The sequence below is a fragment of the Chanos chanos genome, chromosome 15 (assembly GCF_902362185.1).
Source record: "Chanos chanos chromosome 15, fChaCha1.1, whole genome shotgun sequence".
In the NCBI taxonomy this organism is placed as follows: Eukaryota; Metazoa; Chordata; class Actinopteri; order Gonorynchiformes; family Chanidae; genus Chanos; species Chanos chanos.
Window position 1 is genome coordinate 4548143 of NC_044509.1, and position 69304 is coordinate 4617446.

A 69304-nucleotide genomic window follows, 5' to 3' on the forward strand; every position below is an offset into this window, starting at 1 on the left:
TTCTCTCTCAGACACCCGCATGGATAAACTGAGGGCCTTTGCTGTGTTGTAGAACAGCTGATGTAACTGTGTTTATTGGAGGGTCATTGTTTTTTAGACGGGCATTTGAAGAGTTTGTCGGTCTATAAGGACGTGTGAGCGACCGTATGAATAGTGCTTTGAGATGCAGTGTGAAAAGTGGTGATGTAATGATTTGAGGATGAGCTGTACAGTGTTAGCTTATGTAAACTGTTAGCGCGGTGCTCTCAGCCTCGACCAGTTACTTTCTGCTGCCACCTTGTGTTCAGAGATCACAGCCTGCTGAAAAGAGGACTGCCAATTTGTGTTTGGATTATGTGTTAGATCATACTCTCACTGACTCCAACTGAGAGCAGAAATTAGCGCGTGATGTCTCTTCACCTGGGTTCACATACCTTGTTGTCGACCATGGTGTATTTGAATTTCATGTTTTTATAGAAATCTCTCTTTGGTAGAAGATGAAGCAGCACCAGATCACACACAACAGTTGCCTTTTAAAAGACCAAAAAAACAAACAAACACAAAAAAACCCCTTTAGTTCACTTATGTTAACATCTGTTCACTGTCTTAAAGTAAATGTAGAGTAGGCTTATCACATTAAATGCATATCTATAAACTATTTGTCATGGATTTTGTGAAGTTTCAGGGGCTCAGTTATTAATAATTATTTATAACTATAAAAACTGCGTAAGTACTTAAAGTAAATTCTCTATCAATTCATATCAAGGTTTTTGTCACGACGTAGTACAACATAGTACAAAAAGTTGTACAAGAGGTTAGGACGGGGTGCCCCCCCCCACCCCCTACCCCCTGAATAAAACAGCTTTTCTGTCAAGACTTACCACTCCAAATATTCCAACTCCGGAGCCTATCGCTGTCAACGTTGGGATAATGTCAAATTTTCTTGCCTGAGAATAAAAACATATTCTGTAAGCATAAAAGTAATATCAGTCAAAACTACTGACGGGGGAAAAATGGTTTAAAAGAAGAAAAACGCTTTTTCACCAGTCCATGGACAATGATTTCTATCCGAATTCCAAACACCTTCATTAATGTTCGCTTCTCTGTGCCGTTCTCCATGTAAAATTTTGCATATCTGTGAGGGGGGGGGGGAGAAAAGAGCGTTTCCAAAATGACTGTTGTACTGTTGCGTGAATTCTCACAAATGCTTTTCACAACTTTTGTTTGTTTGTTTGTTTGTTTGTTATTAAACTGAGCAAAGCATAAAGAAACATTAATATATCAAATTTTCATTGGTCTCTGTCAGGACTGCGGAAAGAAAGGAAGCGTCAGTTTATTGGTGACTGGAAACCGCGATTTAGAGAAAACGCTTCCTAACTTATTATTATATGTACCACTGCGTTCCAACACATGTTCAAAATCATATCGCGATAATCTTAAACAAACAGGAAGAAGGTGCTTCTAAGAAAACCACTTCACGGTTTCAACCGGCTTGTCACGCTGTCATCTGATCAGTAAACTTTGCTTTCTTTTGTGTCTGGGTTATTTTTAATCCTTTCTCTCTCACCTGAAATTGTAACCCACTGATGGCTGTTCACTTTTGCTCTTTGTCTTGTCTGCGCTTCCGTAGAGACCGTAGAATTCGTACTTGGGCTTGCAGTGCCTCACGTCCAGGTCCAGATTACACTCCCAGTCCATGAGAATACCTATAGCCCCACCCTTTCAAATGACAGATTACAGAGCAGGGATTAGAGATATACAGCAGGTGAGATTATTGTTTCACCTGTGCGTCTCAATGCAGCATTTGAAGTGGTGGACGTAGAGAACAACCCCAAACCTGATCCGCTAATTTTTAATAAATAAAATGGTTTTTTTCTGAACAGAGATATTATGTAAAGCAGTGATAAAGCAACAGTAGTATAGACAATTCAACTGTTTTCCCATAACTAAAATCACCTGGTTCTTCAGATTTACTCAGAAGAAGACCAAAAGCAAATAAGAGAAACTGAAGCAGACCCACGCAGGGAGAAGGGTTTGGGCATGAGGAACTGTTAGGAAACACAGGGATGTGTGTAAAGGTGTGGGTACCTACCTCCCTAGCTACCTCTGCAAAATCAAAACCAGAGAATCGGACTATGTCTCCCAGTTTGAAAATCGGACACAACGGAGCCTTCACGGGGTCATGCAAACAAGTCCTGAGATAATTTTTATCCACACCCTCTACCAGGTTACTCCTAGAGAGAGAGAGAGAGAGAAAGAGAGAGAGAAAGAGGGAGAGAGCGAGAGAGAGGGAATGGGAGGGAGAGAGCTGTCAGGTCCAGCTAGTATGGAGATGGAAAGAATTATTTCTTCTGCCAGTCATTTCTGTTCTCATACTGCAACTCAAGCTCTAACGGATTCTTCAGTTGAGTCAGAGAAACTGGCTGTCTGAACCCTGTCTGGTCACCTACATCTCAAAATATCTTGTCCTGTATGTTCTCCTTCACCTCTTCATCTCTACCTTTAGACATATGTGACACGTGCTGAGGCAAACATGTTTACCACAACGTGACCTCGAGTTCTTACCGCAGGCGAGAACAACACGCATCCATCAACAGCCAAAACGAGCATATTTATTTATTAACCAGATGTTCTTAAGAGTTCCGTTTGTTCTGTTGGATCTTCAACGCCAACATATGTAATAAGCTTTCGGGGGCGAGAGGCGATTCGGGAGCTCCGAGTTTGCACACTAAACTGAACAGGGAGACAGTATCGCTTTGAAGAATATGAATTTGCAGTTGAGTCGACTGGGAATCTGTCGCCGCTTTTTAAAACGGTAATAAAGATGAAACAGAAAAGAGGTCGACTGCACTCGATGACCCCGTGGACAACTCTTTGATCTTTACAGTTCTGCCTGGTGTTTGATTAAAAAGCGAGTCACTTCAGGCGGGTCAGTTATTTATCTGAGGACACAATTTTTCCTTACCTGACTACTTTAAACTGTGGGAAGGTGATAGCGTTTTTGACGAAAAGTGTGTAGTTTTCTGCTGATAATAGAAGAGCAGGACTAGATAGAGAGAGAGAGAGAGGGAGAGAGAGAGAGAGAGAGAGAGAGAGAGAGAGTTAACAATGTCGCTCCTATATAATATACAGAAGACCAAAAAACAGAATAACAAATAGAAATGTGCATATGATGACATTTACTGTTCATTCCTGATTTAATCAGATATAATAACAGTTAATTTTTTAGCATTTGAACTGAGGGAAAAATATCTAGTCACTGCTGTTTACACTTTCTGTCCGCTATGTATCTCAGCTACAGCCGTGCAACTTTGTGCTTTGCTAATTAAAAAAAAAACAAAAAAAAAAGTCTTTTATGGAATTTCATACTCTGGGACATTGCGGTCATCTTCAATCGGACACCAGGAGAACACCTCACATGCTCCTGTCTCATTAAAACACTTTCCGGTCATGTGACCTAAAGAAAACCGCAGAGTGATTACCATGCACGTGGACTTAAATACGTACATATAGTCTGATTCATAAATTGCCACATAAAACTGTCGTGGATAGACAGATAGCCGGAGAGAGAGAGCGAGAGAGAGAGAGAATGTATGTTGTTGTTTTAAATGAACAGTTCTGTGTAGAGGACCCAGTAATGGAGGGCATGGAAGAAAATGACGATTATCGCACAACTCTAGCCATGTGCTCTGTCTCTTTCACAACTTATATCTTTGAATTTCAGACAGATTCACTGAGGACACAGACATATGGCTAGTGTGTGTGTGTGTGTGAATGATCAGTTTCCATATTTCTGCTATTCAGTCAGTACACGCGTTCATTTTAACATTTTAACTAAATTCATTTGGACATTTTTTTTGGGCGGGGGACTGTATTCCTATCTTAAGGACTTATGATAACGCTCATGAACTGTGTAATTCATACAACGACTTATAGTTGAGATCAAAGGGCCTGATTATACCCGATAACAAAATGCTTTACATGGAAATGTAGTTTTGCGTCATTTTCACTGTGTGTTAAGTCATTGTTCATTTGTCATTGTTCAGGTTCAGTTTCAGCTGTTACTGTACTGAATGAATTGTGTGTGTGACAGTGACTGAGGAAAAAAAAAAAAGAGACTGGCATATCGGTTGTTTTCCCAACTGTGGGTGGTTTCGGCAATATCAAACCGAATTCAGTCTCCGTTTTGTTTCATATTGCCGAAACCACCCATTGCGGGTTTTTTTTTTTTTTTCCTACAATGTACAATATGAAGTTCACGTAACAGTGAGGACAAAAAGAAGACAATTCAATCAGCAGACAATGACTAGACAGATGCCAGAAGAGGCTTTGATATTTGAAAGATCTCGTATGTCTTTTGATCTTTGTATTGCTGTGGTTTCTGAATTGTTTGATGCCTAAATGATTTGCGTTGCGTTGCGCTGGCCTAACCCTGCTCTTTCTCTGTGCTGTGATTCGTTCTAAGCGCGTAGACACGGCAGGTTTGATCAGAATGCGTCCTCTGTGCATTTAACAAGTTTATGTTTTCTCAGAGAATTAGAAATGTCAGAAAGTAGAGTCAAAATGTCTTCTCTCACTCTTTGTTTGTGTAGGTAATGCTGTAGACACGGCATGTTTTAGCTTAAGTACGGGGGGGGGGGGGGTTATATGCTATGGTTTTGTATAAAGACATTCTATAAATTCCCCCAAATAATCAGAGTAATGTAGGTCTGTGTCTGTCCACTTCTGCCTGAGGGTAAAATATACAACACTAAGCTTTACACTGTAGAAAATCCGTTTCAAAGTGCAAACTGTCGTTTTTTTGCCGGAACAGGGAGGTCAGACCAAAGCAACACAGAGTTCTGCGTCACCAGAGAAGGCGAAGACAAAATTTGGGATTGCAGAGATAGACACACACACACACACACACACACACACACACCCCAGCCTTTTTTCTTTTCTTTTCTTTTTTTTTTTTAACCTCAGGTTAGTTCAAGTGACATCAGAAAAGCATGCAGTGTGCGTGAAATTGAGTAGATCCAGTGTTTCTGCCCTTTGATGTACTTTTACTTTGTCCAAAGTCATTATTGGAGCGCCTGCGTTGTCTGTCTGCATTTGTATAAGCCTTTCAATCAGGCACTAATCAAAGGCTCCTAATCAAATAACTGTAAGGCCAATCTGTTCCTTCAGTGAGTCTTGCTCCGTCAGAGAGACGTGACAAAAAGCTACCCTGTACAAAGGCTCTCCTGGAATGACTTTGGACACCCTCTCTGTTACACAGTTCTGATCAGGAGTTGAAATTTTTTTTTTTTTTTTTTCTGATCAAAATTCGGGGAAAAAAAAAAAAAAAAAACCACGACTGCAGAGCGAATCAGAAGCATTCAGAGCAGAATACGCTGTAAAATCTAACGGTTCAATTTAGCAGAAAACATTACGCGCTCCTTACTTTGACTGAATGATGGTTAAAAAGAAACAAACAAACAAACAACTTAGATTTTACAGTGTATAGAACCATACCAAACCAAGCCTCATCCTGAACCACAGCCAAGGCTCTGAAGATTAAAAGCAAAGATTAAAAAGCAACAACACACTCAACGATTTCACGACACGCATCTCAAAAGTCAGAGGCAGAAATGTTAGGTGTGACTGTTAGCAAATGCAGTGAATGGTGGGTGGGGGGGGGGGGTAGAAAGGAGGATGTCGTGAATGTGTGTGAGTTACAGAGGACAGGAATGCAGGTGAGTGTCTCTGAGATGAAGACGCTTGCGGTCAGTCTTCAGCTGGTCTGTGGTTCTCCTCTGAGGGCACTGATTTGGAGGTTTAGAAAATTTACCGTTTCCCGTACGTTTGAATTTTCCTTCATCACAGTCCGCGTCAGATTCGCAACGTTCCTGTTTGTCTAGAAGCTGAAAGGAGACAAAGAAAAAAAAAAAAAAAAGAAAACAGGGCACTCTCAGTCTCGTTTAGGACATATAATTAGAATGCGTCTTTGTTGACGTATGCACTGCAACCCGGGTCCACCTCCACTTTCTTTCTCTTTCACTTATTTCTCACCTCAGCTCTGCTTACAAAATGAAATGGGCAGATGGGTTTGCGCCGCGGTGATGAGCGAAAGCAAATTTTTAGGAGTCGTTCAAACACAAGCCAAAAAGTCCCTAATTGATTATGGATGAGGTTATTATGGAAGAGAACATCCGTGTTAAACATTCCCACATGTGAGGAACATTTCCATAACATTAAAATAGTTCTAGGTTAAACATTTGATGAACACAACGATAGCCGGAATGGGTTGTTTATTCTCTTCATATGTTATGCTAGTTTTCTCTGTCTCTTGTTTTACTGATGCACAGAAACATACCGTGTGTGATGGAGGTCTAATACGGTGACTTTAGACGGAATGGACCATGACCATGAACTGAGATCAGACCGTGAAACATTTGTTCCATGGAGAAGTCAGTCTTTGAGAATGACCTCAGGAGTACATGTCTGATTATGAAATCATTATCACTCTTCTAACTGTGTCAGTTACTCTTTTGAGCAATCCAACACAACGTTAAAAAAAAGAGACCTGAAGAGAATGAAAGTGTGCATGTGTGTTTGTAAATGTGTGCATGCCTGCCTGAGAGAGAGAGAGGGAGGGGGGGGGAGAGAGAGAGAGAGTGAGAGAGAGAGAGAGAGAGAGAGAGAGAAGGAGAAAAAAAACAAAACATTAGCAGATATGTTTACATACCTCAGGACACTTGCCCTTTGTCTGTCCCTTAGTCATGATGAAATTAGTCATGACAACAAATGATGAATCTCCCTGAAAAACACACAGGAGAAAAGTTTGAGCTCCGGCTGTTGCAAACAAACTAACCGTCCATGTCATCATTCATGCCTGGAGCGCAGCGTTTTAATGGGAGCGCACTGTACACACATGTCCTGTGTTTAAAATGGACTTACAGAAGACTTCTACATACAAGGCCCTTAGGCCGGGGTTCCCACCTCACATTGTGAGCCCACGTTTTCTACGTCTGGATATTACGAAAGAGACAAAAAATGAATCGCGGCGGTTCTGACGGGTTCGGGTGGAGGTTCTGTTTCTCTCTCTTATGGTTTTTTCCTTGTAAATGTTGTTATTTTTACGTTACTTAACGGGTTTCCTTTTAAGTCCATCGCTATCAGGCCTCGTTCTCTGTAACGACTTAAAGTTTGTCAGTTTAGTAAGGATTGGTTGGTTGCCATTGACTGATGTTGCTGTTGTCATAGTGATGTTGCATAATATTCTTAGCATCCTGTTCATTGCCTCTTACCCCGCCCCCAAACGACCATATATGGTGAAATAGGGAGAGTTTATTTGCAAAGATGAAAACAGGAATCTTGTTCACATCTAACATCTAACACCAAAGCAGAAAAGTTATGCAACCCAGCTATTCAGTTTAACAAGCAAACACGAGCATCACAGATTTGAGATTATAGGAACGGTGTCGTTTTACAGACTCCTGTAACGATGAAACATGATTCAGGTATTTCACATTTCACTGTAAACGGCATGTGGTCTCAGAGGCCAGAGTTTCACAGTTTTGCGGTGTTGTCTGTGACAATGCACATCATGTCTGAGGAAAGTATTCTCACGCACAGCCTACGAACTATGAAGTGTTTTGCTAACATCGATAGTTGTCTTTCTATCTGTCTGTCTGTCAAAGGGCTCCGTCATGTTTATACGCACAGCGGTTTTAATTAACTGTCATCTTGCTGGTGTGTGTTTATCAGCACAAGTCCTTTTAAGGTCTTTCCCCCCATCTCTGTCTGTCTTTCTCAGGATTACATACGCGCATACAGTAGAGCCTTGGATAAGCTTAAATATTTAAATCCAACAAGACCCCAGACACACTCAGGCCTGTGTGTCCACCAAAGCCTGTGTGTTATTGCCAATTTTTTTTTTTTTTTGGTCCCAATCTGGCCATAAGCCTCTTCATTCCCGCCAAATTTTCCCATCCAGTCTGGAGATTAGCCTGACCCAAAGTCCAAATACGCCCGTCATGTTCAAATATGTCCAAATACACGCCCTTCTATGGTGGTAGCTGGCAGTACATTCCAATCAAACAAAAATAAAATACACTTTTGTCAAGTAGCCTTGGGTATTTTGAATAAACACAAGAAGGTTAATAACTAAAAACTGATTATTTGGCCCGAGTCATCTCAAACCCGGTCCTAAATCGGCCCGAGGCCAGGGCCCATCTTATTCATGTTAAAACGCGTTAGCTGAACCATCGGTGTTAAAGTGTCAAAAAGTGTTTGCTTAGTCCATATGATTCATAAACTGTGTGCCTATATTCACATCTCTTATTCACTTCCCCCAGGTTCACACCCATTATAACTTCTGACCCTGTGTTGTGTAACCACAGGGACCAGATAGACATGACTTTCATTTTTACTTGTGCAGACACAGGGGAAAAAATGTTATTCACCATTAAAATGATGATCATTTTCAACTACATGGGAAATTTGAGTAATTGCAATTTACACCTCCCTGTAATTTGCGTCTACTTACGAGTGATCGTCGGTTGTAAAAGATGAAATAATTTGTAATCAAATGCTATATAGCGTTATAAATATACCATTATAATACACTGCTGAGCGTGCGACTGAAGCGTGAGTACCTGTGCTATGTAAATACAAAACCATATGTAAATACAAAAACCAGTTTCTGTCTACATAAGGGGAAACTGGACAGAAAGAAACTTTGTTATGAGTCACATCTTTAAACATTAACTGTCTGTACCACCTGTTCAGGGAACACATAGTCAGCCACATCCCAGACTTGTTCCTCCCCGTTCTGGTTAGTGATGCCAATTCCTTTCATCTTGGTGAAGACCGAACCAATGGCAGTGTCCACAGACTGGTAACCTTTCTCGTAGATAAACACCCACCTAATGAAAAACAAGAACAAAAAAACCACAAACATACAAAATCATTACTGCCTGATTGCTAACTTATAAACTTGTGGCCAATAAATCGTAAACTGGCAACGGTCTAATCTAGAGCTGAGTTCTGAGCTCAAGTGGGAAAAAGTTTACTAGTTAAGTGACTGGTTTTGGTCTCAGAAACAACAGATGCCACTAAGCTAAAGGTACTTTCCATCCCAATGCTTCCCTTCTACATTCAGCAGTTTCTCACAGATCCAGGCAGCCCCAAATTACACTCAAGCCACCTGACGCTCTACAAAAATCAGCCTTACACACACACACACACACACACACACCCATTGGCACATCTGAATCCAGCCAGTGGGTCTTTTCATGGTACAAATAGCTCAGTATTACCAAGTCACCGTACTCCCAGCTGTACAGACATCTGCCTGTTGGTGACCTTCAGGGAGCAGTGATGGGGAGAGATGCCCTGGATCAAAGTGGGGTACACAGCCAGTGGCATGGTCATGGTTGGCAAACATGGTTGGCACAGCTGGCATCCGAACCGTAAACCCCAGACGCGGAACACTTCTGCTGGGTAACAGAAGCGATGTGATCTAATTCAGATCTCGGGGGGGGCTCTCCCTCATGCCTTTAAAGGGACAGCTGAGCATGAAAGTATACGCAGCTTTTATCCGTGTTACGTAATAACATACACACGGAAAGGCATGATTTACACACATGCCAGTCTGAAAGTGTACAAAGGAGAAAGGAGAGACATCTATTTCTCTCTATCCTCAACACTTCCCAGTTATCTAACTCAAGATGAGGAGACTTGAGATGGCTATCGTTCTCTGGTAGCAGATTCTGTTGCTCAACAACTTCACGGCCTCTGGTAAAAACCCGGCGCAGTAATTTGCGGTGTTTGATTAGTCAAACATTTTTTGTGCAATTATGAACCTATCTTCCACAGCGAAATATCACTTCCTTAGCGACGGTAAATGATATATGACAAAAGCAGAAGTGTAAATTTATGCTTGAAACTTTTTCGTAAGGCTTTTTTTTTTTTTCCAGAGGTGCATACACAGACAGGACAGGATATTGGAAGATATCATTCTGGAGGTGATTTTGAATGGAAAAATGGAAAATTAAAGTAAGTACGCATCTTTGTGAAACTGGCTGAGGGACTTCTGTGCAGAATGACTTTTATTTTGTAAAGAGAAAAAAAAAAATAGGCGAGTTACCAAAAACTGTGACCTAAACGCATCTGGCATGCGAAGGTCTGAAACATGCTGAGCCATGTCAAGATTTCAATCAACGGACTGTAATACGTCTGTGGTCTATTATAAAGAATACTCTTTGCCTTAGGTTATAGTTGTGAAAGAGGATGACAACACAGATAAGAGGTGAGTGGATGCCCCGTGGACCAAATTTTATGAATACGGAATCAAATGAAATGCCGCATAGTAATATCATTATTGTTTTTCGCTCGAGTCTGCTCTGTATTAAACGTAATGGTCAAATTTGAATGAAGTATCTGCATAAATAAACACCAGAAACCACATACTAACACAAAATGAAGTGATATTTTTGAATTATTCTAAAGGGGAAAAAAAACAGTTTTACACGTTGTGTAAAATATCTTTGGAGCGAAAACAGATGTGAGCAAGGCAGGCAATAAGTAACAAGACTGTGCAGGCCCGGTCATAGACTGGTTTGACTGGGGGGCGGGCGGAGATTTTGGTTGGAAATCAACACTTTTCTTTTAATCCGATTAATTTTCATTTCATGTACAAAGCACTGCTACACCTCACAGCTAAGTAATGTTTCATATGTTGAGTGCAGGTATTCCGAAGGATTAGACAATTATTTTGTCATCCTGTTAGGTTTAAGTGGGGATGGGGCGGGTGCAGGCAGGTAATTCCTGTTTGAATTGATTTACGGGAAGGAAAAGACGGCTATTCGGGCGCATTCGCATATTTGAGATCAGTTGCACTAGTGTTCCACATGTGGCAGAATAACTCCAAATTGGATGGCGTTAGCGTTTGATAACCTCTGGTGTGTTATCTGGGAGATAAAACTGACCTGTAGGTTAACTTGCTCAGTCATATTTCGGATTAGATGCGCTCTGGATTAGCTATCTCAAACACTATTTAGAAACGGCTTCCGGGTGCTGCGGACCTCCTTGTGACCTCATTTTATACCACGATGTATTTAGTTTTAATGAGAAGGATGACATTTGGCCACGCCCTAAACAAAGGAGCCTTGCATGAACAGTTGGATAAAGAACATATTCTCTAACACAGTAAATAACAACTTATATCGAGAGCAACTTTCATCGTTTTTTTTTTCTAAATTACTTTTGTCGTGGTGCTTTCAAGACTTCTTCCACAGACGTGCAAACTCTCCTTAGCCTGCTACAGTTCGGGAACCTGCTTGTCAACAGGTAGCTATATGAGGGAATGTAAAGTCATAAAACAGCTGCGTGTGTACCTAAGTTGTTCAAATTGCCTAGTTAAAGATACAGCAGAACAGCCAGTATAAATCAATAACCGTCTTGCTTCAGAAAGAGGACAAGACTAAACAAACCTGAGCAGTCCTACGTCAGCATGGTTCATACCGTCATGGTACTGTCACGACCCACAGCCCGTGGCAAAGAACGCCTAACCCGGTGTATTTAATAAAAATAAAAGGACCGGAAGTACTCGGTATAAGCCACAATTTCATAAATTCTGATAATTCTCACGTAGAGACTACCCCCCCCCCCCCCCCCCCCCCCCCCCCCCCCCCCCCCCCCAATATCATCATAGATTCGGAGATGGAATTGCCTGTGGTTGATAGCGTTCCGTGTGAGAGATGGAAGTACAGTCACTCTTTGAAGTCTATCACCGCGTGTTCATATATGGATGCTAGAGTTCTGTGATCTTTAATGAGATTTGTGAGTTGAATTCACATTGTTTGAATTTTTCTGAGATAGAGTTACTCCTCATTTCAATGACAGCGCGCGTTTCGTATCAACGCAGTCGTTTCAGATACGACAACACTGAAGAAAGGCGAGAGACAGATTACGGGTCTAATGCAATCTGACTTATGACACAGAGTGACAGGGGGAGAGAGAGAGAGAGTGTCCCCAGAGAGATACTCATCAGCAAAAGTATCGTCTGTGTTGTTATCAGTGACTTCTAGGCAATGCACTGATAGAGATAACTCAGTCCGCCAGAGGGAAAATGTTTTTTTTTTTTTCCCTCATAAGAAAATTTCTCATCTCTTTCTTAGGCAAGAGTTTATGTTGAGGCCGTCTGGTAAGGTTTCAAACCATCCCGTAAAGAGGACAGCACTGCTGTGGTCTGGAGCTATCTGACACAACCTGTTATTCGTTCTCAGTATTACCATAGCAAGCATTTACATCACACAAAGTGTCTTCCTCTTACCAGCGGATTTTTTTGAAAACAATTCTTTTTTTTTTAGCACTGAACAATGCAGATCACGCAGCCTTATATGTTTCCTTTTGACTCAAACCCTCTTCAAGAAGCCACAGAGGACAACACCACTGTAATGTCAGTGCATGACTTACGCTTGCTGTTGCGTTTGCTCACGCTTGATTCCTAGCAATCTTGACATATGCCCCAACTTGTTTTCATTTTCCCTATCACATACTTCAGGCTGGCATGCATACTGCATATGTTTAAAGCCAAAGGCCAACTTCCTCTGAATAAGACAGTATTGGTACAATATATGTAATCTGCCACGAAAGCAAACATGCACCAACCTGTGTCCTAAGTTCTTAAAAAGAAAAGAAAAAAAAAGAGGAAAAGCCTTGTCAATTTGTTCCTAATTAGAGTAAGTAAGGAAAGCATCATGTCGTCACAGGTAGTTAATATTCACTGAAAGAAACATCTGAGAATCAAGGGTTGTCTCTTGACGGAGATGTCAAAATGTGGCGCTCCCCTTAAACGAGGCGTTCGGGGCAAAACGTGAGGTCACACCTCTGTCTTTGTTCGTGTAATATGAATAACTTGATAAAATTATTTAGACCGTAAAATATGCATACAAAAAACACTGTATTAGAATGACTTGTTTCTTAGTCCTGTTTAAAATGACTTTTTATAATGTTGTTGTTGGCAACAAGACAGTCATATTTTTCACAGTCATTCAGTTCTTTTCCATTTTATTTTTTAATGCTTGTTTACAAACAGAAACCCCAACTCTCTCATAACACAATTATATAACTGTGATCTTTTTGTTTATATCCACCACATTCTTTAAAGTCAATGTAGTAACCACATCCTGTACGTCATGGTTCTTTAAATCATTCTGTAGCTTTTGTGAATGCTGTCTGGCTGACAGAGCGCATCCATCACAGAGCAGACCTCTTTGACCTCTGCATCCCCAAGGTCGTGTCCTATTAACGCGTCTGACCTAATGAATAAGTCCGCTAGCTCTGCATACATATTGAAAACAACCCAGTTGTTTTGGGGTTTTTTTTTGTAGCACCAAACCATGCATATAGCTCAGATATATGTCTCCCTTTGACTCAAACCTTCTGTTGCTGTCTTATTAATCTGACCAAATGAATAAATCCACTAGTTCTGTACACATATTCTGTAGCACCAAGATCATGTCTCACACACACACACAAAACTTTTTCTGTTTCCGTTTTACCCCCATCCTGCCTAGTTGCTACTCTGACCCAGTCCCAGCATCCCTGGGCATAGAGGAAACTCTCAGAGAACACCGAGAGGAAACTCCGCGTGTTTCTGTGCAAGTACACGGTTTTTTTTTTTTTTCAGAAGAGACGTTAGAATGTTTTCAGACCTGCTCAGACATGCTAGCAAGAGCGCGCCCGCGTTCTCCGTGCCGGCTCCTCCTTCTCTCCTGTTCTCCTGTAATACTGTGGAAAAACCAGGTAACAGGATCTTACCCTATAATGTAAGCCAGCACCCCGAGCTGGATGATCCGACACGTAATCCCAATTCTCCTGTTCCGGACCAGCACCTGCCGCGGGGTCTCGTACTCACAGAAGAAGTCCGCGATGCCCTCTGTGATGATGTTCTTCATGTTCTTCATCAGGGTGAAGGAGAGTAGAGGGTAGAATGTGTCCTGAGCGAATCTTTTTTCCAGAACAGACAAACACTGTCTTGTCGACACACTTTCTCCTGCTTTCTGTCTCGCTGCCCGTCTCACTGGGCTGTTAGTCCGTTATTCCTTTTTGTCAAAGAGAGAGAGAGAGAGAGAGAGAGAGATTGAGAGAGAGGGAGAGAGAGAAAGCGAGAGAGCCTTCAGTGACTTGCAGCTGAGATGTTTCTACAGCGTCTTAGTCACTCAGTGTCTGTCCCACTCTTCCTCTCTCTCTCTCTCTCTCTCTCTCTTACTCTCACTTGTACTCCACCCCACCCCCCTCCCCCCCGTCCTTCTTGTACAAACAACGCTCAGCAGTGATGATGTGCACATATCACTCTTAAAGTAAATATATCCTCATTTCTGTGGACATCTCCCAATGGTAGACTAAAATCGAAACTTCCATGAAAATAAAAAAGCAGATTTCTCAGTGAAACAAAAAGACCCCCCTCTCTTTTCTCTTTTCCCCTCCCTCTCTCTCTCTCTCTCTCTCTCTTTTGCGATGCAATCAACAGCAGCTCTTCCCCCTGTCACTTTCTTCCTGTATGTTTCTGCCAGGAGCAGATACTGCCCAAACACACACACCATACACACACAGCAATGTACAAATATGTACATATGACTGAACATATATTGACTCTGTGTCTACCATGCTTATGGGCATATCATACTGGCTTTGTGCTCTTGCTTGCTCTTAACATGTTCACACACAAAAAGGCTAGATTCTTCTAGAAACTTCTCTGCTCTTTGTGACATCTTCTGACCTCTCTCCATGATAATGACAGTGGCAGAATTCAGAACACTGAGACGGTTTGTTTTAATGTCTCTTTGATTCTTCGAACACTTTTCAAATCTTTTTTTTTTCTGAATATGTTGTTTGTCCCTTTTCTTTTCTTATTCTTTGAACCAAATCACTTTGTCAAGTGATATCACGTTATAATGTGTAATAATAATAATTTAAGAAAAAAAAAACTTTCAGAACATAAAATCAATATTTATTTCGCAGCCAGTGTTATTCATTATTGATTCTTTTACTCAGTTTAGACAAAATTGACTCTGCCCATCTGGCACCGTGGTGTCAGATGAAAAAAATCATATGGCTAAAATGACCAACTCGTCTCAACAGGGACATATGTAAGATTACAGCCTGGATCAGACTCAGTCTAATTGAACTGCTGGCAGCTTCTTATTCACAAAAATGATCCTTTGGTCAATTAGTGAAACGTGTTCCAGCATTCCCAACTGACCTAAGGGTCTCTACACAATAGAAAAGGATGAGTGTTGTAGAGACAAAGGAACTGATACAATTTATGAAATAGTGACATAACTTATAAATAGAGTGTATTAGGAATGATATGATTATGTGTTAGACAGTATGCATTACTGTCATGTAATTAATTTAGAGATTAAACTTGTCTCAGTCTCTGTCTTCACCATCACCTGCACTAAATTCCATTACACAAGAGACATTTGTTCAATTTCCTATTGATACAAATGATTGAGAAATTGGATTTGCATGTGCGGTGCAGATCAAACCTTTAGCCAGTAATTGGCCGATGAAAGGTGCTTATTGTTTGGTTATTTGGAAGTGAGGAAGTTCCTTTCCAACTAATGTGTCATTAACTCTTTTCAACATGGTGGTGCAGAAATCCGTCTCAGGCTTTCGTATCATGTCCTAAGGAGTGTGCAGTACAGTGAAATCAGCTTTCACTGACAGAGAAAATCCCCGTGATTTTTGCTATACGCACGAATACCTCTGAGATCTTCGCGTCCGAAAAACAAAATAGCAGCTTCACTCTGACAATGCTGTGCAAAGACGTTACCTTATCATACATTCTTTTTGAGTGGCAGGATTAGAAATAGCACACCGAGAAATGAATGGTAGTTTTAGCACAAATGACTCACACAAAGGAAACCATCAGCTCAGTAGCTGGACTGCTGATACTGTGGCTACGCTGGTTATAGTACCTGTCTCATAAACAGGAAACTCTTGAGTCTGAAACCACGCAGCGTCTCGTTCATCTTGACTACAAAGTAATCCAAAGTTCATGCACAGACATATATATGGTGGCCACAAAGCACCAATGCGTGTCTTTTTGTGTCCTTTGTTCCGCTCTCCCGCTGAGAGAATTTCGCAGTGACAGATTTAGTGGACAGTGATGTGGACGCGGGTCTGTTTGATGTAGCCTCCTTGAAGTCCGCACCGAACATCATGTGACAGTTTGCTTTGGGTTGTTGTGAAAGAGAACATTTCTCAACTCCTAAACTATCAACAGTTGAGGACCTAAAAACAGCTATCTGAGAGACTGCGTTGATGACATCCAACCATTAGCATGAAAGAGGATGTTCAGTAGAGTGTGGGGAAACGATCTCTTTTTTTTAATTTTTTTTATTTTTTTTAGCAGAGAATGGAGTACACGGACAATTTCTAATAATAATGAGCATAAACTGGGGCTTCGTGGCCATACTCGGTGAATAAACCTGACATTCTGGTGTATTCTATTCTGGTGTGATAGTGACGCAAAACCGTCAGGGATTGTTGCTCGCTGCTATCTGAGATGAAGAGTCTGTGGAGTGTGAAGATTTATCATGACCGCTGAGACTCTTGTTTAAGGACTGTTTAGCACGTTGTCTTGGATCCTTAGATACTGTAAATATTAACAGTAACTTGTTTTAGAGCCTTTATGTTAATTGGAAGTCCTGTCACCTGTGTATTTCATTATTTCTTTGGCATCTGTTTCTCCATTTGTATTTGACAGCTCACGCTAAACAGATGAGCAAAACTTCTCGGTGTGATGATTTCCATTGATTTCTATGATCGCATTCTAACCCCTCATTGAGAATTGCCGTGCCCCCAATATGACGTTAAATTACTGCGACGTCCGTAGCCACGTGGGGAGCAGTTCCTTCCTGAGCGGCGAGGTAAACAACTGCGCGTTGGGCGACGTCTCTACCTCAGTTTTTTTTTCTGAATGTATGCTCGTTTTCGTCTTTGTCAGACTTTCGGTATAAGTGGGACAGGTTTATTTTGCTCAGTATTTTCTCCAGATCATGCCCCACGACCCCGATCCTCCTCCGGCGAAGAAATTTAAGCCGGGGTCTCCTTTTTACCGTCTCGATAAGAAACCTGGGATGCTGCTGCCCAAAAAGGGAAATGCACCTACAGCGATAGACATTCAAAGAAAACATCTTCCCATATACCAGGCCAAATCTCAGCTCGTCAACCAACTCAGACAACTACAAAATGCCGTTTTAATAGGTAAGCTATTTGGAATTTGCGAGAAACGGCCACGTCCAACAACAACTTGTGTTGGCAGTTAGCACGATCTGCTAACTCTCGTAGCTGATTTGCTTCCTAGCTTGCCAGCTGTGTGTTAAACTCGAGAAAGCCTTGTGCGGCGTTACATTTCTCGTCACCAAATCGTAGAACCCCAGTGCTTTAAACACACTGCAGATAAATGCTGCCATCTGTCGTTACTGAAGCGACAGCGGTTGTTCGGGTCTGTCAGTGTTTGGAGCCCTGCAACTGCATGCAAAGTGCATACACTGCACGTGCCGTCCACCTGTGTAACTCACCAACAACAGCTGTTGTGGCGATTTAAGTTGTTCTTAGTCTTGTTATTTGGGCATTAGAGGGCACAGGTCGTAGAATCCTGTTGGTTTTATTTTAGTGTTACTGATAACGTTATTCGCTCTAAGTCACACAGCCAGCTACGATTCCTCTGGGACGTTTTTTTGTTTGTTTTGAACGTGTCAAAACAAGAAGCCTCCGCTACAGTCCCTTGGCTGCTTCATAAACAATCGTATTATTGAACACCCACCAGGTGAAACCGGCTCCGGTAAAACCACGCAGATCCCGCAGTACCTGTATGAAGCTGGTATCGGTCGACAGGGTATCGTGGCGGTCACGCAACCCCGCCGCGTGGCCGCTATATCACTTGCAGGAAGGGTCGCAGAGGAAAAGAAGACTCAACTCGGAAAACTGGTGAGCTCTCTTCCCGTTAGCTTCACATCATGTAACGCACTACTGATTAATGCCAATTATCTGATGCTTTTGTCCATCTACAAATTTACAACTTGTTTTGATGTAAGGCTTTGGATATGTTGAATTCAGTGTAGAATAAAGTTTTTTTTAGCAGTACTGTCTGATCCTAGCTGCTCAGCATTGACGTTCGTTTCCGAGAGAAATTCCTTGTCATGTTGTAAATCAACCTATTGTGAATTTTGAAGGCATTTAAAGGCCAAAATATTGGTCACCTCTTCCTCGAAGTGTCTTTTTGCAGAGGTTTGCTTCATTTCCAGTTCCTTCTGTGACAGGTGGGCTACACGGTGAGATTTGAGGATGTGACTTCCTCGGAGACCAAGCTGAAGTTTATGACGGACGGTATGCTGTTGAGAGAGGCGATAGGAGATCCGTTACTGCTGCGCTACACTGTGGTGGTTCTAGACGAAGCGCACGAGAGGACGGTGCACACCGACGTGCTGTTCGGAGTGGTGAAAAGCGCTCAGCGCAAACGACGCGAACAGAACAAACTTCCTCTTAAGGTGAGACAATCCAGAGTCTACCGCTCTGTGTGAAATTTGTTAATATTTACACTGGGCGTCCCGTTGTTTAAAATGACTTAAATTATCTTTTTTCACTCCCTGTGTTTGCATTTAAACATTTAAATATTGCTGACGTGATTTATTTATGAAATCAAATAAAGAAAACTGTGCCAAGTCTAAAACAGATTGTTTACTTCTGCTCTCCCAGCGTTTGCAGGTGAATATTTAAACCTTAGGACACCGGCAAATGTTTGGTTTGACAACAGATCTATGTAAATTTGTCTGTAGTGACATCATTTCAGTGACATAAGACACCCGTATATACCATAAGAGCTCCACAGCATTACAGCAAAGAGCGTGAAAATGCCATAGTATAAATACCATGTCTTTAAAGGGTTATAAAAACATATATTTAACATAGGTGTGGTATTGATGAAAATGTGTGTAACGTATGTCTTCTAAATCTGACAATGACAGTAATCAAACAGGAGACAGCGTTGTTTTGTTGTTGTTGTTGTTGTTGTTGTTGTTGTTTTTAAGCAGCAGAAGCTGGAGAATGAGGAGTGTGCCGTACATATCGTAAAATACGTGTGTTGATCTCTCTTCTGTAGGTTATAGTGATGTCTGCCACCATGGACGTGGATCTGTTCTCTCAATATTTTAATAAGTCCCCTGTGTTGTACCTGGAAGGACGGCAGCACCCCATCCAGATTTACTACACCAAACAGCCGCAGTCCGACTACCTCCAGGCCGCCCTGGTCTCCATCTTCCAAATCCACCAGGTGGGGGCGCCAGTTCAGGGGCAGGCAGCGGGGAGAGAAGACAAAGGCTAGGTTCACACTGTCAGTCCAAGTCTGATTTTTTTTGCATATCCGATCAGAATCCGATCTTCCCGACTGACTGTTTGCATTGTATGTCGCAAGTGAGCAGATCCGATCTCTGTGTCCAGGCGGATCTCCTCATTTTCAGTCTTATCCACATTGGTTGCTGCAGTAATGACAACGCACCCGAAAGTAGAAGTAGTTGATATAAACAAACTAAAGTGGAGCGGAGTGAAATGGGCTTTGCTTATTTACAACGTGGCAACGTGGAGCCGCGACACAAGTTTAATGAAAATAATGAGACGGCGTCAGAGACAGGGGAGGCTTGCCGCTTTATCTCGCGCAGCCGTCACTGCTGGTATCACTGTCCAACGACTTACGTCAACTCATCAATGGCTCCCTCCCCCCACCAAAGTAGCATGTTTCCTGTACGTGTGACGTACACGTGAACTTTATGTGGTGTCCAAAGTCACAAATGTAAAAAAAAAAAAAAAAAAGTCCAGAGCAGTCAGATCTAAACAGATTTGCAAAAAATTGCAATTTGAATCGGTGTTCAAACCGCATACGAATGTGGTTTGAAATCGATTTGTAAAAATCAGATCTCATGTGATTTTTGGCTGTTCAGACTTGTTACATTTGATCAGATTCCAATTGGATGTGCACATAAATCAGATTTGGACTGACAGTGTGAACATAGCCAAAGTCCATACCACTTTGTGAGCATGTAGTGTGAAAAGGGGAAAACTTTTAACCAGTATTGTGTAACCTAGCTTTTTTTGTAATTATATGTAAAAGTCGGAGTCCCTTTTCTGTATAAAGTGAGCTGTTGAAGGTCATGCCCTTTGGCAGGGGTCATGGCTGGTTAAGGCGTGGGGTGGCGCGGGGGTTGATGTAGTTGCCATTATTGAGTAATGATGCTTAATGATGTCACACTGCAGGGAGTGTGAGAAAATGCGGTGAACAGCTTCACGTTGGTGCCAACCTTACTCACCTCGACATGGATAACTGACTTGTGGACAGTAGACTTAAAAGAGATCATAGTTAATTGGACATTCAAGTCGTAGAGAAAACATAACACGGAAGACATTGTCATGTCCTTGGATGGCTGTAGGTTCAGTACGTAGGTAAAACGGAGAAAGTATCTCAGACGAGGAAAGTGACATTTACATCACAGTAACATTGCATTCATAAAGCAGACGCTTTTATTCAAAGCAACTTCCAAGACAGACAAAATACAAACCAAGCATGTAGCCAGTAAGGAGCTGTCTGTGGCACAAAGTTCAGTATTACACACAAGTGCACGAGTTTAAGGAACGTAAGGGAGTGAACGACAGACAATAGTTGTTTGACTCGATTCTGCAGTATTGGAGCTGTCCTTCAGTATCACTTTGAGAAGACCCGAAGTAATGCTGACACATGCCTTTGCTCTGTTTCTTTTTGTCTGTGTGTGTGTGTGTGTGTTCCCGTGGGCGTCCTCTGCTTAGGAGGCCCCTCCCTCCCATGACATCCTGGTCTTTCTGACTGGTCAAGAGGAGATCGAGGCATTGGCGCGGACCTGTCGAGACATCGCTAAACACCTCCCCGAGACCTGTGGACCAATGACAGTCGTCCCTCTCTACGCGGCCCTGCCCCCAGCCCAGCAGCTCAGGGTCTTCCAGCCCGCCCCCAAGGTAACCAAAGCAACGGAATCTTCAAAAAGCCTCTACACTGTATCATATGGTAACTCCTTATCTGAGCTATATATTGTCTGCAGCGATTCAAATTATAGTTAATTCATCTAAAGTTTACTCATCACTAATATCTTAATAACTGTATCTTTCATAAGTTGAAACAGGTAACGCTTGTTTGTGTGTTTTCAGTGACTCAGTTAAAACGGTTAATTACAGCTGACCTCAACTGAAATGTGGATTTGTACAAAATAACTTTTTCACTTTCGAGTGAAAATATACACAGACTATATTTGTGTATGTTTCTGTGTGTATATACATACACACACACACACACACACAATTTATTTATTTATTTATTTTAGGGATGCAGAAAGGTCACCCTTTCGACCAACATCGCAGAGACATCCATTACTATCTCTGGTGTCAAATACGTCATAGACACAGGAATGGTGAAGGCCAAGCGCTACAACCCAGGTAAGAGTTTTAGTTAAGAACTGGGCTCAAGTGCCTACATTTCCCAGAGTTCCAGAGTATGCGAGCTCACTTATATGCAGTTGCAACTGGTAACAATTTGCCTGTTGATATCTGTGTTTGATGGGTTGAAATTTACTTGTTGGTATTAATTTTTGATGGGTTGGAATTTACCTGTTCTATTGATTTTTTTGATGAGTTGAAATTTACCTGTTGATATTGATTTCAGACAGTTTCAATGAAGTAATGTGTTAGTGTGTGACGTGTGCTCTGTGTGTGTGACGTGTGCTCTGTGTGTGTGTGTGTGTGTGTGTGTGTGTGTGTTTTTCAGACAGTGGTTTGGAGGTGTTAGCGGTGCAGAGAGTGTCCAAGGCCCAGGCATGGCAGCGTGCAGGCAGGGCAGGGAGAGAAGATTCCGGATCCTGTTATCGCCTTTACACGGAGGAAGAGTTCGATAACTTCGCCAACATGACCGTGCCCGAGATACAGCGGTGAGGCCGTCCACCCTGTAACACGCAGCAACAGGAAGGACCTGTGTCTGTTAGGACTTCATTAATAAAATAATTCAGCTTTTTCAGAGTGCTACTTAAACAGAGGCACATTGACAACATGTCAATCATTGTGCTATGTTTTATACTGAATAACTAAGTGTTCAGAGGAACACAATCAGATTCATAGTTACATGTACTATTATGTTGAGTTTTGTGTTAAATCATCTCAGTTTTGTTAGATATTTGGAAAAGATGTTCTCTTTAAAGCTTCTCTCTAAGAGGAGTTTTTTTGTGTGTGTTAAGTTTGTCATTTATTGAGTTTCATTGAGTTTCAGTGCTAAGTCTGTGTGTAAAGTAGTGAATGAGTGCATTTGTCGCTGTGCAGGTGTAACCTGGCCGGCGTTATCCTGCAGCTCCTGGCTCTGGGCGTCCCTGACGTACTCAACTTTGACTTCATGTCTAAACCGTCGCCTGGTACGACCAGTTCCACCCTTTCACATATCTAAAAACAATGCCTCAGCGTTGGCTTCCGTGTTAAGAGTTTGAGTTATGAGGACAAGTATCATGTGAGGTGGATCTGTGCCCTCTGCCCTTGCTCTCTGTTCAGTTTGACACCAATGTACTCGTCCTCAAAGAGCAGTAAAAGGATCATGAGGAATAACGGAGTAATTTTACAGTAGATTTTCATGGGATATTTGGCCATTGTATCCATTCAAATAGTGATTGGCAGAAAGGGCTTATCAGGTATTGGATGAAATCCTGACCTCGTCTGACTGTGATTGGACAGAATCGATGCGGATGGCTGTAGAGCAGCTGGAGCTGCTAGGGGCAGTGGAGAAGAAGGATGACCAGGTGACGCTCACTGCTCTGGGCAAGAAAATGGCCAGCTTCCCCCTGGAGCCCCGGTTTGCCAAGGTAAAACTAACACAGGATTGTCTGACAGCGACTTAACTAAGTTACTGTTAATTAGAAACATGAAACTACCTTGTTTGCTTGGTACTTCTGTTTTTTTTTTTTGTTTGTTATATTGATCTCGGACATTTTAGAAATTCTGTATACCTCTGAAAATTGGCTTTTTACTTAAGATGTAAGCCTAGAAAACCAAACCAACCAAATCTGAATTTAAAACTCTGTTTTGCTGCATTAATTCAAAAATTTGTCACAAATACATACATTTACTTTATTACTGGTTTGCTACTGACCAATGCGTAGACATGTTTGTTGGCTTCTTGAATACAGCTGAAGGATAAGTTTATAAAATATTAGTCTGTGTGATGGTGAGTACCAAGCCATAGAGTGTCCTCATCTGTGTTTGTGTGTGAGAGACTCTGTGAGTGTGTGTATGTGTGTGTGTGTGTATAACTCTCTGTCTGTCCCCATATCTGCCCTCCAGACCATCCTGCTGTCTCCAGAGTTCTCCTGCACAGAGGAGGTGCTGACCATCGTCTCCCTGCTCTCTGTCGACTCCGTGCTCTATAACCCCCCCGCCAAGAGAGAGGAGGTGCAGGCAGTGCGGAAGAAATTCATCTGCAGCGAAGGAGATCACATGACCCTTCTGAACGTCTACAGGGCTTTTAAGAAAGTCAGCGGGAACAAGGTCAGTGAAGGGAGACCCCTTCAGAGAAACTTCTAGAAACTCCCCCAGAGCCTCATTCTGAGTTTGTACAGCAGTGGCGTTCGTTTTTTTTGTTTGTTTGTTTGTTTTTTTTCCTTTTTTAATTTCAGTAGACAGATAGACTCACGTACCGAGCTGTTTCGCTGTTACAGGAATGGTGTCGGGAGAACTTTGTCAACAGCAGGAACATGGGACTAGTGTCTGAAGTTCGAGCTCAGCTCAGAGACATCTGTGTTAAGGTATGCACACACACACATCGTGGTCTCTTGACATCTGTGTTAAGGTATGTACACACACATCGCGGTCTCTTGACATCTGTGTTAAGGTATGCACACACACACATCGTGGTCTCTTGACATCTGTGTTAAGGTATGTACACACACATCGCGGTCTCTTGATATCTGTGTTAAGGTATGTACACACACATCGTGGTCTCTTGACATCTGTGTTAAGGTACATACACACACATCGCGGTCTCTTGCACTCAAACTCATCTCGTCTTATCGGTTTGTATCTACATTAGGAGATGATTCAGAGCTGACAGACACTCTGCTCATGTTTGCTGGTTTCGTTAGCGATGAAATATCAAATAAACACATTTCAACACAGAGGGTGAAAAAGATTCATTTTAATGTTTTTTTTTGTTTTGTTTTGTCTTGTTTTTTTGTTTTTATTTTTTGTAATTTCCTGTTGATGCGTTTAAACATTTGTCCAGCACAATGTTAATACTCAGTTGCTTTAACCACAGTTCTGAATAGACACAAGGGTTGATAGCTGCAGTGTATTTTTACATCGTTTCAAACCTCTGTGTTATTAAGCTGTCGGCTTTGGTTTTTTTTCTCTCCAGATGGGTGTGAAGCTGGAGTCGTCCCAGTCGGATCTGGTGAACGTGCGGAGGTGTCTGGCCCACGGCCTGTTTGTCAACGCGGCGGAGCTGCAGCCCGACGGCAGCTACGCCGCCCTGGACACCCACCAGACTGTCTCCATCCACCCGTCTTCCGTCCTCTTCCAGGCCAAACCCGCTTACGTCGTCTTTAACGAGCTGCTCCACACCTCTCGGTGCTACATGAGAGACCTCTGTGTGGTGGATTCCGATTGGCTGCAGGAGGCCGCGCCGGAATACTTCCGCCGCAAACTCCGCGCGGTCAAAAGCTAGTCCCTCCTCCAAACCGCTAGGGAGCGCCAGCGTCGCTTAACCAAACCTCAGAATAAGGCCTTTTTTTTTCTTTTTTTTTTTAGAAGTCTTGATTGACACACAAAGACAACCTCAAGCAAAGCCTAAACAAGCATGGACTTCAAGCGTACTTTAAACCCAGTCCATCATTGCTTTCTTTCTTTCACTTTGTGACTTTCATTCACTTCTGAATTGAAATGCTGCTAGTATATCAGTGGAAGAAGAAAGTATGAAATTGTACCTGTGTGGACAGCTGAGGGGGAAAAAAAACGTTTCCTCACATATATGCAATTGGAGGACTTGTCTGAAGAACAACAAAAAAAAAGTCTTCTTTTAAAAGGGTTTGCTTCAGATGGGGACTGAATTATGTTGACATGTTAAAGGGTGTTTTATGAAAAAAAAAATAGAGCTATCTATTTGATGGAGTCTGAACAGCTGACGTGTTTTTAAAGCCGGATGTGTTACTGAGGCTCATGTTTATCACCGTTTGCACGTTCATTCATAGCACCTGCTACACTTCAATTAGGACCATTCTCTTAGATAGACAAAGGCCTTACTGCACCCACACGGTCCACTGTCTCACAGCAAAATGACTGTGACATGAACACACACACACACACACAGACACACACACACACATACACACACACACACATACACACGCACACACACGCACACGCACACGCACACACACACACACAAAATGTATACTTACGTTTCTCTGTGATGATACCGAATGTATCACATGCATTCACAGTAATTTCAGTCATTTTAATAATGCATAATTAATCCAACCAATTACAGTTCTCGTAACGAGTGATCCTTTGAAGACAAATGGCTGAACAATAAGCTTTTCTTACCCCCTTCTAGATTTATTACATATTGATTGACCTGCACTAATTGTATCTAATTTAGAAAAATTGAAAATTCATTGTTTTGTCTGTAAAAACTGTGGAAATAGCCATGAAAATTGAATTCTGTCACAGCGTGAAATAATGCCCTTCCCAAGTGCTATGGAGGTTCACAAAGTCAATTTAGTCCACGTTACAGTTAGGGGAAGATGTTCTCTCTCTATTACTGTCCCACGACAAACACTGTGTGTGTGTGAGTGTGTGTGTGTGTGTGTGTAAAAAAAGTGCCACCCACAGTCACCAGATGCATGCTTTAAAGCACTGTGTAAGAACACAGAGAGATGTATTCCTGTCGAAACCACCTGCTTTCCATTAATACAAAGACTTTGACCTGACATGTCAATGTTTTTCTCTGAATTATTTGTGGACCTCCATAAGATATAAGATTTAAAAAAAAACAAAAAAAAACAACTTGTACATAATTATTCTATGCATGAAAGTTTATGAACTCAAAATGATCACTCAGGTTTTTATGGTACAATGCTTATGTGCCATGTGTTATGCTCAGAACGATAGTGAACAGTTTGGAATGAACTCAATGTTGTGCCAATGACTCAATCAGTCCCTTTCTGTCTCTCTCAAAAGTAACTCAACCTAATTCACTTAGTTTACAAAGAAGGAAACAAAGTGGGATTGAGTTGAGTTGAGTTTAGTTCCATGTCCATGGGAAAGAATGTTTCAACTGGTGTGTATCTGAATGAAGGAAGGGATAGCTCAAACCATGTAAAGGTTGTGAAAAGAGACATTTAAGATATTTATGTCATAGTAAGATTGTATAACATAAACAAGCTTCTGGTAGAGGGAATGTCACTTATCATTAAAACATTGATATAGGTTTTTGTTTTCTTAATGGACCAGAAATGTAGTTTTGATACTTGTTTGATTGACGTCTCCTCCAGTCTGTTCCTGATGGGAAGATGACGCTTGGTTTTCTGACCGTTTTTATTTTTTTTTAGAGAGAGAGCTGGCGCATGCATGTATGATTAATGAGTTTAGAATGTTCAGAGAAAATTATTTGACTGCTTTGACATGTTAAAGGGCACTTGAAATATTTATAATAAAATACATTTGATGTATTTCTGGCGGGTTGGTTTCAACGATCATTGACGTACAACATCAGGTTGAGTCTTTGTAGCATAACTGATTTTTGTTTTGTCACCATTCCTCATTATTTTTTTTATTTTTTTAGAAAATGTCACTATTGCCGTTCTTTCCTTCATCATGCTTTTTTTTTTTACCGACAGTCGCCGAACTGTCTCCGGTTCAAGGTTCATAGTTCGCCTGATGAGGTCAGTGTGTCCTTCCACACGTGTTTTCCAGCGTCTTCTGATCAGTCTGCGAGAGCGTCACTAAGCCGTAACATAGGAGTGAAGGGACCTGAGCCATAGCACCACATTTTCCTGCATAACTACAACCATGTTCAAATCTCTAACTCGTGCGATTAACATCGCAGCTCGATTAACAAACAAGACAGCTACAGCTTCCAGCACCCGGGCTTTGGAGCCGCTTGTCACCTCGGCGTTATGCCCCCCAAACTCAGCCTCAAGCCGGCCCTTCACCCGCTCCATCTGGATGATGTGCAACAACGGGGCTTCTTCTGGTTATAGGCCTAGTTTACTTACTCCTAAAGGTGTACTACCATCTGTTTCATGTGGTTGTGGAGGTCTTCATACAGAAGGTAAGTAGTTTTCCAGCCTTGTAAAATTAATAGGTGATGTAACATTGCGAGAGCTTGGAGGTTTCGCATTTGGGTAGCGTTAGCTAATGGCTAGCACCTGAGAGCCGGAGAAACTTTATAACACGCCGTGAGTGACCGTAACTTCACTTACGCAACTTTGCGTGGTGTGCGACGTGTATTCAGACACTTGTAAAGTGATATTTTGTTATTTTGTGCCTATAGATTGACAGCGGTAGCTAACCTATAGGCTAATCCTGTCCAAGCTAGTTATCCAGCATGAGAATCAAGCATCATGACGCTAAAGATGTGTTGAAGTTATCTTTGATAAGTAAAGATGATGAGAAGAAATTTAAATTCCATTTGTTATTGATCTCTATTCATTCTGAAGTATATTGCGATCAGTAACATCAGCCCCCTCGGACGATCTGTGTAGTTTAGTTATAATTTCATCATTATCTACTTTAGCGGTTGACCTTGGAAATGGACCAGTAGAAGGGCTGCAGGTTATATACAGCACGGGAGCTAAACGTCTTTTTCGCCCCCCTCTGATTGGATTCTTTGAAATGGTACTGTTTTCAAGCGTACATTTACTGTTTCTTGCAACTGCTATAATTGTAATTCATTCGAGTGCTTTCTTTAGGTGACAAAGCATTTGCAGAATTCCTATCAGATGAAATCAAAGAAGAAAAGAAAATTCAGAAAAGTAAAACTCTGCCCAAGATGTCCGGAGGATGGGAGTTGGAACTGAACGGCACAGAAGCCAAACTTATTCGTTCCATTTCAGGTGACAGGTAAGAGAAACAAACTGCTAGATCAGATAATGTTTGCATAGAATAGACTATTTTTCACCGAACCGTGTCTCGTGTGAATGTGACAACGTTTGACTGGTCTTACGGTCCAAATGAGCTCTTTAACACGCCTGTCCTTATTCAGAGTGACCGTCACATTCAACATTAACAACAGCATCCCGCCTAACATGGAGGAGGAGCCAGAGCAGGGGCAGAAGTCAGCTGAAAACGAGGTATTCACATTTTCATTCAAAGCGCATAAAGTGTGTTGTAGCATGAATGATGTAATCGATCACATCCTTTATCCTCAAAGTTGCTATTATTTTGCCTGTTTGTGTAATATGTGTACGTGTATATACACATGGATTCATTCATTTGCGCTCAAATGCAAAAGACACAGTTAGCTCCTTTTATTCAGGTACTGTTTTGTGAGTGTATATTTTTGTCTCTCTTTGCAGCCAGAAATTGTGTCAACGCCGAACTTTGTCGTAGAAGTGATTAAACAGTCAGCAAAGCACGCTCTGGTGTTTGACTGTCATTTCCCTGAGGACGAGGTACACCAGTCTTATCTGTTTGTCCCTGATTTTACAGTTACAATAGTAATTACAGATTTAACTACCAATCATGCCTGGGATCGTTTTAACGGTCAAAAACGATCTTGTCAATTAAGCGAAATACTACATGTTTTTTTTTTTTTTAAATTAATATCACTCATTTTTTTATGTCCTGGAGGAGTAACAGACTGCGTTGTTCTGGATAGCTCATGGTTTTTCTATTTAGCATATATAAATGCATATATTGCCCCATTCTATATAAGCAATAAAGCTATACTTTATGAACTTGGAGCTGATTTTTCAAGCATATTTTTGCTCTCTGTGTGCTCAGATTGCTCATGGTGAGGGAGAGGAGGAGAGCGATATCTTTGCCATCCGGGAGGTGAGCTTCCAGCCAGAGGGAGACGCTGAGTGGAAGGAGACTAGCTACACACTCAACACAGACTCCCTGGATTGGGTAAGATCTCTTTTGTCCTCTGTGCCTGTGCTGTATGGCTGTGGGAGTGTCTAGTGAGAGTTTACTTTAAAAAAAAAAAGTGGGCGGGATCAGAATGCATAAACGGAAATGCATAGAGATGTAAACTGTAAGCTGATTGGGTATGGATGGGGGGGGGGGGGGTCAGGGAAGTCATGCAAAATGAATGAACGAATGAATGAATGAATGTACCTGCATAATACATGTCTATATTTTAGTCCAAAGTATCATCACGTATTTGCGTTTTGCATCAGTTTATGAAAAGGACCTTAAGGCTTTGACCTTTGACCCTCCCCCTCAGGCCCTGTACGATCATCTCATGGATTTCCTGGCCGACCGCGGCGTGGACAACACCTTCGCCGACGAGCTGATCGAACTGAGCACGGCTCTGGAGCATCAGGAGTACATCAAATTCCTGGAGGAGCTAAGCGGCTTCATCAAATGCAACTGATGACCCCCCCCTTTCCCTTTCGACTCTCTCCCCTCGGATAGATCGGAATAATTACCGTAAAGACAAAAAAAAAAAAACCCCACAAAAATGTCAAAACAAACTTTTTTTTTTATTTAATGTAATTTACATTTATAGTACAGTCTGTTAAGTACAAACAAACAGAGTTCTGGTACTCGACCTGTATTCAGATCCTGTATTCTTTTTCGGAACATTCTTCTGGCCAAAAGAAAAAAAAAAAAAAAAGAGAGATCAGTGTTCTAAATGGAAGGAGAAAAAAAAAGCAAACTGGCTGCAGTTTTTTTTTTCTCAAAAGCAAGACTGTCAGGAATGAGACAATAACTTAACAGAAGGATGGATGGCACTTTGTCTATGAATCTCTGTATGAAACCCTCTGTACAAAATGTGTAATAAATGTTTGATAAATCAATAACTGACTGTTCATTTTGCCAGCACGCACTGAAGTTTTTCTTGTCATAAAAAAAAAAAATGATTGTAGGGTTTTGCAATTAAATTCTTTTTCCGTTTAATGAAATTATAAAATAATTCGTTAACTTCTCACAAAAACAGTTGCAGTATAGGGTCTAACAACCAGCAAAACACTTAAACCACCAACAGTGCTTTCAGTTCTACCAAATAACAGCATATATAACCAGAGGAAAATCAGATTGATTTCTACTGTAAAACACTATTCATCTTCCACTGGAGTTGGAGTCGACACTATACTGGGAGCCACACTGCTAATCACTACACAGTCTCATCTTCAATCCCAATGAGCCAGTAGATCCCAAAATAACTCACATATGTTGTTTGTTCATGCAGCCCCCACCCCCCCCCCCCCCCCTCTATCAACCCACCCCCTCCCACCACCAAAAAAATCAAAGTGTGAGAAAGCTCACTACATGTCACGTGACCACGATTCAGCGTTATTACAAAGTTCTTCACAAACGCGCTCATCAACACTAACGAAGGACCTGATTGGTTGAAAATACCCAACGTTCCAAGAGAGGTTTGGGGAGTTAACGCTAAGGTGACGTTCCTCTGTGTCACAGACCGTCCAAATGTACCTGTGTTTCTGGCTTGAGTCACCATAAAGGTGTTTTAAAACGATAGGATATGTCTTTATTATTTCACAGAAATAAAACATACAAACGAGTTTAAAAATAAACAGCTTATGTTAATACGGGAGGCTGTTCCGTCATGATCAGCCCAGGACACACAGGACTCATCTGACAGATCACAGAACGACTGACAGGTAATCACAGACCTGTGAGAGTGAAGAGAGAGAACAAATTAGTCATTTTTTCACAGATAGCACTGATTAACGCGCATATGTGTGACTTTACTGGGTATAAGTGAACTCCCTGTGCGTGTATATATGACGGATTAATGTATGGTCAGTTAAAAATTAACAGCTGTCTTTCACCACAAAACAAGGAGAGACAAACTAGTTACTCCGTGGTTAGCCTTATGTGACCTCACATGCCAAAGAGGCCCAGTCACGTCCTTAAAACACGACTGACACTCAGTTACGACAAATCGCTGACAAACAAGACTCAGAAGGACCAGTCGGTCAAACTATTTTAGTGAGCACAAATTAAAACTGCCTGATATCACGTCCTGAGGTGAAAAAAAAAAAAAAATTGGGGGGCAGAAGAGGACAGACAGAGAACTCTCTGTAAAAAAAAAAAAAAAAAAAAAAAAAAAAAAAGAGTGAACTGTTCCTGGCAAAGGAAGGGTTAAAGGCTAAAGCTAAAGGGGGGGCGGGGTTACCTGGCAGCTGATCATGAGATTGGCTGAGCCGTCCGTGTTGGGCGTGACACTGAACACAGGGTTGCGCAGACACTCCTCCATGTGTTCGGTCAGTCTGGTCTCCAGCAGGCGCTGCAGCACCTCCGCGGTCACGTTCCTGCCCTGTGGGAACGGAGAGACACAACGTTACTGAGATGAAACGACATTCTACAAGAAAACAAACAAACAAACAAACAGACAAACAAACAAAAATAACCTGTCGGGTGTTAAAATTAAGCTTCAAAAGAAGCTGGGGAGACTGACCGATGTTCAAACAGGCAGGATAAGTGAACAGAGTGTAAAATCAAGCACTGACTATGAAAATATTATAAATGATGTGCGATTAGGCCTAGATGCAGTTAGAATATATGATGAAAAAAAAGGCAGACAATCACTGATCTAATAGTTGAGGTCTTGCTCAGAGATGAACTGGCTGAGCTTTTAAAATGTCAGGCGATGTTTGTTTTTTTTTATTGAGTACAGAGTGTACAGGATGTCATTCTGTTGAGAGAGAGAGTGTGAGAGAGAGAGAGAGAGAGAGAGAGAGTGTTGGAAATGTCAGGTTTCTGATGGGACTGAGTTCATACCACTGTGTTGATGTACAGGCCACAAGGACAAGACGTAAAATGGCTGTTCACTGTCAGCTTGTTTCTGTAAAAAAACAAAACAAAACAAAAACAAAAACAAACAAAAAAAAAAAAGAACACACACATCAGAACTGGGTGAAGGGAAAAAATGTAAAACACTCAAAATTTCAACATCCAGTTTGATGTACGATGTGGACCAATGACGCAGATGGTACAATTATGCAGTGCTTTTTAATGTTTAGACCAAGAGTGGAATCGCTAACAATGATTCTAGACAAGGATGTCACAAGAACCGACACATCGGCACCAAGTCGATGCCAAAAATTCAGAAAACGTACCGGTATTTATTTTTTAACTATTCGGCAGAACTGATTCAAAATGTATACGCAACTCCTGACTGACTGACTGAAGGCAAAGGAAGAACTTGAGAAGACACGCCAACATTTAAGAAAAACAACCCCCCCCCAAAACACAAAGTCACATACAGTCGTGTTGAAGCAGCAGAGATAACGCCATGCCATCAAACTGAACCCTAATCGACAAAGAAACTCGTTTACGACATTAAATACGGCCAAGCACTGAGGTGGACCATACCAGATTAAGTTAAGTAAGGACTACAGCTCACTGTACCACTTTTACTGTTCAGTCAAATGTCAGCAAAACATAATCGCAGCATTTTAAGCCAATGCACATTTTGACTCCTGCCGGTAAAAATATTTAAGTTTCAGATGGGCATTTGATACAGCTTCTCAACTTTAAAAACAAAACTGCATCAGGATGCCACTGTTGGACTTGGATATCAGTTTTCTCATTTTGATTGATATGTTTACAGAATGTATGGTACATAGCACTGGCAGGGTGCTAGGACAACTGTGCAATAGACAGTTGGCTGCATTCTGGTAATACTGAATAGCTATCAGAACTCTGGTATTGTGACATCACTAATTCTAGAAAAGCTCTAAAGGGAGGAGTGCGTCATGATATGGGTTTCCCCCCAATTTTGTCGCTTCAGAAATGCAAGGTTCTTTCCGTAAAGGGTTTTCCCTTTATAAGCCCTATTTTTCCAGTGGGGGGGGGGGGGGGGGGGTTCAGAAAAGCCACTGACTTTGATGACCATATGTCGTCTAAAGCCACAGTAACAGGCTTGTGTCCGTGTTGTGTCTTTTGGGGGTTGGCAGGGGGTGGGTGGAAGTGATACTCACACATGACACACAGGACAGATAACATATCCATTCTCCTCCATTCCCTCCACCACAGAGTTCAAATACTGCTCCTCTTCCTGCTGGCTCTTCTCATATTCCTCTATAATGGAAAGTTCTAGCGGATGACAGAAAAAGCTATTTATTTGCAGGGTATGAAGTTCTGTATGTATTATATTTCCCCATACTGATTTTGGTTTCCAGTGAAAAACTGGGATCAGTGAGGGGCCCAGTAACTGGTGCAGACCAAACAGGTTCCATAGCTTAATGGCCTCTTCCAAGAGCTAAACTCCAAATTCCTGAAGATATTACCACCTCTAAAAGTTTGACATGGAAAATGACTTGAAGCGACAGGTTAACAGATGAAGTTTAATAACATAACGCACCTTGTGATATCAGTTCCTGCTGTATCTCCTCCAGTACCGCGAGTTCGTCATATTCTTGCATCACACTGTTCATCTGCGAGTTAAAAAAAAAAAAAGTGGAAAGATAATACAATTAAACTATTAGCCTCGACCCAGTTTTAATAACTTTAAAGATACACGGCATATGCACAAACCCTTACATCGCCGATGCCATCTTTGGGCCACAGTGACGGCAGCCGACTGTCTGCAGACTTCAGGACGTTCCACTCCATCTCCATAACCTCCTGGACGAGCAGCGAGCGCTTCGCGGCGACGATACTGTCACCCATTTGTCGGTACTTCTCCAGTAACCGTGAACGACTGTTCTTCAACCTCTCCACACAGCGCTGAGGACAGACCATGATTTGAAATGTACCATCACCAGAAAACCATTTCGAAGGCTTACATTAAAAGGGTAAATTCAATTAATTTGACCCAACTGATTCAAAGTTGGCCTCCATTATACTAAGTGTAGGGCGTTTCGTTTGTTTAGTATTGTGGCCGATCAGTTACTTGATTGGCATGTCCTGCTGTACAACATAAAGCCGAGTGCACAGGGATCAGGGAGGGATCAAATTTGACTTTCCAATAACTGCGATTCATTTTCAAGACCGTTCTGGTTGAGGTATATAAATATACATCGACGTTGCGCACTAAGATAGAGCATGTAAGGACGGCGAGTCGATTTAGGTAAAGTACACTCATGAAATATTTAAGCTGAATTCAACTGGACACATTCTAAAATGGAAGCATTACACGAAGAAGTCCAAGTAGTCCCCATTTAGATTACAGCTGCTTGTTTCGGATTCGTTTTCAGCTGGTGTATTTCAGAGGTTATCAACTTTGATATTCGCATATATAACCTCGACATGCTTTGATATAAGTGTGATATAAGTAACTAACACATGAAGCGTCTGACGAACTGTTATGATCATTCAGAACGGTTTAACGGTTTTAAAAGATTTTTACGGTTTTCATGCATGCAGTGGCACATTTATGACAAAGCTGAGTTAGCTAATAAGCCTGTGCCTACGCTAAACTGTTGGCTGTAGCGACAGACATAGGGTTGAACTAACGACCATAACGATTTTACCTTTCGGTAAGTCTCTTTCCATGGTGGAGTGGTTCCTTTGTAAAGTGACCGGTGCCTGTGTAATGGATCCATAGCTTATAATTAGAATTATTGTACCGATTTCTATGAACAATGTATAAACGCGTCTCTCACTGCTAAAAAACCAGCCGACAGACGCGCCAATCAGCGAGCTTTAACCTTTACACGAGCATCGCGATAATCTCTGAGGTTTTCAACTTCATTCTGGGAAGTGTAGTCTAATCAATGATCAATGCTCATTAGGTACAAACACTTCATTCCAATATTAAATCCCTCCAGGTATAAAACCTATAAACTACACATTCAAACCGACTGTTTTTAGTATTCTGTGTGTGCAAAACATTTCAACTAAACTGTCTTCTAGAACGCATAGCCTAAACTGTAAACGAATAAATGCTTTGTCTGCATTACAGTTTTACCACTTCACAGCGAAAACGATCGTTTTTATTGCATGACTCATAATGCACAAACATATTACTGTATTTTAATATATTGCATTGTTCAGACAAATATGTAGCGAGAAAGAAAAATAAATATCTCTTGAATGAATATATATATATTACGACATTGACTTAAATAGTTAAAAAAAATCATTTTAATGGTAACAGTCGCAGTGTTGTAACTGTATTTACATTACCTCAACATGTAACTCATTTATCTTTTTTTGTTAATCAGTTGTAGTAAGCGCCGTTACTGGCCCGGAGCCAATGCTTTATGGTATGTTGTGCTGTTGTCTTTTTAAAGACATGCATGATTGATTGACCTGGGCCAGAGGTCCCTCTTTACGTAATTCTATGCAACGGAGGTTTTCCGTCTGTCACGGTTTATGCCTCAGCCGTGGAGCTCACGAAGGGAGCACGTCCGATTTTTTTAATATTATGGTCCAACGCATGCACAGAGACATTGGATCTCAGGTGATCTTTGATCCTCAGTATGTGTGATTTGCATGCTGTCATGTAAATAGTCGCTCGTGGTTTACGCAACATAATCAAGGCGGACTACTCACAACGTGAGAAGCTACTCTTTTTGTGAGCGAGACACCCAGTGTGGCACAATGGCAAAGATTGAGAAAATATCTCCGGAGTTTTGTGAACCTACTCAGCCCAACCAGATCCCTGATTCGGAATCCGATTCCGATCCAGATGACCACTTAACGAATGTGGACAGTGGACCGAGCTCTGGGTCTGTTCGCCACACGCAGGTCATTCATAGCGGACACTTTATGGTGTCCTCACCGCACAGCGATTCAACCCCACGCAGACGGAAAAGCGGGGCCATGGCGAGTTATGACTTTGACAGTGTAAACAAGCCGGATTGTCAGACTTACAAATTTGGTCCTCTGAGTTCTGGAAGTTTAAGTATTGATCCAACGCTGACACGATTGTTTGAATGCATGACACTAGCGTACAGGTAAGCAATACGTCAATCAAACCACATTCTCCACAGACAATTTAACATAATTTCAAATACATCTCTCATTTAATAATACAAACATTTTAACGCATTCCTCGTTGTTCTGCAGATGTTTTCAACTTCATTTTTAATTCATGCTTATTATGCATATAAAGAACCCAGTTCTGTTTGTGTCAGTTTGAGTCAGTTTTCTTATGGGTGTTCCCCCAATTACTGTAACTTGAGCAATAAAAATTAGAGGATGGGTGAATATGCTTAATTTTAAAATTTTCTAATGCATCTCTTCCTCTTCTTCTTCTTCTTCTTCTTCTTCTTCTTCTTCTTCTTCTTCTTCTTCTTTTTCTTCTTTTTCTTTACGCATGAAATTTTTGAACTTTCCTCTTGGGTTTTATGTGCTTATCTGAGTCAAAGAACATAGTGTTACCTAACCTGTAATTCTGATGGATTACATTTTTAAAAATGGATTACATTTTTACATCTTTGCATTTTTAAAAAGGCTTACAATGTTGTAATATGTTTCAGCAAAGATAGAAACTTTGCAGTTTTTGCTGTTCTTATTTGAAGTAAGCATCACGGAATGCGAGGGAAGATTAATGTTTCTTTTAAAAAATTGTGTACAGAAATTAAAAACAAACAAACTGCATTGCATCAGCATGTTGATCGTACTGGGCCCTTGTCAGAAATTATTTTTGGATAGAGAGAGACAGACAGAGAGAGAGGGAGAGAGCAAGAGAGAGAGGGGAACAGGAGAGAGATAGTGAGAGAGAGAGAGAGAGGGAACAGGAGAGAGAGAGAGACAGAGAGAGAGAGAGAGAGAGAGAGAGAGAGAAAGAGAGAGAGAGAGAGAGAGAGAGTGAGACACAGGGAGAGCCTGTCTGAAATCTGTTCTCAGTTTCGAAACAGCTGTGAAAGCCTTAGCAGAAAAAAGAAACACAGTGAAGGAAGATGGACTTTGGTTGGAGTTGGCACTGTACCGTCGAATGAGGGTTACAGTGTAACCGGGGTTAGGATAAGAGTCCCCTTTTCCCAAGGGCCAATCGCCCATGTCTTAACAAAGCGTATTGCAATAGTCCATTCTTTTAGCTGCTCTTCAACCCAGATCCTATATTTCATGATCTCATCCATAATCACCTGGTTCTCATGCTGCTTTTTAGCGAAAGAAAATACATTTCAGTCTTATATTGCCATACTTGTTCTCTCACAAGATAAGCTTGCAATAAAGCTGACCTTCTAGAACAGTCCTGATCAGATCCAATTGCAGTTGTGTAATCAGAAGAAAAGCTTGTTCACTGAGATGAATTTTGGCACTGGTGTGGTTTGGTGAATTATGATTATGAGCAGATTAACATAAAATTTTTTATTGGTGTTGTAAAATCATAGTTTGTATGCTATAATCTGGTAATCAAGAGATCATTTAATTTCACCGGCTTTGGAGATATATATATATATATATATATCTGAATACATATTTTTATGAGCATTTGACCTATTTTCTAAGCCAAAAAAAAAAAAAAGGTAAGGTAACATATCTGTCCTTGGGTCCCACACATGTAGATAGTACCCCACAGATGCCTATTACCAGACCTTGAAAAGCACACTGGTGATATCCTACAGGATTGTGGAATGGGTGAGAGTGCTCTCTCCAAAAAAAAAAAAAAAAACGCTTTGGAGTAAGGGGAGCTGTTCGTACAGGCTGATGCAACCACCATCTACCTCTTGCACTGAACAGAAAATTTAGTGCATTTGGAAAAAGTACATTTCTGGTACATGTGAAATCTCAAGATGAATGTTTTAAATGAAACTTGTAAACCCCCCCCCCCCCCCCCACGCCTCCTCACCCACCAAAAAAACAGCTTCTGCCATTTGAATTCTCATCTCAACAAACCACCAACATTACATATGCACCCGTAGGAAAAGTGATGCAGTGACGATCATTTTGTTGTCATACTGTAGGGGGTGGACTGACTCGAATGATTGTAACGATAATTCATTTATACTTTAGACTGTATATTTTTACACCTCTCATCTGCTCTTTTTCCGTTTGTGCTCTTGTTTTCAGCCGAAAGTAATGAGAGAGAGAGATACATGTATTTGCAAACCGTGAATTCTTTGTAATATTTAGTCACAGCTGGCTGCGTTCCACTCTTACGGTAACACCGTGGTCCTGGGTAAAGGGAGAGGAGGAGGGGGGGAGGGGAAAGGCTAGGTGAGGCGAGGGGTGAGGGGTGGGGGGGGGGCATTGTACAAATATGATATCTGTGCAGTTGTCAGGTCAATGTGTACAACATTTAAGCAATCATTCTCAGTGGGTTCCTAGCAACTGACTGAACTCAGGAGCATCGGTTAGCGTTTCCCCCCCTCGGCCTGACGCGCTAAGTGCCTCAGGGCAGTGGAAAAAAGGTGCAAAGTGCCGTTTGTCCGTTTCGACGTTTTGATGAATTGGTCCGAGCGTCTGGGTTTGGAACGCCGGAATGATGTGGTGGTCAAAAACAAAGAAAAAAACCCAAAATCTATCCGTGTGCCCCAAGTAAGCAGCAAGACACAACATATTGGTCTGTAGCTTCTTTTCTTGACTTTAGTGACAAGCTTCAAGTAATGGTAGAAAATGGATGGATTCACTGTGGTACTGCTGAGCTGTCTGTCAGCAGGACTGTCTTCATATGCAAATATTGGTAATGACAAATTACTCTTATTTTCAGTGAAGACACATTTTAGCTCAAACGTGTAATTTTCTGACCACTTTATGGACTACAGATTGACACAGCAGGAGCCTGTGCAATTTCCGGCAACATATTTTTTAAAAAAAAAAAAAAGATTTGTTTTTGGTAGTTCACTGTCCTGTCTCAGTTGGCTGAATTCATGTCTTTATTTCTTCAACCCAGTGAATTCCATCCTATTGGTCAGCGGATGACAGAACCTGCATGAGAACTTGAATACAATCTCCAACCTCTGAATAAAACCTTTTTTTTGTCCCTTTTCACCACGTGTCTGTTCTCAGTGGGAAGATTGTGTCTCCGAAGTGGAAGTCCTTCAAAGGCCTCCGACTGCTGTGGAGGGATAAGATTCGTCTGAATAATGGAATCTGGAGGGCGTGGTTCATTCAGTGTGAGTTTTATTTGATCTGTTTCCACAGTTGGGTCATTCACTCTCTGACCATTTCAACTCCACCTTGTCTCATAACTGAACAGGACAGTGTTGTTTAGCATTCCAGGCTAAATGAATAGAGGAGATATTATAATCTGAGAAAAATAATAGCTGTAATTGTTTGTCTGATTTGTTCATATACTGATCCAAATTGAGTGGTCCTGATCCAGATCCAAACTGATTGGTCCAGATCCAGATCCAGATCCAAATTGAATGGTCCAGATACAGATCCAAATTGAGTGGTCCAGATCCAGATCCAAACTGATTGGTCCAGATCCAGATCCAGATCCAGATCCAAATTGAATGGTCCAGATACAAATCCAAACTGAGTGGTCCAGATACAGATCCAAACTGAGTGATCCAGATCCAGATTCAGATCCAAACTGATTGATCAATATACAGATAAATATTGATAGGTCCAGATCCAAACTGATTGGTCCAAATCCAGATCCAAACTGATTGGTCCAGATACAGATCCAAACTGAGTGGTCCAGATACAGATCCAAACCGATTGGTCCAGATACAGATAAATACTGATTGGTCCAGATACAGATCCAAACTGATTGATCCATATACAGATAAACATTGATTGGTCCAGATACAGATCCAAACTGATTGGTCCAGATGGGGATCCAATTTGAATGACCCACTTACAGACCGAAATATATTTTAAAATATCTATACTTGAAACCACTGGGCAAGAAATGGCTTATGTTTGGGAATTTTATGTCTGAGACATCATAAATAGGTTTAGACAAACACTATATGTAGGAAGAAAAGAAGTGAACAGGAGCTCTGGTTGGTCAAAAGAAAGAAAGAAAGAAAGAAAAAAAGATGTTACGTGTTGGTGTTTTTTATAGATGTGGAGAAAAGGAAAAGTCCGTTTTGTGGGTTTATCACTCCTCTGGAGGGCTCAGAGGCGGATGCACATCACAAACCCGAGGTGACTCACACTTGACCTTTGACCTGCCTGTTATGGCCTGATGTTCTTTTGAAATGACCCACCTGTAGGTTGCCATTTGCTGATCAGATTTTGAAACATTTGCAAGCGAAATCCCCGTTTTAGAGAAAATAGTTTTGAATCAGAGCATATTATTAAAAAAAATCATAGGCATTTATTTAACATTCAGGTCTTGACCATAACTCACATAACCAGAAACATCCACTTTAACTGTCTGTTTCTCAAATGGTTTATATGACTTGAACGTGTTTTTTTTTTGTGTGTAATTTTCTATAGTTTCTTGTCAGATCCCTGTAAAGCCCTGGTCATCTTTTTTTGTTTGTTTGTTTTCTTTTTCTTCTTTTGCAGGCGATTGTTCTTGAGGGGAGCTACTGGAAACGCAGGATTGAAGTAGTGATAAAAGAGTACCACAAGTGGAGGATCTACTATAAGAAGAGAGTGGGTGAAGGAATGAGAGGCCTGGGAATGAGTTTTAAGGTTTCAGGTCACACTGACCTCTCCAAGGGATAAAACTCGTCTAGCTTCACAAGTGTTCAAAAGGTTCTGGTTTGGTCACAGAGAGGTAGTAACCAAACAGTCGTGACATGATTATTCGGTCGCTCTTTTGAGGATTTGATTGTGAGTCAGTCAGACTCAAGATTAACCGTGCTGTGCAAAATCACATCTTTGGTTTGTTAGGGGTTGGGGGGGGGGGGGTCTTGCACCAATGATAAGACTATGCAACTATGATGCAAAGCATAAAATTAGTGATGTGAAGATAACACTTGGTGAAATATGGATGATACAGACGATATTCTACCAACATTTTACAGTAGCCCAAGATAAAAAGTTCAGTGGGGTTTTTTTTTTGTTGTTTTGTTTTTTTTTTGTTTTTTTGTTTTTACATAAAATCTGCGTTTTCAGTTTTACGCGGTTTAGCGTGGACGTAGCCTAAGTGTCCTTATTGTGTTTAAATATAGCGGCTGGTATTTTGGTCAATTCGGTGAAACCTGGTCGTCATTAGTAAGCCTAACCGACATAAAAATAAAATTAGTCATATTTGCTTGCATCTATTTTTAACAACATTAATTTGTTTAGCCGCGTTAGTGTAGTAGCCTACCTTATGAGCCTATATGACAGACTGGGTGTTAGAGCCATCCCTGAGAAATACATCTATAACTCACAGTTGTTGCACGTTTATTTCATCACAAGGACAGTTGGGAAAGAAATCTGTCGCATTATTGCACATTATTGTTGCATTTTATGGTTGTAAAATACAACAATAACCCAAACAAACAATCGATTCACCCCTTTCTGCTGTTTCTATCCTTCCTCTTGTTTACCAAGAGCTCTAACTGGACACTGAGCGCGCTCGAGATCTCGCACTCGATGTTAATGTAGAAACTCGAGAATTGATGTAACCCCGAAAGATCTGTCAGTTTTTGATTTCAACTGGACAATTACAGCTGCATAATCATTTGTGTTAAACGTGAATAAAGAATTGGCTGACGTATGAAGTAACATAGTTTTTCTTTTTTTCTTTGTCCCTATTTTCAGCTTCAGAAGAATAAGGATCTTCTGTCGATGCTGCAGAAGGTAAGATACAGAGAGGATTTTTTTTTTTCACTTGACCGTCCTGTCCAAACTTTCTTGGTGTTACATATCATTTCTGAGCTTTACATCTTTTTTTTCAGCTGAAATGTGTGTTTTTGATGTTGTTGTTGATGTAAAACAGTAAGAGAGTATAACCAGTGTGGCAAAGGAAAGGGGAGTGGGGGTAAAACAGTTGTAGAGTCAACTGGCGTTTGATAAAATGTTTAGCTGTGTGCTGGTCCTGGAGAAGGTGGCAGCTCTAATGGGCATTTCTGAGGGCACAGGACAGCTGGTAGTCAGTTTGAGATCAGAGAAGCACGTGGTGCGTTGGCACAGAGATTTGATCCAGAGGTCAATGAGGATATCAGATTCCTCTTTGACGACTGTGTGTCATTTCTCTCAGACCTGTGTGTTTGTTTGTGTGAGCGTGTGTATGTGTGCCTGTGTCTTTGTGTGCAAGTGTGGATGTGAGGTTTGTGTGTAAATGTGCATAGGTATACGTGCATGTACGCGTGTGTGTGTATACGTGTGTGTGTGCGCGTGTGCGTATATACGGTTGTGTGGATGTGAGGTTTGTGTGTAAATGTGCATAGGTATACGTGCATGTATGCGTGTGTGTGTATACGTGTGTGTGTGCGCGTGTGCGTATATACGGTTGTGTAAGTGTAGATGTTGAGGTCCGTGTGTGTGTGTGTGTGTGTGTGTGCGCCTATCCATACATGTCTATCCATGTATGTTTGCATGTGTGCATGTGTATGTGGTGTGTGCCCGCATGTGTGTGTGTGTGCGTGTGTATATGTATTCATACAGCTAAAGTACCCAGAGCATGGTGGGTCTGGTCTACACACATTTCTTAGGTGCAAAACAGCTTTGATGTGACGGGGTGTTTTTGTGCCTTGGTACAGCTGGGTTAGGACCTCACTGCTTGTTTGTCCAAGTACTGAAGTTGTCTAATAATAGAACACAAACAGACTTTGCTTTTATTTGATTGGTCAGAGACGCGGAGGTAGGGAAAGAGCGGGAGAGACAGCGGAAAAGGAGAAAAAAAAAAGGCTTTAAAAAAAAAAACACACACACACACAAAGGCGAAAAGCCGCTGACGTCAGGGCACCCCGCCGTTGATTGCTTTTAGAGACAGTAGTGTTAATCTTCCCCTCTGTTCTTCCCCCCTGCCTCTCACAGAAATGTGCTCCCGTGTTTTAATGCCAATCTCATCAGACCTGACCCATCTTTCCATCTCGTATTGTGAAGCCAGAACGCATTTTTTTTATGTGTGTGTGTGTGTGTGTGTATGTGTTCATGTTCCCCTGTTTGTGAAAATGATCTCCATAAAATGACAATATGCATTCAACAACAAGTGTGAGTTTTTGTGAATAACTCACAGATATGAATGTAATTTGTGTTAGTGTGTGCACGTGTGGACAGACCTGTGTGTGCCTGTGTGTGTGTGCGCGCGCGCGCGTGTGTATATGGAGTTCCGGGGGAAGCAGGGAAGCGGTGACGTAAATAAAACTAATGATCGAATGTCTCTCCCCTGCATCATATCTCACGTGTGCACAAACCTCCCTGTCTCTCTCCTCTCCTCTCCTCTCCTCTCCTCTTCCCCTCCTCCTCCTTTTTGTCGTGTTTCTTCGCTTTTCCGGCACACTTTCTCCATCCCTCACTCCTAAATTTTTTTCATTTTTCGCTGTCTCTATTTTGCCATATAAATCATCATATGTTCCATTTTCATTCGTCACATTCAGAGTAGATTGCGATAAACGACTAAAAATAAATGAATGAAAATAAGACAGAAATAACATGACGTATAATATTCTCAGTAAACGTTAACATTTGAACCATTTAACTGAGTTAAAGGTAAAAGTAAAAGTTTAACTTTCATTCATTTTTTTAAAATTAGTTTATCGCCATCTAGTCTGAGCGTGACAAATGAAAATGGAAAATAAGATGATTTGTATGGCAAAATAGAGACAGCAAACAATGAAAAAAATTAAGAGTGAGGGATGGAGAAAGTGTGCCTGAGAAGCGAAAGTAAAGTAAAACGTAAAAGACAGATGAAAGAGTGCCTGAAATGGCCGTGGACAGGATTTACAACTTTTATATATCACATTGCTACAAACTGTGTCATGAGAAATATGAGTGTGATGAAACAGTTTAGTGTCGTTTACAGGGGAGGTCAGAGCAGCTCCTGCAGTTTAGGTAGTTTATAAACTTCAGCTTCACTGTCCACGGGAACGCTGGTATTTTTCTCCTTCGCTTTTCATGGCGCGTGAGAGTTTGATCGCTAAATAAGAGTTTTGCTCAGAGGAACTTGCGCTCCTTTGTACGCCCATTCAACACCCCTTGTAGGATTATATGAGATCTAGCATTTTATCATTCTTAATGATTGGATTAAATGTATTGAATCTTAAATTATGATGTCCTGATCCGGCTCAAGTATTACTGTTGTGATATAGTTACGCTGGGGTTTGTGTTTAATTTGAATTCAGTAATAGAGTTCTATTGTGTAACTGTTTCGTTTTAAATTCACTTGTAAAGTGACAGTGTGTTAAGTTTTGAGTTCATACAGATAAATGAGAGGAAGTGCAGAATCCCATTCAGGGGCATCCCTGTTTCCTCTGCACGCTGTGTGTGTGTGTGTGTGTGGGTGTGTGTGTGGGTGTGTGTCAGGGGGCAGTAGGCGACACTGTCTGTATGCACGTGAATGTGATCGTGCAAACTGGGTCAGGAACAAAGGAGCCCTGCGCTTGCACTGACACAGAGAAATGCAGCGAAACACAGAGAAACCACACTGTAATGGGGAGGAGGCGGTAGTTCCTGTGTTGTTTTTCACATTTCACATTTGTGATGAATTGCTTTTGTTAACACCTCAGGCATAGGCAATGACACATACACACACACACACACACACACACACACACACACACTGTTCACCTCATTTCAGTTCACAGAAACATATCAAACCAATACTATAATTTCCCCTCTTTTGTTAGCATTGGGGTGAAAAAAAACATGAAAAAATCAGAAAATTGAAGATGCTGTCGTCAGGTGAAACGTAATCAGAACCACTTCCCTCTCCAGTGGAGCATCCGTATAAATACAAGGCCTGCAGCGGCTGTGAGTCTTTACAGTGTGGGGACAGACTAGGGCCATGAGTCTTTACGGTGTGGGGGCAGACTAGGGCCATGAGTCTTTACGGCACGGGGACAGACTAGGGTGGTGAGTCTTTACGGTGTGGGGACAGACTAGGACGGTGAGTCTTTATGGTGTGGGGACAGACTAGGACGGTGAGTCTTTACGGTGTGGGGACAGACTAGGACGGTGAGTCTTTACGGTGTGGGGACAGACTAGGGTGGTGAGTCTTTATGGTGTGGGGACAGAAAACGACGGTGAGTCTTTACGGTGTGGGGACAGACTAGGGCGGTGAGTCTTTACGGTGTGGGGACAGACTAGGGCGGTGAGTCTTTACGGTGTGGGGACAGACTAGGGCGGTGAGTCTTTACGGTGTGGGGACAGACTAGGGCGGTGAGTCTTTACGGTGTGGGGACAGACTAGGGCGGTGAGTCTTTATGGTGTGGGGACAGACTAGGGTGGTGAGTCTTTATGGTGTGGGGACAGACTAGGACGGTGAGTCTTTGCGGTGTGGGGACAGACTAGGACGGTGAGTCTTTACGGTGTGGGGACAGACTAGGGTTGTGAGTCTTTATGGTGTGGGGACAGACTAGGACGGTGAGTCTTTACGGCGTGGGGACAGACTAGGACGGTGAGTCTCTGCAGCGTGGGGACAGACCAGGGTTGTGAGTCTTTGCAGCATGGGGACAGACTAGGGTTATGTGTGTGTTTTTATGGTGTCTATAGAACCTGTATAACATGGACAAACGGGATTAGAATCACAGCAGCTTCTGCTCTGTCAGTCAGTCTAGGCCGTGAGTAACAGTCTAACTTCCTATGTGTATGTATATGTGTATGTGTGTGTGTGTGTGTGTTTCTTGGATGGCATGTGTGAGTGGATTGGGGGTTTATGCATATAAGACTGGTGATGTGAAAATATGAGTGTGTCTGTGTGTGTGTGTTGTATGTGTGTGTTTGTAATGTTGCAAGTGTGCATGTGTGGGACCATGTAGGTGTGTGCGCATGCATGCGTGTGTGCATGTGCGTGTGTCTGTGAGCACTTTGGCATTTGATGTTCATTGATCTAAATGTTACAGACGGATGAGCCCTTTGGATCATAAAAGGAGCAGAATATTCATGCCATTCATTAATAATTACGATAACAAGTGACAAAATGGTCATATGTCACATTTCCTGTAACCCGTGTGTGAAGAAGTTAATCATAAATCCTGTTTGTAAGATATTACCCGTGCAAGTCGTTTAAGGATCGCAGAACTGTAGAAATTGTGTTGGCGCCATCTTGTGGTTGATAGTGGAAGACATTAGTAATGCGTTCAGTTCATATATACGGAGCTGAAGGCCTTGACTTGTAATGGTATTTTATCAACTGATGGGGACGACGCATTTGGAAAATAACGCTTTTCTTTAGTCACCTGCATTTCTCTAACATTCAACCATTTCTTCCGTTTGCACTTTTTTTTTCTCTTTGTATCATTCCGAAATTTGTTATACTGCTGAAGCATTGAGTGTTAATGTTTTGATCAGGTCTCCCTTGAAAATGAGTTTTTATTTCTCAGATAGGATTTAGTTGGATGAAAAAATGATTAGTTTGACCAAAAAAAAAAAACCCCTCTCACACATTATATGTTGGTTCCAGAGGCCTGTTTGTGGCGTGGGGCTGGAGAAATGGTCGAACCAGGTCTACGAGGTCCAAGATCCCACACCAGAGGAGGCTCACATGTTTGACCTGGACTGTTTCCTGTCAGACATCTCAGACACACTCTTCACCATGACTCAGAAGCCGTGTTCGTGGAGCGGCGAACGCCACAACAGTGAGTGACTCACACCCACAGCTTCACAAAATCCAGCCCGAAAACCGAGACACGGGGGACCACTGATGCAAAGGGATCAATGTACCGTCAAAGTTTAGTTTTCAGTTTATATGTATTTGTGTGTGCGTGTGTGTGTGCGTGTGCGTGTGCGCGTGGGCACGTATCTGAGTACAGGAGATTGAGTTTGTGTGGGGGTGTGTGTGCATGACTGAGTTTGTCTGTGTGTGTGTGTGTGTGTGTGGGTGGCAGTCATGGATACTGGCCGGAGTCCTGAGTCAGGGAGTCGCCTTATTAAACTAATGGTCATGTGAGATGGTAAAGTGTGCAGGAAGGACACCTCCCTTCAAACAGGGAACTTAGGGGGATAAATGAGGTTAACCACAGACTTGCACATGTGCGCATAGACAGACACGTTATACACACAGACATACACACACACACAGACACATCCACATTTACATCCACAGTCACGTAGATTCACAGCGTAGGAAACTAGAGCAACGTAATATATATTCCATCAAACACAAAACACTCACGTACAAACTGTCTCCTTTGAAACACACACAGGCGCGCGCACGCACACACACACACACACACACACACACACACACACACACACAGACAGACACACAAACAAACACACGCATACACACACACACGCACACACACACACACACGCACACGCGAGTGCACACAGACATGCACACACGCACACGCGAGTGCACACAGACATGCACACACAGACACACACACGCGCGCGCGCGCACGCACACACACACACACCCACACACCGTGTTCTCTAACATTTGATTCCCTCCTCTCAGCCTACACTAGTAATGCAGACATGATCCAGCCTGGTCTGACCCCACTGCAGCCCAACCTGGATGATTTTATGGACATCCCAGGCAAGTCTCTCTCTCTCCTCTCACTGACTGCCCACTCTGTTTGGCCTTATATCAGTATATACTGTATGCGCATATGATAATGCATGCTGTATTTATGTACATCTGTGTGTGAATGTATTTGATTGTGTAGACATGACTGAATCAGTCCTGACATAAAAAAAAAAGACTATAGATGCCTTTATTCTTACTGTTTGACAAAGTGGTTTTATTTATAACGCTGACTTATTGATGCTGGATAAAGGTGTGCTATAGATGTGTATGCTGTGACTACATCCACATTACAAAGCGCTGAAGTGATTATTTTACATTTAAATGGACCAGCCAAGCAGCAGTATCAGTAGGGAAATGTAGTAGTGTGTATGAAGTGTGTGTGTGTGTGTCTCTCTCTCTCTCTATATATATATATAAAAACATATGTCAAAATTCAAAATTACCTATAAAGTAAAGGTCAACATTATAATTCTATAAACTGATTTCAAATGTTTGATTATATAGCACATATTGTCTGAATAAAAAAAGACATTATATAGATTCAGTTATTCAAATTACTCTAAACCATATATCTGGTGTATCAAATAAGGGTTGAAAGTTAAAAAATAAATAAAGTAAAAAACTGTAAATGTGAAAATATTACTCTGCCGAAGTGAGACACATCGTTTAAACATGAATAGAGAGAAGTCAGTTAGAAGGCGACGAAAAGTCTGCGGAGGAGAGAGAGCATATTTAGATAAATTGTTATATTTGTTCCTTTATCTGGGTCTTAATATAGAGAGCCGAGTTCTTGTGAGAACAAACGAACAGTGCCATCATTTCAACTGCTGAAAAACCAGAGTCCCTGATTGTCGATAGCGTCAAACTGATGTAGAGTTTCCCCCAGTGGAACAAAAAAGCTTTTCAAACAAACTTCTGATGGTGAGATTCTGATGCTTTCGGGGTGCTTCAGTTGTGTACTTTTACACAAAAACATCCATTAATTGATTATAGGAAAACAAGAGTGAGGCGTTAAAAGCCATAGCGTATGCAATGCGCGCTAAACCATTACTGTTTACCTTTATTTACGAGACGGGTATGTCTCCTCTTCAATTCTGTTAGAGAAGTTACATTTATCCGTTTTCGTTATTTACGCTGGGGGTATATCCCCCAGAGGGTATATTTATATTTATATTTAGCTGAACTGAATAAAATAATGAATAAATTGCGTTTGTACATATAATGTCATTAAGAGAGAGACCCAACATGCTTACTGATCGGTGACTCTAAATCGAAATACTTACGTTTCAGCTGTGCACTTTTTTTTTTATGTATGACGCAACAATATAGCTTCAGTTTAGACACGAACACACCCCCAGGAAGGTAACGTAAGAGCGATTTCTCTGCAGTTCTCTTCAGTTCTGCAGGTTTGCGGGCCGCAATCAAAATAAATAGTAATTACACGGGTAATTTCGTTCGTCCGAACTTTTACTCTGTCCTTTGCTTGCATTCGCCTCATATATCCTTCAAGGGACTGTATTGCACGTGGCCGTCAATGTCTAATTCAGCTTGTTTGGTGGCCAACAATGGATGTCAGTTCTCCCAGTGACAACCTTGTTGAAGTCGGCACTGATGTCAGCATTACTTGTTTCTAATGTGCTGCAATATGGCTTGGAGTAGCGATATCCATAGGTCTAACACGGTCTCAGTATTTGAGAAAACATGCACAGGTGGTGTGCTTTATAGACATATTAGACGTCTCGGTTATGGCTTTCCTAAACTTTTTATTATTGTTTAACATGACAGTGACTTTCAAAACACTAGAATAAAAGACGCAGATGCGTCTACCTTTCCACGATGTATAATGTCATCCATGTAAGCAGGTTAACGTTATAGCATCGTAACACACATAAAAAGCGCAGGCAGCTTTTAAAGGCGATGCTTCAAGGCATGCCTTTTACCAGAGGCGCCGGAAGGAGCAGCTAACGTTAAGGAGGCACTTATGCTAGGAACAAGCACGTTAATTTAGCATATCTATCTTATGAGGCTGTCTGGTATTTTATTATTTGGATCATTGTCTATTATTATAAGTCTACCAGGTATGACCCTGCAATACAACACACAGAATGACCCAGTGTCTCTCTTCTTAATGGGAGAATCGTCCATGATATACAACGCGTTAACCTTTAGATGTGTGTGGAAAGACAGGAGACGTGAGGGATGGGATTCCCCTAGAAGGAAGCACGTCGCATAATAGGTTGACACTTAATCGAATCATAACCAGAAATTCTCTGACACAACGTTCTCATTGTAGGAGAATTTCATAGGTTGCTTAAATCGAGAGAAATACGCAATAAGATTTACTTTATTTTTCTTTCCTTCGGAATTTATTTTTTATTTTATTTTTTTACTTTATTTTTTCTATGACCTTCGGAACGGAAAGGCTGCGATCTGCCGATATTGCGGGGGACGCGTCCCCCCTATTTCCAACGCATCTGCCGTTTACATCTATCGGCAGTAAATGGCCCACTGAACAAATGTGTGAACACGTCCAACCCGTCGTTGTCCCCAGCAATTCGAAAACAAACTGACGCCCATACACTTGACTTCTCTGGAAATCTTACTTGTGTCGATTTTTCTGATTAATGTCACAGTTGCAACACAGATCAGTGAGTGAGTCTGAACTGTATGTAGGGAAGTGCAGAGGTTCATCGGGTCACCATCTGGAAGGACTTCTCATTGTAATATCGGCAACTTGTCACGATTACAGCGTCTCCATGGGAACGCATGCATTATGGGGCAAGGGCGTTTGTGTTGTTTAGGATGCTCGTACTGGTTTGATTTTTTTTTCCTGCACGGGGTTGTTCCTTGGGATTGCCCCAACTTTTCTCTCTTCAGTAAAGGTTAGTGGGAGGGGTCAAGCAGAGGCCAGAGGATGTGTCATGTGGAGTAAAATGTGGAAGTATGTGGTTTGCCGCAACTGGTACCATTAATAGAGGGAAAGAGAAGGCGGGAACAGGGGGTACCATCGGCCAACAGAAGCAGCAAAGAGCTATTCTTCTGTTCCTTTATCGTTTTACTAGCATAAGCAAACACACACCTAAACAGCTGGCAAAATAAGATGTTTGAACTGAAAGAAAAGGTTAAAATCCTAAGATAATTCTCGAGTACTTTGTTACAAGTGATTGTTGTGAACTTTTTTTTTTGTTATTTACAGTTGATTTGAGTCACACATGAGAATTACTCTCCACTCACGCAATCAGTGAAAGAAAAGTTTGAACCTCTACTGGCTGCCAAGAGAGCGATGCAAGATTTGATTTATTCAAGTTCTCTGTGATTTAACGTGAAAACAACACGTTATTTGTCTTGCACGTGTATTTTAAACAAATTTACTTGTTTGTCTAATGACAGCACTCTAAGAGTGAACAGGATCATGTGGTGTAAGGTGTGTGTGTGTGTGTGTTTGCGTACACATGACTCTCTCTGGCACTGCCCGCTGTAATCAGCTGAAATGGTCCAGTCACGAGGGCCGGGCACAGTGGGCCGGGCAGAGCAGACGGGCATCTCTGATCATGCCACTCCTACAGACGCAGACCCACAGACACAATGTTACTCAGCAGTAAAATATTTTAATATTTTGGAAGTAAGGATATTTCAGAATCAAAATAGACTCCCAGCCTTCCTCATTTTACTGCTGACTAAGTAGAAGATTTAAAAAAAAAAAAAAAAAAAATCTTGCTCTTCGGTAAGTAACACATTTTTTGGGTATGAAACAGTAAATGTTGCCTGAGCATCTTAAACTTATTTCTGTCAACATTTGGAATTGTAGGATTGTTGGTGCTGCAATATTTTTTCCAGCTTTTGAATTTTTAGATAACCAATCAGAGTTTGACACCTCGGTCTGTCATTGAGTTAAACTCATGGAACTACCTAAAGTGATTTATTGTGGCTTTTGAATGGAGGTAACATAGCTGGTAGCGATAGTGGGAGAGAGTTGACGTAAAAGTGCTGATTCAGAATGGGTCTATAGTAATGTTTGCACAGGCTTCGTGCACGGCTCTGTAAAGGGTACGCTTTTTCCGTTATCAGATCCTGTGTGGACTAGTGATGAATGACTCAGTGGCAAGAAAGCAGATCTTCTCAGGTGGAAAAAGTCTATTCCTCCAGCGGGAATCCTGACGCCATGCCAGGTTGGCACGTTGGTCGGCGCGTGGTTTGGCAGGAGAGGGCAATAGTTTAGATGGTGAGAGAGAGTCAGCCATGTGATGTCTCAAAAAGACCCTACGGTCGAGCGGACACCGTCAGGTTTATATTCTGACTACAGTCGACTACAGTGACCCAGGTAAAGTGTGTTTGTATTTGCATTTATATGATTTTACAGAAGTCAGTTTGATTCATTTGTGTGCTCAGTGGCCTGTTACTTCTGGCAACTGATTGGAGGACGGTTCGCCTCTAGAGCAGTGTGAATTCTCTGGAATGTGGAATTCTGCAAGCCGTCAGAAACTTTCCCTAAAGGTGCCGGCTCATTCCGTCGCCGTGGCACCTCGTCCTAAAGGGACTCCGTTGAGCTGGACTCTGTTGGGGAGGAAACCGCGCATTCACAGGCCGCTCAAATCAAATGATCGCGCTGTCATGTTCCTGGCAGTGCTCTGAGACAGGTCGTACTTTGTGACGCGGTGCATTGTAACACGCTGGGTGTGCCCATGTGATGAAGAGAAAGCTGGACCCATGAAGAGAAGCGTTGTTCAGATTAAGTTTGTTGTGGTGTCCAGACTTTGCTCAGTTGGTATCAGGTACCTATCACGTGCCATAAAACCCTCCTCCACGCACCTGAATCATTGAGACCAGGTAGGATGGGTGTGAAGACTACTGTGGCTCACACCATGCCTCTATTCTACTAACAGCATTACACAACAGGAACCAGGGTTGGTTGGATCAGGCAATGTTTTTTTTTTTTCCATTTCCATGTCTTTTCCTGAACAGTCCAGTATCAGTAAACTCATGCCTGCAAGAGAAATTTCTTCTTCTTCTTCTTCTTCTTCTTCTTCTTCTGCTTCTTCTGTTTCTTCCTCTTCTGTTTCTTCGGTGGTGAAAGGAGTAGAAGTGACAGTGTTTGTCTGCTGGGATGGTCCGTCTGTGACAGATAGCAGTAATGTGTGTGTTCTCTGATGCTTTTACTGCACAGCAGGGCTACGCCAAGCCATTATTTGCCTGTTTGTGGACCCCCTGCTGGCATGGATGATTCTTGTCATTCTCAAGCAGTCTTTCTCATGGATGAGCTGTTTTCACTCAAAGAACTGCAGCTGAACGAATGTATTCTCAGACATTATAGGACCCAAGGCTGGATCCTTCGAAGCCTGTCCACCTGCTTTTTATAGCAAAATAGGGTCATGTGACTTATTTTCTTTTGGAATGGAGCCAAACAGGTCAAGAAGTGTATATCTTAAATCAACTGCATCATAAAAGACGTTCTCTTTTATTGGTCCTCTGTTTTGTATAGTTCCCCTCTTCTATGTGAAAAGGAAAAAAATCCTTATAAATATACAAATTCCTTAAAAAGGATGGTTTGCTTTCTCTTCACAGCTATCATATTGTCAAATATATCTAGTTAGGTATATACACATATTGCATAAACACACATACAGTATATACAGTGTTCTGCTATACTCCCTTGCTGTACTTAGCATTAAAGTATAGTACAAGTACAACTGTATTCACAGCAGTCAGCTGTGTTTGTTTAAGCAAATGAAGGATTTTCAGAAGGAAATCAGTATATTGTAAGGATGTTGCAGATGGCCTGATGCGTTTGCTTTTTATGGATGTACAGTGGTGTGGCTGTACGATTATGTTAAGACGCCTGAGAGGGACGTTCTTTTTGTGTGACAGGTTTTTGTTTTTGTTTTCTCTCAGTTCCTTTTTCGCTGTGTGTGCTTCCTTCAGACATCTTCTCCAGTTATCTCAGCGGGCAGTCGGTGGAGCAGACGGGCTTTACGGACTCCGGTTGGTTTGAAAGTCCGTCCACCGGGCCGTACCCCTCTACCGCTGGAGTTACAGCACCCCTAATACACACCGGTCCTCAGGTCACACAGGTACTGCACACACACACACACACACACACACACACACACACACACACACACACACACACAGTCACTAAACAGATCAGTCTTACCTCACCTCAGTCTTACCACACTACACATACACACATATACACCAATCACAGCTCACATAGGTACTACATACACACATACACACACGTACGCACTAAACACACAACCAGTTTGAGCTCTCACACACTCACGCTCGCACTCACACACAGACCAATCCCAGCTGACCCTAGAGCTAAACACACCAATCAGAGTATAGGGATCTCCTCCCTCTATCCTGAATGCTGTCCCATCTATGAGCGTTTCCCCAGGAACACCGCCAAGTTTCAGTTCAGTGCCTTTTATTATTATATAATTGCCTGTCTTTTAATGATATTTCTATATAAATATGACCTGAGTCTATAACTGTCTGACTCTTTCATCTTAGTGCTGCATTTATAGCAGATTGTATAGGACACCTGTTACAGGAGGTATTGTTAGTTGGCTACAGACATACATTAAAAACAGTCATCCAACTGAGACCCCTATGAAACTGTGCTGCCTTTAGTCTGAGTACTATCTGATATAGTCTGGCTGTGTTTGGTAGTGGAGGAAGCTGTGTGCTTTTGTGAGTAAATCCTGTAGCTTAATTAACGGAAACGTTGTATTTTTCCAGCCTGGTCTTCTAGCAGACAGTCTATCTCAGCCCACCACATCAGATGCGTTACCCGGCCCAGACTATCACCATCGGCAGCCCCTGACCCCCGAGTTGACCTTTAACCCCAGTGGCATGACCTCAGAACCAAAGTTCAAAGGTCATCAGGAGTACAGCCCGCACAGCGAATTCCAGCATCATCTTGTTTTGGGTTCTGGGGTAACCCCGTACGCTCAACAATCTTACAGCAACCCTGACGTTGCCATGGCATCTTCAAACATGGGCGCGGTGCCCCAAGGAAACCCGTATCTCTATCAAACATCCTGTCACAAGTACAGATCCAGCCCAGTCTCAGGGACCAGCAGCACTGGCATGCCCCCCTCAGTGATCACACACACGGGCTCAGCCATCAGCGTCCTCCCCCACGAGCCCCAGACCCAAGGGTACCCCAGCGTCGACGACCTGTACCCCCCGACTACGTGCATCTCCCTGGGCTACCCTGCAGTGACCGCTCCCCCCTCCCAGTCGACGCTGCCCTCCCCCAGTCTGCCCCACTGCTTCTCGGTTCCACAGCAGACGGGCGTCGCCGCGGGGAGGGGAAAACACAAACAGAAGATGGGCGGGGCGGGTAGCAGGCCGGGGGCCACGCCCACCCCGTCCGCGATGCCCCAGCCGACCAGCTGCTTGGCCAAACTGCTGTCCTCCAGTGCACAAGAGCGTACGTACCACGTGTGTCCACGTTTACCTGAGTTACGTCTCAGCTCTGTGTCTCTCATTATTTTTGATACAGAGACTAACTTAATACTTTTATAAACAGAGTCTCAGGCATCCGAATTACTGCTGTTTGATGCATTCTCGCTCTCACTGTCGCATTCCTGAAGCTATTACAACTCGTGACGCTGTTCTACGTTCGAAGTGAATGCGTTATAATTTTTCTTTTTTTTCTCTTTTTTTTTTTGCTTTGATTTTAGGAAAACCATCTCTGGGATTCGATCCCCCATTAGCAGGAATGAAAGATCACAGACCGACTTCTCCCATCTCACCAGTAAGCCTCTCTCATTTTCACATCAGTGGTTTATTTATTTATTTATTTTTATTCATTTATTTCGCTTCTTTGATCACTCAAACCCCTGTGAATCCTTTACCATTGCTCGAAATGAACGACTTTGCCAATGTTCAGATCCTTGTGGATGTTGTAGTCCTCAGCTGTCTTCGGTTTTTCCCCCTCGCTGTTTGGGTTTTTTTGTTTTTTTGGTTCAGTCCAGCAGCGGCGTGGCGGTGGGCCCAGGCGGGTCACAGATGTCTCTGGGGGTGCCTTGGCCGTCCCCGGGGGTGCCCTCGCTCACGCCCGCCGGCTCCCAGACGTCTCTGCTCGCTCACTCAGGACCCCACGCCGGCACGTCCCGAGATTCGGCTGTGTCCGCCCTCCTCTCCCAGAACACCCCACTCCTCGTCCCCAAAACAGAGAAACTCTCCCCCGTGCAGATCTACGGAACAGAGAAAAACGCGTTAAAAGGTTGGTTCGAGAGTGTTTAAGTCAGGAATGAGTGCCTGTTGCATATTACAAAGCGCTTTTTTTTTTTTTTTTTGTAACATTCTTTTGTGGACTAAAAAGCGGTTTCTTATTGCAATGGACGTAGTTGTAACGCTGATGTTTTTTTAATCACCGTTACAATCAGGGTTTCTGAGACTTGTTTGTGTCGGATTTTCAGTGAGTTTTTCCGAAAGCTCAGGACAAACGTCTCCCACGAACCCCTCAGAGAGGAAGAGCTCCAAACCAGATTCTCCTCATTCACTGCTCGGACAAGCCAAGACAGAGCCTCACAGAGTAAAGCCTAGTGCACACACACACGCACGCGCGCACACACACACACACACACGCACACACACACACACACACACACACACACACTTGCACCCATGCACAAACACACTTATGCACCCACACTCACACTACACACACACCCCTAAATACACATACTCACACACATACACTCTCTCTCTCTCTCTCTCTCTCTCTCTCTCTCTCTCTCATGCATGCACAAGCTGTAGTCTTATAGATCCTGATGCAGGATTCTCACCACGTTGACTCTGTCTCTCAAGTTCTGATATACTTCACTCTCTCTCCTCTCTCAGTGTGTAAAACGCAGTGCTCTGATATATGATTGAATACAATGTACTCATATGCAGTGTTTGTTATCTCAGCGTGTAAAATGTATTCCTATGACATAAGGTTGACTACAGTGTACTCATATGCGGTGTTTGTTATCTCAGTGTGTAAAATGTATTCCTATGATATAAGGTTGACGACAGTGTACTCATATGTGGTGTTTGTTACAGACAGATACCAGGAGAATCACTCATATTTCTGCAGAGCAGAAACGAAGGTTCAACATCAAACTGGGCTTTGACACGTTGCACAGTCTGGTGACCACACTAAGCTCTCAACCCAGTGTAAAGGTAATGCCCAAAAAAAAGTGTAGTCTGTCGCTAACCTTTTTTTTAATGTCTTAATTTCAAATAGGGCACACGACTCCCAGACTCCTGATTGGTCAATTAGAGCATCCCAGCCTCGTTCGATTAACCGCAATATGGAAATAGTGGAAACCAATTTAGGCTTGTTATCAAGCCAGGATCTGTAACGGCACGTTCATTTCCATAACAAAAGCGCGCTCTCTTTCGCGGAATGATTCATTTGTGAATTAATGAGGCTTGATGACATAGCTTTTGTCTTTTATCGGTGCAGATTGTATCACAACACCGCTTGAATCAGACTGTGTCTGTTTTTATGAATGCAGTAATCCAAATGAAGTCGTTTTGTACAGATGTTTGAGCACAGCTGGTTCACAGTACAGAAAATCAGTTCCCAGCGGAGCCATTGATTTTAGAATTCTCACTTCTATATTATGGTTTGAATATATAAAGCACAATATTGGATTGAACAGTTAATGAGATTAGTCTTTCAGCTCCAGTCATCAGAGTTCACCGTACAGTTTCATAATCCCAGTCCTGTGTTTGTTAAAGAGTATGTCATACGCAAACCCATTGAAAGAGTAAACCCGTGACACAAAGCCTAAACACACCCCTATATACAAAGGATACTTCTTAATGTCTTTATGGCTGATGTAAAATGACAGTTTTAACAGCTAACTGAATAAACTAAGAGCGTCACTCTCTCTCTCTCTCTCTTACTCTCTCTTTCTCTTTCTGTGTCTCTGTCTCTCTCTTTCTCTCTCTCCCCCTCTCTGTCTCTCTCTCTCTCTCTGGTCAGATCAGTAAGGCCACCACACTACAGAAGACAGTGGAGTACATCAGTAAGATGCAGCAGGAGAGAGCTCAGCTACAGGAAGAGGCTCAGAGACTCAGAGATGAGATCCTCATGCTCAATTCTGCCATCAAGTACGAACTGTTTCATGCAAGTGTGTGTGTGTGTGTGTGTGTGTGTGAGAGAGAGAGAGAGAGAGAGTGTGCTTGTGTGTCTGTCTCTGTGTGTGTGTGTGTGTGTGTGTGTGTGTGTGTGTGCACGTGTGTAGGTGTAATCGTGTTTAATATGTCAGTGAGAATGAATCTGCAGTATGTGTTGGTACGTGTGTGAGTTTACCTTGGCTCTATGATGTATGTCATGTCCTTGTATGTAAGAATGTGTGTATGTGTGTGTGTGTGCGTGTGTATGCGTGTGTGTGTCTGAGAGTGTATGTTAGTTAAATGCATTTCACTCTCTTTCTCTTCTGTCTTAACAGTGTGTGTCAACAGCAGTTGCCTGCGACAGGTGTACCAATCACCCGCCAGCGTTTTGACCACATGAGAGAGCGGTTCAGAGAGTACGTTAGAGCCCAGACCCTACAGAACTGGAAGTTCTGGATCGTATCCTGCCCCACTCTAACACTCACACTCATACGGCTCTCTGTGGTTCCTATTATAATAGAGAAATCATCTGCTGGCTCTGCCATGGGTTAAGTGTAGAACTCTGCAGGTTTCATAAAAATGTATTGTGTTGTAAAAGAGACATTAAATTCAAACTCTGTCTCCTAAGCAGCTCCAATTTATTAGAGTCACTCCAGAGAGAACGTGTGGCTCGATTTAAAGATCTGGGTGTCGCATGCAGATTTTGTGTGTGTGTGTGTGTGTGTGTGTGTGATGTGTGAGAGAGTGTGTGTGTTTGGCCGATACCCTGTGTATACCTGCATTTTCCTAAACTCAGAGCTCATCTCCAGTTCAGCGTTATTATGGAGCCTCTGTTTGAGTCGTATAATGGTATGGTGTCCACAGCCAGTGTGGAGGATCTGTGTCGTACCACTCTCTCCTGGCTGGAACAGCACTGCTCTCTACCAGCGCTCAGACCCAGTGAGTCCTCTTTGTCTGTCCATCTCTCTCTCTCTCTCTCTGTCTCTGTCTCTGCTTCTCTTGCTTGCTCTCTCTCTCTCTCTCTCTCTCTCTCTCTGTCTCTGTCTCTGTCTCTCTCTCTTTGTCTGAGTGCACTTATCTCATGATTGCTCAGTCATCCGTTTGGACACAGAGGAAGATGAATTACGTTTATCTCTCTTTCTCCCTGTCTCTCCACCTACCCTGCTGTCTGCCCGCTGATCTCAGTTCAGTTCAGTGTAATTCATCTCAATTCAATTTAAAAAATGTATTGTCATGACTGAGTGGTAAACAATTGTGTCAAAACACGTCATAACATTTGACATATATTAAATATATTTAGAAAAAATAAAGTAATAAAAAATCAAGTAGAAAAAAGGCATATATAACATAGAAGAATAGAAAATCTTGTTCTCTGTCTTTCTGTCTCTCTCTGTCTGTTTATTTGTCCCTGCCCTGTGTATTTCTACTTTGGAGTCATAAATGGCAATTTCTAAATGGGCTTTCTCTCTCTCTCTCTCTCTCTCTCTCTCTCTCTCTCTCTCTCTCTCCCCACAGTGGTTCTGAGTTCACTCCGTCTTTTATGTACCTCCACCTCCATCCTGACAGATCCCAGTCTGGTTCCTGAACAGGCCACCCAGGCTGTTACTCAAAGCGTGGCACAGCACAGCTATACCCAGTGACTTTGACCTTTGACCTCTGACAACCCCCCCCCTCCCAGACACTCTCTCACAGAGCCTGATCTCTCGGAGCTACACCCAGTGACTTCTGACTTGGAACCACTTGCTCAAACGTCATATTTGGCTTCAATCCCTCGCTCGTATAATCCAAATGAAGGCCTAATCCCACTGAACTGGGATTACTGAGTCCTACAGTTTACACACTATACTCATCAGTCTGCAAATCTCATTCTCAGATTGTCTGAGTATGGATATGTAGAAGTCTTCTCTGGGAACAAGTTGAGTAACGGGCTTTTTAAATGTATCAGTCTAGCCATATATGTTAATTAAACAACTCATATGCACATCGGTAGACCCCATACAGAGACAACAGACTAGTTCTTATCTTAGATGGGAATAGAGTTGAACTGAAGCTCTGAGGTGAAGACCATGTCAATGGTCTATTAACACAAGTGGATTCACCTGTCAATCACACGTCTTTCTCTGACACCTTCAAATGAACCTTTATAAGCTTTGTTTTGGATCTAATGAAATCCACAGACCAGTGACACTCAACATTACCCAGTTCAGGAGATACACTGACAAAAAAAAAAAAAATATTTCAAGAGCCATGTTTGAAAAACGCCATGTCCCTCCATCAAATCGTCATGTATTTTGAAATACTAGTACTGTTATTAATGAATGAGAAGCACAATATAAAGGGCAGCAACTGCAATTTCTTGCTACTACCATCACTACCAATATTGTAACTATTTGAAACTCTTGTTTCAAAAGTATCAGAACACTGTCATTACTAGATGGTTTCCTCTTGCAGCTCAATAGCATCCAAGTGCTGATCATCAAAAAGTTCATAACAGAACCCAGGACCTGAGATTAATTCTGATTGGTTGTTCAGCAGGATGGGGTGGGGCACATCACAGATTCATGTGACTTGAGATGAAAGTCTGGACTAACTTGGAAGGAAGGGAATAAGACGTTACACTGAAGGCGTATTCTCTTGCAGTGTGACGTCGAGTGAACTGACTGAAACGGAACTTTTAATCATCACTGAAAAAAAAAATCTTTCTTTACAACAGTTTTGGAGACGAAAGTAAGACTTTACAGAGCTGCATGCAGCTCATGAACTGTGGGTGGAATATCATGTCCATAGACAGCATGTCTGTCTACTGGTAGCCATGCACACAGATGGCCTCTGTTCCATGGAACCATATAGAACCCTATAGTTACAAAAGAGGGAGGGGACAGTGATGTCATAAAGGAGGCAGCAGAATCTTCCACAGGAACCAGTGGAATGTTCAGTTTCATTACAATTACAGGAAGTTTTGGCTCCAGGGCCAGCGAATTATAGAATTTTAAAATATCCTCTCTGGTTTTCTCACTCTTTGGACTTCTGTGCCTTTTCTCAGTGCAGCTGTAATGCCATCCTGGGTCCCCCTGTTTGGGGCATTGTATGCTCTGAGTTTATGTTGCTGGATCATCATCTAGGCTGCCCAATGAAAAATGCTGAAAAATGTATGTCTGTGAAGCTAGAAACTTGTCATAACCATAAAACATCTAATGTTTCATTGGTTGCTCTGCCAAGTATGAGATGAATTTGCTGTCTGTGTTTCTGTTTTCACGCAAGAACATTTTTTTTTGTCCCTCATTGCTTAACAATATTTATCTTTTATACTGGGATTAGATTGTCCAATTTTTTTCCCCCTTTTCCTTTGTGATGGTGTCACTACTGGTAACTGATGAGGTGAATGAATAAGTGTGAGCAGAGGATAATGTGATTTTAAAGGGACTGAAGCTCTGTGCCTTGATTTATATATTTATATATATATATATATACACATACATACACACACACACATATATATATGTATGTATGTATGTATGTGTGTGTGTGTGTATATATATATATATATATATATATATATATATATATATATATATACATCAATGCTAAATATGTTCAACCTCAGGTTATTACTATGATGTAAATGACTAAGTACTCAACATGTCTCAGAATCCCCCTACAGAATAAAGCTTACCGTTTATCCTTGGATAATCTGATTCTTAGTGTATTCCTCAGTACTGCGGCTAACAAGGGGATAGCTTTTACGGAGGAACATTTCGTGTTAATCTTGAAAAGTACATGTTTGTTTATGTTTTAAATATCAGATCTAATATCGCTATGTTGAGGGACAAAGTGTTGTCTGTTAGTTCTGACATAATCAAGACAAAAAAAAAAATCTCGGTTTTGTTTTGTGGTTTGTGTTTTTGTTGAAATTCATTTCATGAACTTTTTTTTTTATCGTTATTTATGATAAGGTAAATTGCTATACCGCAGGGGTCCACTAGATGGTAATATTTCTGTGTCTCACGAAGATTCGTTCAACCTCACCACAACATCGCACAGACCTGGATTACGGCTCTCTACTCTTCTGAATTTCAGATATACTAAACACAATACATCACAGTTAATAAGTAACGGACGCTCCAATGGGATGGAGCACATCCACTTGACCTAGTGAATCCATTTTTAATCGTATTTAACGAGACTTTGCTAATTGCATAGTAAACAATTCGATTTTTTCTTACATGTCTGTTATAATGAGTACACACATGTACTACTCGTCGCCATCATTTGCTGTAGTAAGCCTCCGGTGCGATAGAGGGAGCAGTTTAAATTTATGGGTACATCGTGGTGGCATTGACACGGGTGCTGTGTAGTGCGCTGTCCACTATTTCAGCATTCAGCACCGAGGCCAGCGCACTGCTCGGGCGATCCACGGACGGACGGAGCCTTCGATCGGGTACAAGACTGCACTGCTCCTCCAAAAATACAGAACAGAATAACACGAACGGCACCACAGTTCGGCGGATACACAGTTTCATCACAGTATATATAACAAGCGACACAGCGATCAGGTAAGATGGTTTTTAAAAAAACATCTTATAGTAGAAGCGAAGTCGGCCGAAAAGCGATAGCGCGGATTACACACTCGTATCACTAACCCCAAAGATCGTCTTCTCGGATAGTTTTGTGTTGATTTGTGTTCTTGATTTCATCGCCATTGTATGCTGTTCGTAGGTAAAATTCAGTTTCTCTCCTTTTTTCGGTCCCAAAAAACACTAATGAGGGATTTTAGATAGGCTGTTCGCATAAGGGGATTATTTCGCACGCTCGGTGTATTAACAAGTAGCGTTCCGCTGCCGCAGATGTCAGTGGTAAGCTAACCATCGATTTGTATGATGAAGCAAGCGTTTTTTGTTTTTTGTTTTTTTAAGAAAATTAGTGCGAACGCATGCCTTTTTTCTAAGTGGTCCATTATCTTAAGCTACAATGGGCTATGGATATTTTTCCACATTTCTGAGAAACCAAACAAGCAACAAACAAATAATAAGCAAGTAACAAACAAATGCTAGTCAGTGGCGGAGTTTGTGTTGCGAGCTGCTTTTTATTTACAAGCAAAGTTTTACTATTTTATGTACACGTCTGGCTCTCTACTTGGAAGATTGTTGACCTGCGCCACCGCAGGATTTGCGTAGCCTCCAATCGCTTTAGTAAATCTTTTTTTTAACATTGCAAATAATGTAACTTACAGTTTAATGACTCAGATGTTTGAACAGCGTTTCGTTGCATCCTGGATGTGTAAAATTTTATTATTACTGCAGTATGACACTGAGACTTAGTCGAAGATTCTATGTAAGCATAAGATCAAGCGTGCTTTTGGCTCGTGCTTCAGCAGTTGCATAATGTTCACTAACGCGTGTTCACAGTGTTTTGTTTTGAAGCCTTATCTTCTGTACAGTAGGCTGCTCTGTATTCACACTAATGTTATAATTTATATATCTCCAGCACCAGCTTAAGCTGAAACATTTTCCGGAGACAGTACGTTTCACATTGTTCGCATAAGTTCTCCTGCTCTTAAATGTATCTTTACTGTCCGATTTGTTAACGGAGTCCATCGTTGGCGCATGATCATTGAGGCACAAATACGTCCCCTCCCACACACACTCTCTCTCTCTCTCTCTCTCTCTCTCTCACACACACACACACACACGCGCGCGCACACACACCCAGTCCGAAATAGCAGAAATCAACGTGATCTCCGGCGTGGGCGTCTACGGTATTAAACTCGACCGAGTGCTCTTCACTTTTCACGGCGAGGCGGCTGCTCCCCACTTCTCCGCAGAAACGGGGCCGCAGCCTGTAACCATTTTTTAATAATGGCTCTCTGGAGACAATCTCCTTTGGAAGTCAACCAGATATAAAGGCGACAAATGCTCTCACACAAAGGTTTAGGATCAAACCGCTTATTTTAGCTGGAGGGTTTCACAACTAGCTGGAAACCGTTAACCGTTAACAGTTACAATTCATGTACGTGTATACATTACACCACCTCTTTACAAACTCCAACAAAGGGAACACATTTGACTTGATACTTTAACGTCAACACACCTGATATCCAACATACACATTAAAAACTGAGACCCGTGTGTGTGTCTGTCGGTTCAGAATGAAAATGTCCGTTTAAACGGGCCTTCCGGAATGGAGAAAGGAAACAGCGAAAGCCGTCGCGCAATTTGAGTAAGCGCGGTTGTGTGAGATTGTAAGTGTTCAGATCAAAGTAAAACAGTAAAGAGTTAATAAAGAGCGAACAGCACAGTCCCTGTTGTTAGGTGCGCAACTACTGAAAACGCACCTTTGCTCGTGTTCGCGTGCGTGTTACAAACGAAACACGTCAAAAGGAAAATTTGTAGGAAAAAAGACGAGCGAGAGACAAAAAAAAGGCCGGTTATGCTATAGTCACCAGGAGAAGGAGACAGATTTCGATTTAAAAAAAAGAAATGATATTGGATGATGGATGAATGGATGAATAGCAGTGCTTTGGTATTTGAGGGGGTTTGTCCTTTTGATAAGCGTGAACTTGCGTGTTCTGGGAGTGTAAGTGAATGAAAGAGTACAAAGGACGAATTCACAACACAGATTCAATTCAGAAGCTCCAGGACAAGTGCACTCAGAAAAAGTCTTTGAATATTTGACTTTCAGAATCTCTGCGAAAGTAAATTGTGGCTCAAATGGTTACATGTTCTCAAATTTTCTCACTCTGGTGTGCTGAAATGACGTCCAAGATGTCACTGATACCGCGTGTGCATGTGTGTGTGTGTGTGTGTGTGTATTTCGTAACTGAGACCTCAGACACATCGGTGGCAGATCTTCAAGCCCAGCCTGTAATTTCACTCAAACTCTCATTTTCGCTCCTTCTATCCTTCTGCTCTCTCTCTCTCTCTCTCTCTCTCTCTCTCCCCTTCCCATTTCTCCTCTCTCGTTCTGTGTATGGAATCTCAAAACACACACACCTTTTTTACATAATAAGTGATCGATATGAGTATATGAATAATTCAAATTTTTTTAATTAAAAAAAAAAAAAAAACGTGCACAATTTTATAAATACTTTTTTTTTTGTTTGTTTATTTGTAGACTTTGCCCAATTAGCATTCCCTGCTGTGAATCTGAGTGACCCAGAGCTTGGACAGAGCACAGTCAAGTGTGTGTCAGAGGACAGTTGGGGTTAAAGAGTGACAAGCGGTAGCTTTTCTCTGCAGAGGATTCTGATAATTGTGAATCCACGTGCAGGGCTTTTAGAAGGTGTGTGTGTGTGTGTGTGTGTGTGTGCGTGCTCTCTGAGTGTGAAGGCCATGCTGAGGGCTGAATAAGGGATTAGATTGCATTAAGATCTGTCTACTTGTTGTGGATCACTGATGCGACAAAGGAAGGTTGACTGGTGTCTGGTGTACGTGTGTGTGTGTGCGTGTGTGTGTGTGTGCATGTGTGTGTGTGTGTGTGTGTGCGCGTCTGTGTGTGTGTGTGTGTATGTGTGCGTCTGCCTGTGTCTGAGCCCGTACTTGTTTAAGCTTTTTATAATTCTGTTTGTGTGTGCATGTGTGTTTTGCTGGTTGTTTGTGCATGTTGTGTGTGTTTGTGTGGTGGGTACATTGCATATGCATGTGTGTGTGTATGTGTGTGTGAGTGTGTGCATGCACTTGTGTGTGTGAGTGTGTTTGCGCGCGCTTGTGTGTGTGTGTGTTTGCGTGCTTGCGTGTGTGTGTGTGTAAAGGAATGTCGCCCTCATGATTTTTGGTGCTTGGAATTGTCGTATGATTTCCAGCCACAGCCACATGCAGTGACAAACCCTGACATTTTCTCCATCATCCTCACATTTACCTCTTTGTTTCTCTCTCTCTCCATCCGCCTCTCTCTCTCTCTCTCCCGCTCTCTCTCTGTCGCTCCCCCTCTCCCTCTTTCTCTCTCTCTCTCTCTCTCTCTCCCCCTCACCCTCTTTTATTTTTCATCTTCCCTCTGTGCCTCCATTTCATCAAAAACACAGACTTACTCCTCCTCGCCTCCTCCTCTCCTCCTCCTCCTCCCCTTGCCCTACTTCTCTCATCCCTCGCTCCCTTGAAGGACACAGAACCACTGGGGGCTAGAAGTGTGTGTGTGTGTGTGTGTGTGTGTGCGCGTGTGTGTGTGGAACAGCAGGGGAGGAGATTCAGTGAAGAGACTATAAAGATAATTAACAGTAAGTAAACCCCTTTGATTGTAGCCGATGCCTTGACTTTAAAGCAGAGCTGAGTGTGTGTTTTGGCTCTAAACGAGAACTCAGGCACCCAGCAGGATGAAGTTTCCTCTCTGTGTCTCTCACAGAGAAAATATGCTAAACCAAACCTGTTTACAAAAGAAGACAATTTAAACAGGACAAAACAAATATCTTCCATCGATTCCTCAGTTGCCTCTAGTATTTGCTCAGGAACTGAGGTTGGCGGAGAGGAATTCATTGTGTGTGTGTGTGTGTGCGTGTGTGTGTGTGCGTGCTTCTGTATGCAGCCCAGATGTCTTTGACTCTCCCACACACACACACACACACATACACACACACACACACACACACAAACACACACTGCATCGAGAAAGAAAAATGAGTTGCTGCTATCTAAAACTCTTCTGTTTTAACACGCATGCAAGCACACACATACACACACACACACACTCCTGAACCAGCCTTGGGTCCTGTCAGAATATACCGGTGGCCAATTTAACATGCCTCAGTGCTTTTATCACAGCAGATTTAACACACACACACACACACACACACTCACACACACGCGCACACACACACACATGTCGGTAGCTGTGCCAATACAGGCCTAGCATCCCTAATCCCGAAATCCGAAATGCTCCAAAATCCGAAACTTTCAGAGTGCTGCCATTCCCGCCGCGAGTGGAACATTCTACACCTGACCTCACTTGCCCGTGTGGGGCTCTGTCGCTCTGTTGGCGCCAGTTTGTTACCAACCATCGTCAATGCCAGACCTGAGTGTATTACTCACCGTGGTTTTTTTTGCTTATCCTCTGCTCTGTGGTACAAAGATATTGTTGAAACTGTCAGAAAGGGCTGCAGATACCCCTATGGGTAACAGCGACAGGAAAAAGAGGAAGCATTTATGTTTATCTATAGCACAGAAAGTCAAATTATTGGAGAAACTGGAGAGCGGTGTGCGCGTGAAACGCCGTACGGAAGGGCACGGTGTTGGAGTGACCACCGTCTGTGACCTGAAGAAACAGAAGGATTATCTGCTGAGGTTCTATGCTGAAAGTGATGAACAGAAGTCAACAGAAAAATAGAAAAACACTACATATAAAGATGAAGATCTCGACCGTGTACTGAAAGAGCGGCCCCGTCAGCATCACGCCGAATGCGTGCCGCTTAACGCTATGCTGATCATGAACCAAGAAAAGATCTATCACAATGAACTGAAAATCGATGGGGAACTGGGAATATTCAGCGGGTTGGTTGCAGAAACTGAAGAAAAGATACAGCGTTGAATTTTCAAAGCTTTGCGGTGACAAAACATCTGCTGATCGCGAAGCGGCGGAGAAATTCATCGACGAGTTTGCCAAGGTCGTCGCCGATGAAAATTTGACACCATAACATGTCTGTAATGCCGACGAAGCATCACAGTTTTGGCGTTATTGCCCCAGAAAGACACTGGCTACAGCTGATGAGACAGCCCCTACAGGAATTAAGGATGCCAAGGACAGAATAACTGTGCTAGGATGTGCTAAGGCAGCAGGCGCACGCGCAAGTGTAAACTTGCTGCGATAGGCAAAAGCGTGCGTCCTCGTTGTTTTGAAGGAGTGAATGTCTTACCGGTCCATTATTACGCTAACAAAAAAGGCGTGGATTACCAGGGATGCCTTTTCTGATTGGTTTCGCAAACGTTTCGTATCAGCGACTCGTGCTCACCGCAGGGAACCTGGACTGGATGACAACTTCGAGATTTTGTTGTTCCTCGATTACTGGTCCGCTCATCCTCCAGCTGAAGTTCTCGTCAAAAATCACGTTTATGCCACGCGCCCCCCCCCCCAAATGTGACTTCATTAATACGGCCGAGTGACCAAGGTTAATAAATTTCCTTAGATCGATGAAGAGTAAAGATAAAGACGCTTTCTTTAACAGCATGTGCTGCCGGCAGTGAACAGAGGCGTGGATGTGGAGGATTTCCAAAAGGAGTTTAAGATGAAGGATGCTGTATATGCTGTTGCCAGTGCTTGGACTAATGACGCAGTTGCACATGCCTAGAACAACCTCTGGCCTGCGACTACGTTCAGTGATGACAACGAACAAGATTGTGATTTTTTGAAGGATTCCCTAATGTCAAGTGAGAACAAAATTATGTGTGACCTCCTTACCTATGCGAAAAATGTACCTTCAGATGTTCATCAGTCAGCTGGAAGAAGTGGATGCCGAAGAAGTTTTTAACATTGATAATGAGTCTCTGATAGAAAACGACTGCTTGTCAGTCGCATAGAAATTCAGAGTCAGGAACGAAGGTGATGCCAAACCACGGCAGATTGTCCACGTGGGCGGCGGAGGTTGTGACACCTTAGCTCTCTGATAGTTCAGTCTACACAAACTTTGCTTCGTGCGCAAAGTTATTAAAAAAGTTTCACGCACAAAATTATACTCAATACTCAACCTGTGTTGTGGAGAGTGTGAGTGTTTTGTTGGTAGGTTTGCTAATTTATTAGAGCGTGTGTTTGTGTGTGTGTGTGCATACGTGCGTGCTGCAGGGTCTGATCAGATTCAGTCTTGTTGAAGATGCTTTTACCATTCCAGTATATATAGTACCTTGCATGTACCTCTATTTCTCTCTCTCTCTCTCTCTCTCTCTCTCTTACTCTGCTTGTTTGTAATAGACCCCAGTTCAGCCTCTCACCACAATCATTATGACAGATGGAGAGGTTGAGAAACAGATGTCTTTCTTCCTTTAGAGAGAGAGAGAGAGAGAGAGAGTCCTTAACTACATCCTTCCTTCACTACTCTATCTTTCATACCCTACAAAGCAGCGAGGGGTCTGTGCCAAGCCTCGGTTGTGTAACGGGTAGAATATGACTCACCCTTACTGCGCGCGCACACACACACACACACACACACACACACACACACAAACACATATGCAGGTGCGCGTGCACACACACACACACAGACACACACACACACACACACACGTATGCAGGTGCGCGTGCACACACACACACACACACATACACACACACACACTCTAGAGCAAGGGTTTTCAACCTGTGGCGCCTGGTGATGTGTTAGTTTTGTCTTTGCAGGAGGTGGTGTGTTGGTTTTGTCTTTGCGGGATGTGATGTGTTGGTTTTGTCTTTACGGGAAGTGGAGTACTGTCTTTTTGAGGAGACTGAATACTGGACTACAGAGGGGGTGTCGAGGAGGTGTTGCATTGCTCCCTAAAGGAGGTGGTTTACTGGGTCTTGGCAGTTTGTAGCGAGATAAAAAGGCTGGAAGTGTCTTTTTGGACGAGGTACTTTAGTAATAGTTTCCACCAAACTAAA

The 69304-nt window shown here is 42.3% G+C and overlaps 5 protein-coding genes across 6 annotated transcripts; 3 read left to right on the plus strand and 2 right to left on the minus strand.

Moving 5' to 3' along the window:
- Positions 1-231: 231 nt before the first annotated feature.
- On the minus strand, positions 232-13916 carry p2rx1 (purinergic receptor P2X, ligand-gated ion channel, 1). Its single transcript, XM_030792947.1, has 12 exons — positions 13771-13916; positions 8726-8870; positions 6689-6760; positions 5792-5864; positions 3349-3436; positions 2945-3025; positions 2072-2213; positions 1547-1698; positions 1024-1114; positions 861-926; positions 414-509; positions 232-312 (listed from the first exon to the last, which is right to left on the minus strand). The coding sequence occupies exons 1-12, from the start codon at positions 13914-13916 to the stop codon at positions 232-234; spliced, it is 1233 nt and encodes a 410-aa protein (XP_030648807.1).
- A 3102-nt stretch (positions 13917-17018) lies between these two features.
- On the plus strand, positions 17019-24740 carry dhx33 (DEAH (Asp-Glu-Ala-His) box polypeptide 33). The gene is made up of 12 exons (XM_030792470.1): positions 17019-17226; positions 17792-17952; positions 18285-18512; positions 19124-19294; positions 20818-21003; positions 21366-21477; positions 21806-21965; positions 22351-22439; positions 22753-22880; positions 23359-23562; positions 23733-23819; positions 24428-24740. Exons 1-12 carry the CDS (start codon positions 17019-17021, stop codon positions 24734-24736), a joined length of 2043 nt encoding a protein of 680 aa, XP_030648330.1. The 3' UTR covers positions 24737-24740.
- A 2236-nt stretch (positions 24741-26976) lies between these two features.
- Positions 26977-30038, plus strand: c1qbp (complement component 1, q subcomponent binding protein). 2 transcript variants are annotated; one of them, XM_030792490.1, is made up of 7 exons: positions 26977-27151; positions 27206-27343; positions 27984-28134; positions 28277-28364; positions 28590-28685; positions 29017-29142; positions 29462-30038. In XM_030792490.1, exons 1-7 carry the CDS (start codon positions 27082-27084, stop codon positions 29609-29611), a joined length of 819 nt encoding a protein of 272 aa, XP_030648350.1. In that variant the 5' UTR covers positions 26977-27081; the 3' UTR covers positions 29612-30038. The 2 variants fall into 2 exon arrangements, with proteins under 2 accessions (XP_030648350.1, XP_030648349.1); XM_030792489.1 differs by having other exon boundaries at positions 26977-27343.
- A 752-nt stretch (positions 30039-30790) lies between these two features.
- rpain (RPA interacting protein) lies at positions 30791-34754 on the minus strand. The gene is made up of 7 exons (XM_030793011.1): positions 34683-34754; positions 33751-33936; positions 33572-33644; positions 33189-33303; positions 31987-32050; positions 31382-31522; positions 30791-30875 (listed from the first exon to the last, which is right to left on the minus strand). Exons 1-7 carry the CDS (start codon positions 34752-34754, stop codon positions 30846-30848), a joined length of 681 nt encoding a protein of 226 aa, XP_030648871.1. The 3' UTR covers positions 30791-30845.
- A 925-nt stretch (positions 34755-35679) lies between these two features.
- On the plus strand, positions 35680-59419 carry mlxipl (MLX interacting protein like). The gene is made up of 17 exons (XM_030792444.1): positions 35680-36110; positions 39112-39218; positions 40118-40200; positions 40567-40656; positions 41755-41793; positions 46559-46733; positions 47558-47638; positions 53549-53697; positions 54371-55067; positions 55321-55394; positions 55610-55865; positions 56062-56177; positions 56690-56809; positions 57621-57748; positions 58090-58213; positions 58564-58693; positions 59270-59419. Exons 1-17 carry the CDS (start codon positions 35755-35757, stop codon positions 59392-59394), a joined length of 2850 nt encoding a protein of 949 aa, XP_030648304.1. The 5' UTR covers positions 35680-35754; the 3' UTR covers positions 59395-59419.
- The last annotated feature ends 9885 nt before the right edge of the window (positions 59420-69304 follow it).

Excerpts from the sequence above, each read along its gene's own strand:
- rpain (XM_030793011.1), bottom strand. The coding sequence starts at position 34,754 with ATGGATCCATTACACAGGCACCGGTCACTTTACAAAGGAACCACTCCA. Across the intron at positions 33,304-33,571 it reads GCAGGAACTGATATCACAAG|AACTTTCCATTATAGAGGAA; the intron begins GTGCGTTATGTT and ends GTCATCCGCTAG. Across the intron at positions 32,051-33,188 it reads ATCTGTCCTGTGTGTCATGT|AAACAAGCTGACAGTGAACA; the intron begins GTGAGTATCACT and ends GTTTTTTTACAG.
- c1qbp (XM_030792489.1), top strand. The coding sequence starts at position 27,082 with ATGTTCAAATCTCTAACTCGTGCGATTAACATCGCAGCTCGATTAACA. Across the intron at positions 28,135-28,276 it reads CGTTCCATTTCAGGTGACAG|AGTGACCGTCACATTCAACA; the intron begins GTAAGAGAAACA and ends GTCCTTATTCAG. Across the intron at positions 28,365-28,589 it reads AGAAGTCAGCTGAAAACGAG|CCAGAAATTGTGTCAACGCC; the intron begins GTATTCACATTT and ends CTCTCTTTGCAG.
- mlxipl (XM_030792444.1), top strand. The coding sequence starts at position 35,755 with ATGGCAAAGATTGAGAAAATATCTCCGGAGTTTTGTGAACCTACTCAG. Across the intron at positions 46,734-47,557 it reads GAGCGGCGAACGCCACAACA|CCTACACTAGTAATGCAGAC; the intron begins GTGAGTGACTCA and ends CCCTCCTCTCAG. Across the intron at positions 53,698-54,370 it reads CCGGTCCTCAGGTCACACAG|CCTGGTCTTCTAGCAGACAG; the intron begins GTACTGCACACA and ends GTATTTTTCCAG.
- p2rx1 (XM_030792947.1), bottom strand. The coding sequence starts at position 13,916 with ATGAAGAACATGAAGAACATCATCACAGAGGGCATCGCGGACTTCTTC. Across the intron at positions 5,865-6,688 it reads CAAAGGGCAAGTGTCCTGAG|CTTCTAGACAAACAGGAACG; the intron begins GTATGTAAACAT and ends GTCTCCTTTCAG. Across the intron at positions 927-1,023 it reads AAATCATTGTCCATGGACTG|GCAAGAAAATTTGACATTAT; the intron begins GTGAAAAAGCGT and ends TTTTATTCTCAG.
- dhx33 (XM_030792470.1), top strand. The coding sequence starts at position 17,019 with ATGCCCCACGACCCCGATCCTCCTCCGGCGAAGAAATTTAAGCCGGGG. Across the intron at positions 17,227-17,791 it reads ACAAAATGCCGTTTTAATAG|GTGAAACCGGCTCCGGTAAA; the intron begins GTAAGCTATTTG and ends AACACCCACCAG. Across the intron at positions 23,563-23,732 it reads AGAAAGTCAGCGGGAACAAG|GAATGGTGTCGGGAGAACTT; the intron begins GTCAGTGAAGGG and ends TCGCTGTTACAG.